This window comes from Polyodon spathula, chromosome 2, assembly GCF_017654505.1.
Source record: "Polyodon spathula isolate WHYD16114869_AA chromosome 2, ASM1765450v1, whole genome shotgun sequence".
In the NCBI taxonomy this organism is placed as follows: domain Eukaryota; kingdom Metazoa; phylum Chordata; class Actinopteri; order Acipenseriformes; family Polyodontidae; genus Polyodon; species Polyodon spathula.
In genome coordinates, this window is record NC_054535.1 from 84,786,809 (window position 1) to 84,858,897 (window position 72,089).

General features: G+C 36.9%; 1 protein-coding gene across 1 annotated transcript; it reads right to left on the bottom strand.

Annotated features, from left to right (window-relative positions):
- Positions 1–9,901: 9,901 nt before the first annotated feature.
- On the bottom strand, positions 9,902–57,814 carry LOC121302585 (protein Largen-like). The gene is made up of 2 exons (XM_041232590.1): positions 56,864–57,814; positions 9,902–10,725 (listed from the first exon to the last, which is right to left on the bottom strand). Exons 1-2 carry the CDS (start codon positions 56,999–57,001, stop codon positions 9,985–9,987), a joined length of 879 nt encoding a protein of 292 aa, XP_041088524.1. The 5' UTR covers positions 57,002–57,814; the 3' UTR covers positions 9,902–9,984.
- Positions 57,815–72,089: the final 14,275 nt, after the last annotated feature.

The window sequence follows — 72,089 nt, forward strand, 5'->3', positions numbered from 1 at the left end:
ATATTCAATAAAAAGTATATCAATGTTGATAGCAAAACAAACTACCACATTGAAACATGTAAGACTGCAATGAGGACTACTGTACAAGGCAGTGTTGCTTTAAGACTAAAACGGTTAATGTGAGTTATTTCAGAACATTGCATTATCTTGCCTGCCTCCTTCGAACAGGAATAGATTTACTGCCGTATTGATGCTGGAAATGACCTGCTGCTTGGGGTGAAACTACAAATCAGTCTCCACATCTTAAATAGTCTTATACAGTATCATGTGGCCACAATATTACCAGGCAAAGACACAACCAATTGAATTTAATTATTTTGATATAAGCAATTTTGCCAAGACAGCACGACAGCAAGAGTAAATATCCATTTCATTTCATGTTTTTGTCTCCTTTTTTAATGTTTGCGATCATTCCTAGAGGCTCTTATTTACTGCATCAATACAGTCTTAGTAATTCTTGTTGGGCAATATGCCACTTTTGCCGAAATGATCTTACAAACCAGAAGAGACACTGATCAAGAAATCTCAAGTGTTAATATGTTATTGTTTGATAAACCGCATTGTATGTATATGCATTAATATATTTCCTCTGTATTAAAATTGATGTATAAACTCTGTAACTGTTCATTGTAACATTCAAGCACAAAGGTACAGAAACAAAGATATATAGAAAAAATGAAGCAAAAATTGAGTTTTATACAGGTTTCCATGTACCAGAAATGTTGTACAGAAATTGAAAATATTTAATGTTCATATACACAAGAATTATCACTTGCACAAACCACTACCACTTCCCTTCGCAAAGAAATATGAATAAACCTGTAAATCACACACCACAAGTATATCCAGTTGCTTGGCAATGCACTCCATGATATTCATCATATTCATGTTTTTGTAATTCATCAGTTATATATTTAAACACTTAATGACAACTATAGTAAAAAGGCCTTCGAAATATAGCTCAGAGTAATTTGAATAAATGTATGAATTAATAATGAAAATGGAAGTGAATTTTAAAAAGCCTAATAAAACAAATTGTGAGGCTATATATATATATATATATATATATATATATATATATATATATATATATATATATACACACTACATTTATAAAGGTTACAGGAGGTTACTTTTTTTAAAACTGTATCCCATCTATCAGGAGGTTTCAGCTCAAGTCCCCTTTACAATTTCCGCTCTACTGAATGATACCACAGTTGCAATAAAAGGCTGAATAATCTGATTGACATATACACTTTTTCCCATTTATTTAATACATAATTCATACCACAACAGTTTGGGATTGATGAACTGCTGGATAAGGACAGAATACCAAACAGTAATTCTTAAAACCTTTAATAACAAGTCTTTGGACACACAGAATAAAAAGACAGTTATTTGGGAACCTCGTCGGAAACACACAAAATCTGTATAGGTGGATGATCATTTTGAAACTATAAATCAGACTGTAACTTTTGAGCTGCTAAACAAACATTTTGTATGCACAGTGGTCTACAGATAATATATAAAACTGTTACAAAAATCAATTCCAGAACATTATTTTCTTTTCTTTTCATTTTTATTTGTGCATTTCTGAGCTTTCCTGCCAGGGCCTGATTATGTTTGATGGAGGCCCAGGGCTGTTATAGTTTTTGGACCTCTCTTTGGATATTCAATTCCTTTCCCTTTACTGTTTTACCACCACCCATGCCCAATGTCAAACACTCTATTGATCGGAATAACATGGCGGTAGGAGCAGCGACTGCCTGATCACATGACTTGACCTTTTGTTCGTTTTAACTTTGATTCAACTTTATAGTTGATAAATGACATTTAAAAACCAGAACCGGAATAACCAAGGTGAAGGCAGTCACAGCTCCTACAGCCATGTTATTCTGACCCATTCAGTCACACACTACTTACTTATTTTATATATTGCATTCTAAATCTATTTCTAGGGACCCATCAAAATCCGAGGCCCCACACTGCAGCCCCTAAAGCTAAACCAAAGTAATTGAATCTCATATTAAATACAGTAATGTAGTGAAAAAAGCAGTCAGTCTGCATATCATATTGTATGTTGAAAGCATAGTTTTACTGATCAACTTACCATTCACAGCAATTTAAAACTGCACTAAAATGATATAGGATATTCATTATTTTAAATATAAGTATATTTATTATATTATCAAAAGTATATACTTATAGATGGAAGTTAATTACTAAAGGTTTAATAATCACGGGACAGAGCATTTACAGAATGTAATACATGAAAAATCTATTTTGAAGTTCTTTAAACAAAGTTATTGTTAAAAAAAATGAAATGTAAAGGAATTATTTACTAATGTTAATGGCTACTCATTCATAGAATACATTTTAACTATTAACTATATCTTAGCAGATACCCTTACCAAGGACAACATACATTTGTACACAAAAAATACATATCAAGAATGACAGCAGAATTAAGAGCAAGATACACAGTACAATGACTTCAGCCCTAATAAGAGCAAATACAGAACAAAACAAAAAAGTTACCAACTATGCAGCTTTTGTCATTAGATGGATTACTGAAAATGGTGACCTAAATGATGGCAGCTTTTTTATTAACCCTGCCATGTTTTTTTTTTTGTTCTTCACATTACGCACCTGTCAAACAATTTGGTGTAAAATCAAAACCAGACAGGGTATTTATAAAAAAAAAATAAAAAAATAAATAAATAAATAATAATAATAATTTAGAGTGACCAATTACAATTTTGATTTATTTTACTCCCAGTTTGAAATGTCCAACTATGTTTTTTTTCCTCACTGCAGCAAGTCCCCACACAGCACAGATGTTCTGAGGGTGTGTGAGCATCCTCCGATCTCACAAGCCTGAAGCCAGAATCGCTTATATGCCGAGCAATCCAAAGCAGATGTGGGCGGGCTACAGATCTTGGAGAACAGACACCAGCCCTGCTTTTATCCACTCTGAATATGCTCAGTGTCTGGCCAGTAGGGTTAGCAAGTTGTACAATGAGGAGAAATGGTCCCTGCTGGTTTCCTATCCCTCCACCTCTGGAAACATCAGTGCCAAATTTAAGAACACAAAGTTTTTTTCTAGTTTTTTTTTTTTTTTTAATGGCATGTGTTAAGTATGTATCCAGGTGGTAAAAGTGCATGAAGCACATTTACATTAAACAGAATATTTAGAGTATTTCTGTGTTTTTTACTCAAGCAGAAGGTTTAAAGTCAATAAGGACTTTCCGCTAGTAAGAACTTTAGTGTTGGATTTGTACTTATAGCACTCCTTAATGACCAGCTGGGGCTTAACTGATAATTTTAATGCCTATTGGTATGTATATAAAATCACTGTCTAAAATGGTTAAAACGTGTGATTCATGGTCTGTGTTTGCTGCCACCATATGGCTGTTTCTGTAAGGATGAATATATTCTTTGATGCAATCAGCGGAGGATTAAGCACAAAAACTATCCCTTCCATGAACAATTATTTGTTCAATTATATTATTATACTGATAAATACAGTATAATAAAAGAAGCTGCTTCACTCTTGACCAGCTAAGGTCATTAATACTATGATGGAAGTTAGTACTCCAGAGACAAAGATTGATGATAGCCACTAATCATTGCAGGACAGGTCGTTTTACCGTGCAACCAACCTAAAACAACTTTATATATTTATCCGAGATAGGGATGGAAAGATTTCGCTGCAATTCTCATGAGCTACTTCTCTACTAAAAACCTACACATAAAACAAACAAGAAATACACGAATGAACAGGAATCTTAATGCAGGAGTCTTATTTAGTTCTTATTAAAGACTTCTCCCTGCATTCATTTTCAACAGAGGACATTTTTTTTGACAATAATGTAAACATTCCCCACTGACAGTTTGTGTGAAAAAAAAAAAAAAAACATAGCATCCCTGTGCCAGAAATTCTCTTAGGGGTAGGTGTGCTAAGATGGGACGGTCGGCACAAACATACCGCAATTTGCATTTTGTTTTACAATTTTTTTCCCTACATACTCAGCACCATAAATAAAGATACACAGGTTTAGTTTCGAAATAACCCTTATTTGCAACATTTTGTACCAATGTGTTGTTTTTTGTTTTGAGTTAAACTGCTAGAAACGATAAATTTTTCAAAATTTAAAAAGTAATAATTAACAGAGCATGAAATCAAGTTATACATCGCACCTCACATCTGTATTAAACTATTAGTATTTTATTTTACCTTATAAAGTACCCAGACATTATTTTCTTTGCTTTACTGAACATTTCTTCCCAAAACCGTACTTAGGCAATAGTTCCAGCTGCATTGGCTTTTACAAATTTGTTGTATTAATTCAAATTTAAAAGAAAAGTATTAAACAGTGTTGCTTCGTCAATTAAAAAGCAAAAAACAAAACAAAAAACCCAATAACAAACAATAAACGAAGCAGTGCACCATTTCATAAATTTTAAACAAAACATTTTAGTGTTGCATATGGTGCAGTACAATTTTATTCAATTTCTAACTGTAAAATACATTCATTTTGTTTTGTTAATCAGAACCAATACATGGTTGTGTACTGCAAGCTCGTTATTATTTACTGTCTGGTCATCAGACCCTTGGATTATAATCAAATATTAAACAAACCTTTTCACCCGTACTTTGTTGTCTCTTGGTTTCATTGGATTATTGCACCAGCACCGCACCTGCTGTACACCTGCTCACTATCAGCAGCCACTTTGCTACAAGTATGATATTAAAGTCATTCAAAGTACTCCATTCAAACAAAATGTGTTCTACATCGGGCCATAAACACTTTCCTCCTATCAGCTCGTTTTTCTTTGGCCATTTTAAGTTTGTCTTTGTTTTGTTTCCAGTCACATTCTATTTTTTCAGCATTGTAGTTATTTCAGCAAATTCAACAAAGTGCAGTTTATTTATTTATTCTTACTTTATTCAGTCTCAAAGTCACCTGCATTATTAAAGCACTGCAGTTACAATGAAAATAAGACTTGAAAAATGTACTACTCGGCTTTCTAACCAATAGATGTTTGGTATGGATCCAATGGGCAGGTTCAGTTTGAATGTTGCCAAATCAATGGCTTAGGAGGGTGGGAAGAAGGAAATTTGTAGACTGACAGTTATATTGTGTTAACACTAAGTGAAACAGGATAACTGTGACGTTCTTGAGAGAAGGTCAGTCAAGAGTCTGAAAGCTTGTGTTTAACAATCAAAATGACTGAGAGTAAGAAATTAAAACTTTTAATAAGAACAGTGGTTTTGTGTTTCTATCTAGCAATATGACCTGAATGCCGTAGATCCTAAACAAATAAATGGGGTTGTTGACAGTTAAGTTTATGTTTGACATAACCGTGGCTGTAGTAATCCCATTGTGGCACTGGTACAGTAGTTTACTATTAGACACACCAGCTCATACATCACACCAGTGTATTAGTCGCTTCCCTCTTTTACGGCCCTGCAAAAAATGCCTAGAAAATCGACTTATTCATACCGTTTTTTTTTTTTTTTTTAATGGTAAGAGAAAATAAATTAATGAAGACTGCAGCAATATACTAATTAAAATATTGGTTGCGTCTTCTTAGCGATATCTCTAGCATTATACATTGCGAGAGTCGTGCACCATTTTTCATAGCAGGAGTTGAGTTGTGGTTTGCTGCAGCAGAGGGTGCCCGAAGGATACGTGTATGCTTGCATCGGTACAAGAATCAAAATAACATTGTTTTTGTTAAATGTAAATGTCATCTGTACAATGCATTCTGTTCTGTCTTCATTTTACCTTTTTAATACTGTGTGTGTGTGTGTGTGTATATATATATATATATATATATATATATATATATATATATATATATATATATATATATATATATACACACACACACACACACACACACTGTATATTCCACATGTCTGGTTTATTTTGAATTTTACTGAAAAATTACAGGATTTTCTTTAAACTGGATGTTAGTTTTTACTGATTTATACTTGATTTTTATCTACTATTCAATATTTTCCTGGTATTATTTTCTAGGAAATACACGTTACTTTTTTTTTAATCAAAATGCTGTTTTATTTTGACTCCGACATTGTAATAAACAGCTCTACATTGTATCCTAGGACAGAGCTGATGTTTAGATGTCAGAGGACCAAATAGGCTCAGTGGTTCTATGTCACTTCACAAACACATTATCACCTGATCAAAGTCTGATTATTGTAGCAATTACTGGGCATAGTAATTACTAGCTTGAACAAAAATTAAATTGAAATACTTATATGATAATATCATATTTTTAGTGGATGAGGAATGGGAAGAAATACTGATGCAAATACTGCTGAATTGAGGTACTAAAAAATAAGCAACACATTAAACTAAAACAAGAAAGTAAACTGAGAGACAAGCAATCCATTTATGTGGCTTTTACACTCGCTTTAGTAAATAGAAAGCACATAATGGCTGTGTTATTGAGTTTGTCAGAGCGCTGTGCTTTGCTAGACAGCCACTGTTTATTGCAATGTATTGGTGACTTTGTGCGACAAGACTGTCTGTCCATCAGTTAAACACTGCCTATCATAAATATTTGACAGAAAATGATGATGTAAACTTTGATGCATTGATGGAAATGTCCACTGTGATTTTTGACCCGTCTCCCGATGGCTTGCACATCCCAGTTCTGTCAATTTCTTTTATTTTTATTTCACAGATTCTGCTTCATCATACATGACAGGGACATTAAACCTAATCAGAAACCAGAACTTCTACGCATCATATTCCACATGTAAAGTGTGTATACTGAGAATCCCCCCCCCCCCCCCCCCCCCATTTTTTTCTTTTTTACCTATTATATCCCTATATTAATATATGTAAAATAAACTCAATTTTTTTTAAAGACAAAAAAATGAAAACACAGAACACTAGGTATACAGTATACAGTACAGTAGTAAAATCAAATGAACACCTAGTGCACTTTCTTTTTACTTTAGCCTGTAGGCTACCGGTATGGTAACACAAAATAAATCATGTTCCTGCATTGCACACATTGGTGTAAGGCAAATAAAAGATTATTTTAAATTGAAACTAAATGATTTTAGCATGTTAGCATGATTACTATTATTATTGTTAACTTGGCAGCCTAGACAATTATCAGAAAATTGAGCACGGTGCTGCATTGACAAGTTATGATACAGTCAATTTTCGTTAATACGAATTTCAAGGGACTAGCAACACATTTTTCATTATACCACTAAATCGTATTATCATGAGTAGACTGTAAGCCAAATGTATACTATCCGCTTTTATTTAAGTTAGGCAGTGGTGCAGTGCTAAATTGTCACAATTACAAACCATATGTACATTAATAGAATAGGTGTGTTTCCTATTTCTATACAGATGCTCAGAATTAACTGGAGGGGTTAGCGGCACATGTGTGCAGTCAATTGCGCCTTGGTTTTAGGAAAAAATAGGTATTTGGGTGTTAGACTCAAAAATGCTTTGAGCACAACTGGCAATGCATGAGAAAAGGTGGACTGGGAAATGCCAGCAACAATTGTGACTTTTTAAAACACGATTTCTGCAGCTTTTGTACATCTCGTTATAATATTTGAGACCCCTGATTTGACCTCCAACCCCTTTTTGTGAATTTATGTAGGAACGCCCATAACTACATATTGAACCGCGAAGAAAAACTGCTGCCGCAAAGCATTCCCTAAAAAGTTGCAAACAGGATTGTGCTTGTTTAGTACATTTCACTCGACTCGTTTGCGACTATTGCGACAGGTGCAACACTTTAGTAAACCTAAAGTTTACTAAAGTTTTTTTCTCCGGAAAAAGACGAGAAAACCTTTCAATGACCCGAGTGAGACCGATAGGAGCTGAATGAAGCCGAAAAAAAAGGGCATATCTCATAGCCCCGTGAACTACAGAGATAACACAGACATAAACAATGATAGCTGCTTCTGCATCCAGCGAAACAAAGAATATCACAGACATTTGCAGAGCTTTTTGAGATGTTACAGTAATAAAATAATGACTTGGATCGTACCATTGAGGAGTTTAATGATAAAACGAGTGATCAGGATTTATCAGTATGCACGTCTATAAAGAGGTTTGTGAAAAATTCAGCGAACAAGGCGTTGGGCTTGGCTGGAGATGCAGTACTGAGTGCCCTTTTGCAATTCAGTGCCTTTTAAACTTGTTTTACTCTGAAAAAAAAATAATTAAACAACACATGTAAAATAAACAGCGTGTGTGAAAATAAATTGGAGCTGACGTGCATGACAAGAGCTGAATAAATGGACATAAATGGAATAATCGCTACATTATATTATATGATATGCTGTATTTGATACATTGGCTTAATTGTAAGTGACACAATTATTAGTAACTAATGGCTGTTTCGCAGTGTAGTCAACTAGAAATCTAGGCTTACAATGCACCAGGGGTGCCAAAGTGAAAAGTGGAAACCACTTTACTTTTACTGTAAATTAAGCTATTAAATATTTAAAGTACCACTACTAAAAATAAAAAACAAGAATATGTCATCACAACACCACAAAGTCATAGCAGATGGAACAAATATGTCATTACATCAACAGGAGCATTTACAAAGATTTACATGTTTAGCCAGTCATGTTTTAGTCTGTAAAAAAGTCAACATGAAAGTCAAACCAAGGCTACAATACCCTCAACAATCCTCCAACAAATGGCCATATAAACTTTAATTACATCTGGAGAGTGGTTATCAAGAGGTCTGGCTCCCTTGTCAAAAATAATATACCTGGTTATATTATTAGCATGGCTTCAAATATTGCAAACATTTTTTACAGTATGAAGTAAATCAACTACCCTTTTTTCAGAAATTAAATTTATATCATTTTATACAAATATAAAAGGAAATATATGGCTATCAATTTTTAAATCACATTAAATCAGATTTTGTATTATGTTTTTATCTACCCCGATCAGCACACTTTTACATTTAGGGTAATAACATATTTCAGTTTGGAGGTAATCCATTCAGTTTTTATGGAGATATAGATAACAAGCACAGCCTGCAAGTCAGCCATTTTGAATTGGATGCCAAGGGCAAGGTCAACCAACAAATTCCCCAAGGGTGTACAGTGTACCTATATTTTTTTGTTTGTGATACAGAAAGTACATTACTATTGTAGTAGAGATCAGTAAACAGTCAATTAGCCTGTGTCATTACTAAATGCTTTTATTTGTTTTTATGTTTGGGTCACTAAAAAAAATGTTTTTGCATTATTGTACATAAACTAAACCAAAATGCATAACCAGTTTTTGTAAACACTATTTATTTCAAAAGTGTCATACTTCCAATATTTTTAGCATTGGAGCAGTTTATTGGATGGACAGTAGTATTTTACAAGGAATGTTACTAAGATGGAGTACATGATTAAAAATTACAATAAACAAATAACATGTTTCTTTTTTTTTCTAATGGTGATTTATTTAAGTTTCAGTTATGTAAGGTATGTCTGCTCTGTGCCTGACAAGTGTGAATGCCATTCACTGTGCTGTGGTTCCTAGGCAACTGTGGAATCTATACAGGCACTAAACAAATCATTCAGATATACTTAAAATCTAAACAGCGGTACCCTCTTTAACATGAGGATTTTTCTTGTTTTTCAACAATTTGCGGTCCATAATTATGCTCAACTGTGGACCTTGTTTTTGTTTTTGTTTGTTTGTTTGTTTCTTACCCAAATCCCAAACTTCTCAAATTGTAATTCTTAAATCAACTGTGAAGAAATTGCAGCTGCTTATATACAAAAAACCAGACTAATAAACAAGTAAAATAATTGTGCACTTACCATGTTTTTATCTTCTCACCATTTTTTTTTTTTAAGATCACTGGGAGTGTTTGTCTTTTATTTCTGGAGTAGAAAGTGCTCATTACATTTGTTTTTATTTATTTATTTTAATAGTAATCATTTTTTAGTGGTATACATCAAACGGTTGTGGTTGTTGATTTTCTCAGGATTGTTTTTTGGGGTTTAGGGGCAGTTGGTGGAGGCACAGGGGGAAAGCTATGACTGGAACTGATGCATGCCCCACCATTTTCTAAAGGGGGTAAAGGAGGGGGCTGTGGGGGACAGTGATGAGGCGATTTTAATTTTGTGTGAATGGGTCCAGGGTGTAAGTGCACGTCCCGGTTTTTGATATCATATCGCACATCACAGTCTGGACAGTAACCGTGATATTGTACTTTTTCACTAAATCTGACTCGCTCTCTAGTCGCCTGCGGACATCTGCCTTTGTCAGGTCTATGCAGAGGCAGTGATGTGGGCACTTTTTCTACAATGTTTTTGGGAATGCAACATACATCCCCATTCAGCACCTTTTTCTGTGTCCCTGGTAAAACTCCATTCCGAAGAAGGGTCCCATTAAGTTTCAAAGGTATCTCCACAGGTAGAATCTTACTGGAGTCACATCTGACAGGAGTTAACCGCGGTGGTGGGGGAGGTGGTTTTGGTTTCTTTAGCACTGTAAGGACAGCTGGAGGTGGCTTTATAATTTGTCCTTTTGAGTGCAATTTGACCTTTTCCAAGCTGGAGGCAGTGGTGGTGGTGGTGGTGCTGGTGGTGGTGCTGCTGCTGGAGCTGCTGTTGAACGTATCTGTCTTGGAGCTGTCAGTCATTTCTTCCTCCAGCTTCAGGTCACAGGTAAGTGAATCTATCTGGTCAACAACCTGCACAGAAAAGAGAAATGTCACCAGTGTCTGACAGGCAATGAGGAAGCTAGTATAGTACTCCACGGTGCTAAACAGCTGGAGAGCCATTAACCTGCCTGCATGCACCGCTTACAACTAGTGCTGCAGCACCTTTCATAAACTTTCTGTATAAAAAGGTAGTCTACCATGAGTGTTGCACATAAGATAATAATGTATACTGATGGAAGTTCCAGCACGGCTTCTTAAATTACATGTGGCTGTTGAAAGGACTATACTGCGTGTCCTGTAAAAGCTTTTCCATTTAGAACTGCAAAGTGCACTTTGGCATCATCATTATTATAGCTTGAAGATCTAAACTGCCCTGGGTGGCCATTTCTCCTGAGCTCCACATATACAGCACAAACGCATTGCATAATAAACAGACACCATTGCATTCATCAGCGATTTTAGTACAGCAAATTCCAACCATTCAGTCCCTCTATTACCTGTATTTCTCTGTGAATACATAACATTAGGAAATAGGTAACATATGCTGAGAACCTACCAGTTTCTGAGTCCTTGGTGACCCAAATTATGCATTTTTCATGTTTCTTATCTTTCCCCATTTTCTAGTACTTCATATACAACTAATGGGAGTTCTTCCCCATAATTTAAAAAACATTCAATTAAATAGGTAAAAAACAAACAAATAGACAAATGACAGCTTTTCTCCTGAAACTATGCTTATATTGCTTAATACTGTACCTGTGCAAATATAACTAAACAGATTTGGCAGAATCTGAATAATTCAAAGCTGCCATGGGCTTGTCCTGGATGATATGATTTTTAAATGCTGAACACGTGTAGAAACAAATACATCTGGAGTTACTGCCATGCTCCTTAATGTACATTTCGAAGACACCGTGTTCCTTTATGTAAGAAGACTTCAAGCATTTCTAAACATTTACTTTGTAGAACAAATAAATACAGTCTTCACAATTACAGGCCAGTAGGAAATCTATAAATGCCTATAGATGAAATACTGTACTAAACATTACTTAGAAGGTCTGTGCCATTCTTAATGATCTGTCAACAGACACAGTGACCTTCTCCTTGAAGAATACACTTGCACTTGGAGGAAAAAAAAAAAAACCCTTTGTCAAGGCCTTTTTTCTCTGCATCAAGAAATCTACTGAATTGAAAGTGCTGATTAAATTAAAATAGGGCATGACAGTGGATTAAACAAATGATGTGCTCCCTTCACCCCTTCTCCACAAGACCACCTGAGATTTGTTGATGTTATTTTGGTATAAATGCTGCATCTAGTTTATCAGTTCAAGTCTCATCCTGTTTTCACACGCACACAAAATACATTTACTCACTTTTTTTTTTTTTTTAAATCTGGTATACACTTCTTAAAGCACCGCTGTGCTGCCTTCACAAAAGTGAGAAAGTCTAGAACATGTGTGAACAGGTCAATTAATATTACATATAGTTTAAACTTATATTTAACTTAAAGCCACATCTAACTGGTTAATAATTGCCTTTGTACATTATTGCTTATGTTTTACCATGCACTGATAATCTGAAATTCTCAATTTCCTTAATCAGGAAATTCTCTTACCATTGATGAATGACCTTGAAAGGGGGGATGAGTATAAAAATGCACACAGTTGTAGCCAGCTGTGAGGCACAGGCCTCGGTTAAAATCATACTAATCATTTTTATTTAGGCTCTTTTACACATTGCTTTGTCGCAAAATAAAACATATTTCATCCCTCATTATATACAGACATTAAAACTCCTGCTGATATCTACAGCCTCTGTGCTCTTCAGAATATTTTACTGTCATTGCAGGGCACAGTAACATCATGGGGGGTGCATGGGTAAGTGCCTCTGTGATTTTTCATGGCTGGCTATGGTCCTGATACTGTATGCTTCATGTGTGCAGCAGTTAAAAGTGTTTGCATTAACTATCACTCATGACTAACTCTTAATTAAACTGAAATGTGTGTTTTGTCCTTGGATGAACTATTTGGTTTAATATTACCCCAGGCATACACAGAGCATGCAGCTGTGCTTGAGTTGTTATTTTAATGAGTTATACTATCTCATGTGTATTTGCACCTTTCTGTAAATACTCATCAATAATATTAATCACTGTGCAGGAAAGAGCAGTGAAGATGAGGACAGGGATTACCTGAACACACATTAAATTCAATCAAATGTAAACAGCAGTTATGTGGCTAGTCTGAAAAACTAGTGAATTCCTGGTCAAATGAAAAAGAAAATATCTTGAATAATTTTTAAAATGACAGAGTAAATGTTATCTTGCGTAAACACCCTCATTTCCATAGCTGAAGAGAGGATTTTCTATTTAGGGAGTCAAGATATTTATAAGGCAAGAGGATGGAGCAGGGCAAAAGAGCAACAAATGCCCTTGACCTATAAGTTCAACATGTACAGTGCCTAAAAAAAGTCTACACCTCCTTGAACTTTTTTCACATTTTGTTATGTCAGTGCCTCAGAGTTTAAATGATAATTTGTTTCCACTGATCTGCACACCATACTCCACACTGTTAAGGGGGAAAAAAAAGGTTTTATTGAGAAGAAAATATATATATTAAAAATACAAAACTGAAAGATCATAATAGGATAAGTATCCACCCCCCTGAGTGTCAGCTGTGAGTCTGTTGGGATAGGTCTCTACCAACTTTGCACACCTAAATTTGGCAATATTTGACCATTCTTCTTTACAAAACTGTTCAAGCTCTGTCAAGTTCCTTGGGTAGCATTGATGGACAGCAATTTTCAAGTCATGCCACAAATTTTCGACTGGATTTAGGTCGGGGCTCTGACTGGGCCACTCAAGTACATTTACCTTTTTGTTCCTTAGCCACTCCAGTGTAGCTTTTGCTGTGTGCTTTGGGTTGTTGTCATGCTGAAAGGTGAACTTCCATCCCAGTTTCAGCATTCTTGCAGAGGGCAGCAGGTTTTCCTCAAGGAATTCTCTATACTTTGCTGCATTCATTTTCCCTTCTATCCTGACAAGTGCTCCAGTCCCTGCCGACGAGAAACATCCCCATAACATGATGCTGCCACCACGTTTTCGTTTCGTCAGACCACAAAACTTTTTGCCACATGGTTACAGAATCTCTTGAGTGTTTTCTTGCATACTTCAAATGGGATTCAAGGTGGGCTTTCTTGAATAATGGCTTCCTTCCTGCCACCCTACCATACAGGCCAGATTTGTGGAGTGCTTGGGATATTGTTTTCACATGCACACTTTGACCAGTCTTGGCCATAAAAGCCTGTAGCTCTTGCAAAGTTGCCATTGGCCTCTTGGTAGCCTCTCTGATCAGTCTCCTCCTTGCTCGGTCATCCAGTTTGGAGGGACGGCTTGATCTAGGCAGGGTCTTTGTGGTGCCATACACCTTCCACTTCTTAATAATTGTCTTGACCGTGCTCCAAGGGATATTCAAGGCCTTTTATCCATCCCCGGATCTGTGCCTTGCAACAACTTTTTCCCGGAGTTCTTTTGAAAGCAACTTGGTGCTCATGGTTGAGTCTTTGCTTTGAAATGCACTACCCAGCAGAGGGAACCTACAGGAACTGCTGAATTTATCCTGAAACACTTGAATCACTACAATTTAACAAAGATGGAGACCACTTAACTTGGTGTCTTATTTTTAAGGCGACTGGTTACTCCTGAGCTGATTTAGGATTGCTATTACAAGGGGGTGGACACTTATCCAACCAAGCTATTTCAGTTTTTATTTTTAATTAATTTTCTACAAATTTCTAGAATATTTTTTTACTTGAAAGTTGTGGGTTAATTCCAGGCTATAAGGTGAGCACTTTACAGATAGAAGTACGCTATTAACTAACAGTATCATAACAAACAAAATGTCCATGACATTTAACAAAACTGTGGTCACATGCCAAAATGTAGGTTTGACCTAAAGGCAGGCAGACAGATGACTTTTATCCCCAGATACTGACACTATCAATAACTTGTGATAATTGACGTAGAGCTCCCTCCAGACAGAAACAGTTATCAAGAATAAATAAGACATTTAACCAGGCCAATAGCATTCAACACCTATAACTTACATGAATTACATTTAAAATAATAATAATAATAATAATAAATAATAATAATAATAATAATAATAATAATAATAATAATAATAATATTGTTGCATCACACACACTTTTACTGTTCATCCCATATGTAAAGTAAATATTAATTAAATAGACCGCAAGCATATTTTATTATACAGTATTTCAGATTTAGTCAGAATGCATGTTTATGTTTCTGCTGTATTATTTAGCTGATCTGTAGTACAATAATATTGTTTTTCAGTACTATTTTATTATACTGAATGATTTGACATCATTCCATTTAGTACTTGTGGAATACACACAATGTTTTCTAAAGGTTGATGGTTGACCTTATGGTTGGGCATTATTACTTGGTATCATTTATCCCACAGGTTTTGCTCAAAGCTCTTGTCCTTGGATCAGAACCAGACAGAACACTTTGATTCCCATTTTAAAAGGAGTCGCACAGTAGTCTCATGATTCTTTACACCCAAGAGAAAATGGAAGAACTGTAATCTCAGAACTGAAAAGACACCAGAGTTGTTTATTTTAATAAAGACACAATTCACTCTTACGAGGGCTCCCTGGCTATCTTCTACTGCTTTGTCTTGAAATCACCGGCCTCAGATGGAAATAAAATTAGCAGTACATTTTAATCACGTCTAACTAAAAATTATTTTCTGAGTTTTATAGACCACATTAAGATTTCTGGCTTTGATTGATAACACTCTTCCCAAATCGATTAGTCTGTTATATTGTGTATTTCCTACTGTAGGTAATATCACCTCAGCGAAGTCTTTGGGGTCAATAGTGGAAGCAGATGGTTGGTTAATGGCAGTAAAGAAGGCATTGAAGACTAGAGATGTCACTTTGCAACCAGTTGCTTCACCTAATAACTCACATGCTTTGCAGTCAGTGACATGCTTTTGTATTTTTTTTTTTTTATTGTGTTCAATTATAATTTTCCCCCGATTCTCTCCCAATTTGGAATGCCCAATCACTTTTCTCCTCACCGCAGCAATTCCCCACATTGCTCACGTGACCCGAAGATTCAGTGGGCATCCTCCAATCATATGACCAAGCCAGCTTCCTTTTTCACCTAGGAACTCGAGAGCGGATGTCAGTGAGCTACTGACCTCTGGAGGACAAATGCCAGCCCTGCAGGTGTCTGCTCTGAGCAACTGTGCAGCAGGCCAGCAGGGTTTACTGTAGAGCAATGAGAAAAAAGAGTCGCTGCCGGTTTTACCTCCTTAACTCACGGGCGCATCAAAGCCAATGCGACCTTCTCCATTTGGAGCCCCCAGCAAAAACATGCACTGTATGAGTCAGCCTGCGCCACTCACGCACCACCCAGTCACATGCTTTTTTGAAGCCATACCCAAATCCTGACCTTAGTATCAGGATTTTACCCAAATACATTGTTGAGGTTTAGATTAGAGGTTTCAAAGAGAAGCAAACATATAGCTTTATTGAACTTATTATGGCAATAGTTATCATTTTTTAAACAGGAAAATACTTATTTGCTGTAATGTGTGCTTCTTTTAAAGCTGCAAATGTGAAATCTACATAGTGAAAGTAATTACACAACAAGAACTGCATTTCCTTAGTTACAACCTCTTTACGAAACCCTTTCAAACATTTGTATTCATTAGCTGCAGCATCAAATGATTGAGAATTATTTCTCAATCATTTGGGTAACATTCAACTGCCGGACCATTAACTCCAACATCATAAGTGGCATGGAGAAATGCATCTCGGGTACGTGAATGTTAAATACAATAAGCTCAAGATGACTAATAGGTACAGCATGCTTTGAAGGGCAGTTGTTGTATAGGATACAGTCCTTCATACAGATATTATTAGAATCACTCACTCAGGGTAAAAAGTTAAGTCTCCACCCACTGATTTGAAAGACAACATTTTTAATTATCTTGACCTGCACAGAAACCTTCAACTCTACATTATCCATTGCAACATTATAACCATTACAGTATTTACAAATAATTAATAATTAAAACCACACAGGAGGTTGTGTGGTTCAGTGGTTAAAAAAAAAAAAAAAAAAAAAAACAGGAAAAAAGGAAAAGAAACAGGCTTATAACCAGGATGTCCCTGGTTTAAATCCCAGCTCAGCCACTGACTCACTGTGTGACCCTGAGCAAGTCACTTAACCTCCTTTTGCTACATCTTTCGGATGAGGCGTTGTTGTAAGTGACTCTGCAGCTGATGCATAGTTCACACACCCTAGTCTCGTAAAGTGCTTTGTGATGGTGGTCCACTATGAAAGGTGCTATATAAAAATTATTATTATTTAATATGAATAACTAGAAAGTGTCTAAGTGGGGTGTCATATAATCAATTGTCAACAGTAAAGGGTTATTTTTTCATGTGTGACACCCACGATCAAACTTGACCTAGGTCAGTGGTTCTCAACCCTGGTCCTGGGGACACTGCCCTACTGGTTTTGTTCCAACCAAACACTCAATTACATAATTGAACCCTTAATTGAACTAATAATTTGCCTAATCTGAGCTTTTTAATTATTTTAAACAGATGGAGATTTCAATTTTGGTATAAAACTGTATAATGAACATAAATTCTTTAACTTTTTATAAGATACTCTATTTAAAAAGATTAGATTAGGCAAATTATTACTTCAATTAAGGGTTCAATTAATGTAATTAGTCAAAAACTAAATGACTTAGGTAGCAGGTTTACTACTTAACTATTAATGCCTTATATAATCCCTTATATGTGTGAGACAGAAAATAACATTTAATCAGCAAAGTCTAATCACAAAACACAAAAAATTCCTTGCAGGGGTAGCTAGATCAGATACAATACAAGATGACAAACTGTTGATTATGAAAATATCATTAAAAATAGTTTAGCAAATAAAAATAAATAATAAACACTTTCTGTCCCTTATATTGAAGCAAAGGAAATTGTGACATTGAAAAAAGACCGAAACAATGAGGCATTTTTGTGAATTGGCAGATTTACTGTACCAGTGTACTGTTTGCATTATGGCATTACGCCCTCACTTGAATATATTCAGTTTCTAAATGGGTTGATTTTAAGAGCGTAGAAAATGTTCCTGTTTTTTATGACCACAATAAACAACTTGCTTAGGGAAGGTTAATCCTTTTTATTTAACAATGAAGGTAACTTGTTATTAATATAAAGGTCTACTTGCTTCAATACAAGGTCCAGGGAGTGATCACTGAATTAATAAGAGGTGGAGGGTTTCATGGTTCTAGTAAACAGCACTTTAGTATTTAGCCGGTTCCCTCTATCTATGCTGTACACATTACCTTCTGTACAAATCAAAGAGACACTAGGAACCTGCAAACCTCAGCTTTAGGTAGCAAATACTCAACCTTTTCATTTTTTCATATCATGAGCAATTAAAAAGGCAATTTTGTTTTGGTCCTCCCTCTAGAAGAAGGTCCAAATTAGGCTTCGGATGACCTTTATTGTTATAGGTCATCCATTTTTTCCTCAATAGAAATGTTTTTTTTTTAATTTATTTACCATTTGATTTATTTATTGTGCTATTTACTTATTTGATCTCAAGACATCAAAGTTAATTTTGTTAATGGTCTTCATGACGAAGTGAATACATAAATAGTCACTGAAATATGTTTGTAATTTTACTTTGTAATTTATTTGTAATTTCCATAACCTGTTTATATTTCAGAATGTTCTGAATTATGCAATAGTTACTTGAAAAAAAGGCTCTTCAAATGGAGACAGATTTCTACTGCATCTCTAGTGGGGAAATTCTTTTATCTGTAGCACCAGCATTTGGGACCAAAAACACTGAAATGAGATAGTAGGAGTGTTATGAGGAAACTTTTTAAAAGAAACTTTTAAACCTTTTGTTCTGCCAAGTTTGTATCTTTTTACATTTTGCCATGTCCTGAAATATGTAAACAGTTCAAGTTCTAAGCAACTAAATGATAAATGGTTTTGTAGTGATTAAATAAACAAAAACAAATTGAATGACTTATGACTCTTAAAAACAACTGTGTGCATTTTCTTTATAAATTCCAAAAAATGACTCCAGCATAGCATTCTAAACCTGGCTTTGAAAGGGTTAAAATGTAAATGTAACTGTTGTTATCAAGCACTCTACAGTACATTGCAGTAAAGCGGGCACCGTGTTATGCTGACTGGTATATGAGGCATTAAGCATTATTCTCCTCATCTGTACTCATTTCAGGATAGTAAGTGTAATTCAACTGTCAGCTATAACAGTCCAGACACAGTTAACCAAACATCAGCCGGGAGGTATATGAAAATGGTTTTATTAGAGCCAGCAGCAACCTCACATTTGTTTCTGAATCTTTGATTGATTTTCTAGAATGAAAAATTATACAAATTAGTTATTTGCAGTTTTACACAAGCTGCTGGTAATTATGGCAGGCTGTTTGTCCGATTGTAGCAGTAAGGATAATGAAAGTGAAAAACAATGGTTAGTTAGATCCTATGTTATATGTAATATCATTTTACAGTAATTTGACTCATTCAAGTCACAACTGGAGAACTAAGAACTCAAATCTATTTTAATGATCTTAGCGGCGGCAGAACTAAAGAGCCACCATGTAATCTTTCCATTTTCCCCTCTAGGTTGATCTATTGACTCTCTTTTTAACATCCCATTAGAGCCCTGCTCTGGGGCAGATTTACAAGCTTAGAGTAGCAAGACTAAAACTGCTTAGTACATGCAGTATGACATGACGACTGCTTTTAACAAAAACACATTACTTTATTCAGGAACAGTTACTTTTGAGTACAATTACTATTTATCACAATAAGCGCTACTTTCAGTATTAAAAAAGCTCACTTTTTGTAAATTATAAAAATCTGTTGTCTATCACAGGGTCACAGGCACACCACTATTTATTTAACTGTATACAAAGTGCACATTGTTTGAAAATGTTATTGTGTTTTTTTAAATATTTTTTTTCCACGTATCTACTTTGATTCATTATACTTTGTTTTGCACTAATGAATGCATATATTTTAAGCGTTGGATTTGTGTTTATTGCCTTTTGTTTATGTTTTGCCTTTGTTGTTGGAGGAGCATGTTTTGAGGGTGCACATCATATTCCTCTGCTTGCCTTTTTAAGCAGTGAAGGCATGATGTGGGACGCCATGACTGGCAAACTAATTCCCCGTCCTCGTGTTTTTAAATTACTTTGGTTATTGTTTTATGGTGATTGGAAGAGTTAACTACGCGTGGCTGTTCCTAATTATAAATACTTTCCAAGTAAATGCACTTCACCTTCCATTTTATAGCCCTAGCGTGTGTTTAGTTTATTAGTGTACTGATTGTTGTATTGAGTGTACTGTGTTTTAAGAAAGTCCCCTCAATTTTACTCGTGCTTCTCAACTGTCTTTCTTTGTGTTTTTTTTTGTATTTTACCACCAGTACACCTGCACAACAGAACAAAATCATTAAGTAGCTCTGACGGCCGCCCCACTCGAATGCTCCTGAAGTCTTGACGTCACTGTAGCATGAATGACAGATACTTTTAGAGGGCGATTATTGTACTATATTTTAAACTGGTTTTAGTATGTTTTGCTAGTGATTTTAATAACAGTAGTTTGCGTTTATTTATCAATCATTTTTTTATATTGCACCTTTTATAGTGGACCACCATCACAAAGCGCTTTACAAGATGCAGTAACAACAAGAAAATCCATAATACTTTAAATACAGAGAAATGCATAATACATGATATACAGTAAAAAAAAAAAGAATACATGATAGTAGCATAATACATAAAATAGTACATTAAACAGAGTGGAAAGTGCATAATACATTACATTTTAGCAGCAACATAGCAGCTAATAGCAGATAACAGGCTTAAGGAGCATGGAAAGCAAGAGAGAGCAGGTGGGTCTTGAGAGTTGATTTAAAGCGAGCGACAGTGGGAGCATCACGCACCAAAGCTGGAAGAGAGTTCCAAAGAGTCAGAGCCATGATGTTAAATGAGTGTTCTTCATGTGTGGTGCACTTTTGATAACAAGCAGGCCAGAGTCGGAGGACTTCAGCTTGCGGGCAGAGACATAACGGGTCAGCAGGTTGAGGAGGTACTTGGGACATGTGTGATGAAAGGTATTGCAGGAGAGTTTTGAAAAAAATCCTGAACTTTGCAGGTAGTCAGTGCAGCTGGGCAAGACTGGGGGTTATGTGGTCACATTTTTACATCTGGTAAGGATCCTGGCAGCGACATTCTGAACTGAATCGGTTTATGGTGCGTTCCAGGAGACCACCATATAGAGAGTTGCAGTAGTCAAGTCGAAAGGAGACAAATGCATGACAAAGTATCTCCGCATCCGGAGGGAAAGGTAGGAACGGACTTTGAAGATGTTTCGAAGATGGTAGTAGGAAGATTTGACCATGGAGGAGAAGTCGGCTTCAAAGGAGAGTTTGCTGTCAAGTACACCAAGGCTTCGTACTGTGGGGGAAGGCAGCAGCAGACAGTTTGTGAGGTTCAGGGCAGCTATATTTAGATTCTTAAGTTCAGTTTTAGATCCTACTAGGAGGAGTTCAGATTTGCTAGTGTTCAGCTGAAGAAAACTGGCAGACATTCAGGCCTTGATGTCTTGAATGCAAGCCGAGAGCAGGACCATGGCAGAGGAGGTTTGCAACGCCACTGCGTCCAGCATAGCAAACAGACTACATGTGTCTGGATAGGTAAGAGGACATCCAGGATAGACAGGTTCCAGAGATTACAGCATACTTCTGAAGGTGGTGACGAAGAATGCCATGATCTATGGTCTCAACTGTTCGCAACAGGTCAAGGAGGACAAGCACAGAGGGAGCATCAGCACCATCATCAGCATTAAGCAGATCATTCACAATCCAGAGCAGAGCAGTTTCAGTACTGTGATGCAGCCGAAAACCAGACTGTAGGGATTCAAGCAGATTGTTACCCGTGAGATGATTCATCAGCTGACTGGCTAAAAAGGAGATTGGAGATGGGACAAAAATTAGATAAGTCAGCCGGGTTGAGGGAGGGTTTTTTGAGTACCACCGTAACTCGGGCAAGCTTAAGGGCAGCAGGAACCAAGCCAGAGTCCAGGGACAGGTTGAGAGAGAGAGTTTAGAATATAGTGTTAAAGAAATACTTTAATGGGGGGGGGGTGACTGGCCAGTTGATACATTTCCCTCCTATGCATTCTTGCTCAGTTGCAGAGCAAACGTTTGACACAGAAGGCCCAGGTTTTCTCCAATGGCAAAGCTATGTAATCTGTAGTTATTTTATTATATAATAAAACTAACAGTTTCCAACAAAACTTAATTTAAGTACACATCGGCCATTCTAAATAAACAGATTGAAGGACATTACTTAGCTACTCACCAATAGTCCAGAGAAACTCTGTTCGCCGAACAGATTTTTCTAATTATAAAAAGTGAACTTTCATAGTCTCTAAATCATTTTTAATACTGAAATGTGCACCTAGTCTGTCCTAAACTTATGTGTCTGTTGACATTGACTGAACCATTTAACAGAAACAGGGAGTTTTTGTTCTTGTTCATTATTGAAATGAGCAATTCTTAGATGGTAGACTAGCAAAGAATATGAGGTGCACTCTTCCCTCTGGGCCAGCATTCAACCTATTCCCCAGCAAAAGTATTAAATGAGGTGCTAAGTGGTGGTGGAAACCATTTTACCTCCTCAGACCCCTCACTAAGTTTCCTGGGAAATGCAAATACATTTCCCCCACATTTTATTACTTTGAAGGTCACACAAGCCTTGGTAGTCACCATGACAGAAAATGCAATGCATTTCATTGTCACATTAGTTTTAGCAGAAACCCATTACTACTGCACTTATGGAGTGGATTGCTAATTAAAAACATGTATTTGAAGATGGGGCAATTATCTATTCATGTATACCAAAAGTTATGTAGGGAGCAAGGAGCAAGTGAAATGGACCAAATGCCCCACCCCAGTCATTCTACATTCATTCATCTACACCAATAACAGCAGGGTTGTGATAGAAACAGTTATTAGTGGGACTAAATCAAAAAGCCAATCTGGCTCACTCAATATGAACACATTTTATAAAGCAGAAACTTATTAGACAAATATCCATTTATTAGTAAAAGGTCAATATTAGGTATGTATTTTTTCTTTGCTTAATAAAATCGAAATTTTAATTTTCTAACTCACTTAGCCGAAAGCATTACTGTAGCATAAGTTCAAAGATGTCTCTATATTTTTATGAACAGCTTAATGATTTTTGAATAAAAAAATGTGGTTATTATCATAAACCTGGTTTCAAGAAATAGACATATAACCATTACTGAATTGGTATTTACCTCCTAAAGACCTGATTCCTGAAAATTGTACACCAAAGCTGCTCAGCGAGCCTGTGATGTAGTCATGGTCCCGCCCCCGAGGTCATAAAAGGCCTGCGCTCACAGATCTCGGCATCATTTTTTCCTTCAAGTCTACTGTAATCATGGACAAAACAGCTTTGGTATACAAGTTTCAGTTTTCAGGTCTTTAGGAGTTAAATACCCATTTGCTAATGGCTACATTTCTTACTTGAAAAGGAACCCTCTATTTCCAAAATGACTGTGTTGTTTAAACTGTAATTAAATTCAATCCATAACAAACACCTCCTTTCTGTTGAAAACTGACCTTTTGTTTTGGGTCTGAAAAAAAAATGACCTAAAATGATGTTGGGATGTCATCTACTGGTTAACCAACATCACGACTGTACTTGGACATTCAGTGAATATAACTTATTTGTTATAATAATTAAATGTGATCACAAAATACATACTTAAAACAAAAGCCCCATATACAGTATGCCACAAATGCATACAATGTTTTCTCATTTCCTGAGACCAGCTAAACAAGACCATTTAACTTGCAATCTGAGCCCCTGTTATCCAACATAAGTGGAAATCAGTGCACACTTGTTATATTGTGTGTGTGTGTGTGTGTGTGTGTGTGTGGGGGGGGGGGGGGGGGGGGGGGGGGGTGGTATTCTGGTCTTATCCAATCACTACTTCGCTCTGAGATGGATGCCTGGGTTCAGTTAATGTATCATAAGTAAATGTATCATTGTAAATCTGTAAACGGTTAAGTGCAGCACTTCTAAGCACAGTATTCTATTCAGTGCAGTGAATTGTGTCTTCAATACAAACATTTATTTTTTCTTAAAACCCACTTTGTTTCGATTTCCTCTATGGAAACTGACAGTACAAGAATACAAGCAATTAATAAACTGGTTAACTGAATCACGAGCATGGTGTAAAAAAACTGCTAATTGCTCAGTTCAGTCTAGCCCTTTATTGAGTCAACAAAACTGTCAATTACACAATTATACAGTATTAACACTCACAAAATGAATCACTGAACAATAACATGCAGCTACTGTACTTATGCAAAGGCATAAGCTGTCAAAAATTAGAAGCAACTTAATTCCCTCACCGATTCAAAACTTCTTACATTTCACTATTTAACCAGCAAAATGTAAAAGTAAAGTTCTATAACATACAATTTTTTTTTTTTTTTTTAATGTTGCTTACAGTGTTTCTTAAAATAAATGAGCATTCTTGACTAGGCCTGTCTGGCTTTTGGACCCTGGGCTCATTAAAATTTTTTCAGGTTACCCCTGATATAAACACATTACAGATGTCAGTATCATGATGAACAGGTATCAACTTTCCATGAAACCAATGAAAAAGTGGTTCTCAGATATTGCCTCTAATAGCTTAGTCAACCAATCAGTAAAGGTGATGGTACATGCTTGATGTGTGGTTTTCATTCCTGTGCTTTAAAATCAGATATAATGAATTATGTATAACTGACCAATATTAACATTTATTAATTGCAATTACTTTTTTCTGGACTAACACAAGATATCAGTGTAGCTAAAGTAGGGTTCATACACTTTTACAACATAAAAATTCCATTCCTTTTCCATACCTTTTTCCAGACTTCCATTTGTTTTTCCCAGACATCCCAGTGTTTTAGTTAGTTTCTACTAGTTTTTGATAGTTATCCACATAGGCGGGCAGCCGCAAAGCATTATAGGTTTTTGATCCAGAGCAGAAGTTGCACCTGGTTTTTATAAAATTATTTGTCAGAATCTGGAGGTGCATATCTAGCAAGAGACAATGCAGGTATGCAAAAGAGTAGTAAGACCAATCTAAGAAATGCCCAATATTTGAGAACTATGTTGAATTATTTACAAATGAAAATATAAGAAGTTGTATATTGCAAGTGTACTTGTGACAAAATAGGATAGAATAATGGTACCAATAGTATACTAAAACCAGACAATTTTGGCACAATTTTTTTTTTACACAAGTATAGTGTATACTTGTGTAAGTATAAATTTTTGTAAAGGATGATATTGGATTCTGATCCAAACTTCTGTATACCTTCTGTTAAATGTTGAACACTATGGGAGGTGAAAATAACAACAATGAAACAAATGTGCACACATTACATATTAAAACGTGCAAGTGTTGTATATTAAACATGCAAGTCAAATACTAAACACAGTAAACCATCGCTATAGCAACCCTGTTTGGGTCCAAAGCCTTTTGTTCGCTATAGTAAAAGAACAATCCAAAATGAACAATATTAAGGAAGTCACCTTGGATAAAGGTATTAGCTAAATTATTAATAATATTGGTACTGTTTTTATTCTTTGATTTTCCTTATTATTACAGTATTTCACTACTACCACTAATAACAATAATAACAATAACAATAATAACAACGATAATAATAATAATAACAATGATAACAATAATAACAAATGTCTTACCTTAAATATATAATAAGACAAAGAATTGGAATAATAATAAGAAACTGAAAAATGAATAATAACGCACCCTAATTCATACACAGGCTACACTGCTCCATTTACCCGATTCTTTGTGATCTTTTTTGTGTTTCTGGCAGAGCTTGCACTTCGCACCACCAAATTCCTTGCTGTAAAAAAGCCTTTTCCACTTTTTTTCACACATCACATCATACCCACTATCACAGTATGCTTTTGTTTTACGCGCTGGCCGCTCATGCGGTTTTTCCAATTCGCTATCTAATCTTTGTTGACTGTATCGGTTTCCCCTTTTTCATTTTCCACATTTCTTCTTGTTTTTCATCATCCATTTCAGGTTTGGTAATTACAACATTCAGTGTCACTATTTTTGCTTCAAAAATAATCAGTCATTTTAACGTTTCAGCCTCTCAAAGTGCTTAAAACAGAAAAACCCACCCCATTCAACTCTGATTGGTTAAATGTAGTGTCAAGACGTAACACAGCAGTCATGTGGTTCCAAGATTATTATTAAGTTTGTTTATGTCTGTTTGGGATACAGCAGGGTGATGTTGTGGCTTGTCTTTTTGTTGTTGCGTGTAAGTTTTCATGACAGAAATTAAGACGCTCTTTACTGTTTTAAAGTGGGTATCTGAAATTAGGTTTATAGATTGCCCACTGGGGAGAATTTAAAAAACGATTCAGGCCAGCTCGCAAGCTTGTGTAGCTGCTAACTGAATACTGTGTGCCAGCTGATGTTCTCACTTCAGCAAAGAAACTTCTTCAAACTGTGTTTATTTCAGTCTTAGGTGGTTTTCCAGTCCATATTATTTTTTGTTTGTACTGACCAATCATTAAAAAATGACACAGCCCAAGTGGTTACTATTTTTTAGTATTAGTACTCTTCTTTATTGGCTTCAATTGATTAATATCAGCAGTACTGAGAGGTGTCTTGTAGTAATCCCGGTTTAATTTTTTTCCACACTTTTTTTTTTTTTTTTTTTTTAATTATTACTGTTGGTTGTTACCGAACTCTTGCGGTCTGCATCCTCCAGGAATGTGTGGAGACACTGGAGTCACAAAACAAGCTAAAATTTACATGGAGGAAGTCTGACATATTATTATTTTGTTTTTACTGTAGGGAAAATGTTCTTAAACACTCAGTGCTATAATATCTGTTTGTAAAAAGTCTTAGTTGCTGGGACTTGTTTTTACAGTTGAAGAAGGCATAATAAAAGTTTCTATATAGTTTTACCTCAGATGTTCAAAGTTATGAATGACACCAGATGGTGACTCCAAATGCAAAATGACTCATCAGGCCCACAGTGGTGCAATTCAGAGTAATTTAGGTTTTTTTATTTTTTTATTGAAGAGACATGACAATCCCATGCAAAAGCAGGTCACAATAACCTACATTGCAATACAGGGAAAAAATAATAATGGTCATGCTTTTCAAAAATCGTATTCTGAATATTCAGATTTATAAACCATGAATATGACATTGATTAATTCCCAAGTCCAAGCTCCCATCCAAAGTAAATAAGTCAAGATCTGTTTTTAATTATGTTTGCCATCTCATTGTATTGCTTATGTTAAACCAGTAATAACATCTGAAATATTAGTTCCTGTGCTTCTTGTCTGAAAATATGACCTTTTATTCTTTTTTGAAGAAATTACCTTTCATTACATATCAAACATAATTTATAGGTATTAAATGTAATATACTCCCATAATGTACAATATTACCAGGACAAAAAGCTTTATTTCACTTTTCTAAACAGCTAAACATCTTATTACTGCAGGCCTAAAACTCGTAAGCCTGCTTTTTGCATTTTCATAATATTTATTATTATAAACCTGATGGAATGTTGGGCACTGACTTAACCAAACCAGTCTGTAACTCTCTGGTAAGGACTGCAACTTTAAATACCCCTCCTCACTGCTTTTATTAAATTCAATGCATTACTTCACCATGATTGTAATTTGAAACTGAAGGATGTTGGAGTGCACTGGGGCACACAAATGGGTATCTGAGCTGCTTTTACATAGTTCACAGCATATCTGCAGTACAGCTCGAGACACTTGAAGCAAAGATGACTGTGTGAGACAGCTATACACAAGCAAGCTTACACAATCAGATGGGATTGATGTCGGCAAAATCCAGTATCTTGAAAAATATGCCGATCGTATACAACAAAACTCAATTAGGCCCAGTTTTGACAAACACTAAGAAAAAGTGAAAGTCAATGTGCAAACTCACGAGTGCTTGCATTGCATCTTGCCTCTGAACAGAGCAATCGCTGGACGTTGACGTCATTTGGTTAGCACTGACCAATCCATGGAGAGACCGAAAGGTTTAGCAAATCAAGAGAAACTGACATCCCCTTTAATGTGGAACACTTCTCACTGTGCATGTGTTTCTTTGAATATTCAACAATAATAAAATGACTAACCTGCAGATGTGGTGCAGGGGTGTCTGCAAAATCTGTTTTGCAGATATGCCTGTGAACACTTAAGAAAAAAACAACAGTACTGGGTGACAGCACATGAAATGTGTTTATAAAAAAGCGCTGTAAGCCCTATACTACCCCAAGTAGTCTGATTACAGTTACAAGATGGTCAATGCTGGATAAAGTTATGTAAAAAGTACAAACAAAGCATAATGAGGGTATCTTTATTTTTATAAGTATTGCACTTTTCAATGACCAAACCTAGTAGCAACATTTCCAGAAATCCACCAGGGGGGCATGTGCCATAATTTTAGTGATGTAGAAAAGGCACATTCAATGTATTTATTTAGTAACATGATAAGGTGCCACTGAGACACAGTCATCTGTGCATTAGTTTAATTACTACAGCACACAAAATCCAGGATAGACAAACCAGTAAGTGAAAATTATCTTTCCTTTGGTTAAGCCAAATATCCACCGACAAACACAGTGCAGATGAGAAACCCCCCCTTTTTGTTTACTGTGGTACATTTAAATTGACACACTCTTACCAAAATAAAACGAAGAAGATTCCACAGTGCAGGTCCTCTTTTAATTTTTTTTTTTTACATAATACTGAACAACCCGTGTTAATTACCTCTTTATTAAACTATTACAAGAAATGTTTTTTTTATGTTGCAAATTGTGCAAGATAACACTGCACATTAAGGGTACATTGCCTAAACATAGTTATAATACAACCACATTATTATTGTGAACCTTTTTCCATGATATAACAGAAAATGTGTATAAAGCTATATAAAAAGCCCTCCCCAGTAAATCCACACCAAACAAAAAAGCAATATATGAATACAGCAAATGAAACAGTTACAGTTCCTTTTCAATTTGAAGACGACCACCAACCAATACTTTTGGGATTTGCCTGCCACAGGTCAGGTATTTACTGAGCATTTTATGTCAGAGCTGCTGACAATCTCCTCCCGAGGTCCTTAGTCCCTCCTGCCGAGGGAACAAACAGTCACTGCATGGAGCTCACTTCCTCTTTTGCTTCGCACATCAGGTAAGTAAGGTAGGTATAAAAACCTCTCCAGTTGCTGTGATTGAGTCTGTGTGAAAGAGCTCTCACTCGAGTTTTTCTGGCGTTCCCCTGAAATATTATATCGATGGAAGTCTGCTTGCCACTTCCCCGGAATCAGAAACTCAATTCTTTATTTTTCAGCCTGCATCACTTTGAGACTGTAGTCTGCTTTCTAACTCTTAGCAATAACTAAGATACAGTGCTTTAATTGTAAAATCCAATACACTGTGCGATCTTTAATACACAAGAAACCACATGATACAAAAATCACCTTGCACCCTATGAACATCACAAAATAATCTGGATAGAGAATTACATTTAAATTATTATTATTCCTATTACTCATGTCTCTTCAAAAAAAAAAAAAAAAAAAAAAAACTAAAAAAAAAAAAAACTGTGAGCCTGATGAGTCATTTTGCATTTGAAGTCACCATCTGGTGTCACGCATAACTTTGAACGTCTGAGGTAAAACTATATAAAAATGTTTTATTATGCCTTCTTCAACGTAACGATCGTGTAATGACATGAGTAATCCCCTGTGACATAGTGGATTGGCACAGGCTGAGAAGTGCTGGTGCCAAGCCCCATTGGGCCCAGACAGCTGAGCTGTTGGGTCCTCTATTCACTAACTTGACTTTTACAGGATAACACTGATAATGAAACTAAGAAATCAAAGAATCAGATTCAATTAGAGAAAAAACAATATATCAAAATGGTGTGCTACAAATATTGCAGTATTATATTTTATAGTATACAGCATAAGAGCAGCCACCTAAACGCACAAATAATATAACTGTAAGACTGCTGAACAGTATCCCAAAACCCTCCTGGAAGACAGTAGGAAGGTGATTGGAGTTGACCCACTGAGTTAAGGCACCAGGAAGGAAAATGAGAGTGATGGATTAAAGAGAAGTGACTAATGGGTGTCTATAATTAACACAACTTTTTGAAGGAATATAATCAATATAACACAGTATGTTAGAACATGAGCAAAGTCATTAAGGCTCTAACAGTGTTTTAAGAACATTAGAAAGTTTACAAACGAGAGGAGGCCATTCAGCCTTTTGGTTGTTAGTAGCTTATTGATCCCAGAATCTCATCAAACAGCTTCTTGAAAGATCCCAGGGTGTCAGCTTCAACAACATTACTGGGGAGTTGGTTCCAGACCCTCACAATTCTATGTGTAAAACAGTGCCTCCTATTTTATGTTCTGAATGGCCCTTTGTCTAAACTCCATTTGTAATACCTAATACCGATCCCTGTGGTACTCCACTGGTTACCTCGCTCCATTTTAAGGTTTCTCCTCTAATCAGTACTTTCTGTTTTCTACATGCAACCACTCCCTAATCCATGTGCATGTATTTCCTTGAATCCCTACAGTGTTCAGATTGAGAATGAATCTTTAATGCAGGACTTTGTCAAAAGCTTTCTGGAAATCTAAATAAACCATGTCATATGCTTTACAATTATCCATTATCGGTGTTGCATCCTCAAAAAAATCAAGCAGGTTAGACACGATCTCCCTTTCCTAAAACCATGTTGACTGTCTCCAAGGATACTGTTACCATATGGGTAATTTTCCATTTTGGATATTATTATAGTATCCCTAAGTTTGCATATAATAGAAGTCAGGCTTATTGGTCTGTAGTTACCTGGTTCGGTTTTGTTTCCCTTTTTGTGGATCGGTATTACGTTTGCAATTCTCCAGTCTGTCGGTACAACCACTGTGTCAATAGACTGTTGCATGATCTTGGTTAGTGGTTTGTAAATTACTTCTTTCATTTCTTTGAGTACTATTGGGAGGATCTCATCCGGCCCAGGGGATTTGTTTATTTTAAGAGCTTCTAGTCCCTTTAACACTTCTGCCTCGGTTATGCTAAAGTTATTTAAAACTGGATAGGAACAGGTCGGCATGTGAGGCATGTTGTCGGTATCCCCCTTTGTAAAAACTTGTGAAAAGTAATCATTTAATATATTTGCTATTTTTTTCATCTATGATTTTGCCATTTGTATCTCTTAGACATTTAACCTCTCTTGCTGTTGTAATATTGGAAAAACATTTTGGAATTGGTTTTAGCCTCCTTAGCAATGTTCATTTCTATCTCTCTTTCTTGGCCTTTCTAACTTCCTTTTTGACGTGTTTGCAGTGCTGTGTACTCTTTCTGTGTAGTTTGTTTTTGGTCCATTTTAAACGCTCTGTAAAGTGCCTTTTTTTACCTGAATATTTTTTTTAATTGATCTATTAAACCATTTTGGCAATTTTGTTTTAGATTTCGATTGGTCTACTTTTGGGATGTAATTGTTTTGTGCCTCTAGTACTACATTTCTAAAAAAACAGCCATCCTTTTTCTGTGAATGTTTTCTCTATTTTACTCCAATCTACTTCTGTTAGCCTGTTTCATACCTTCATAGTTTGCTTTTCTAAAATTGTAATCATTAGCTTTAGTCATTACTTTAGGGGTTTTAAAAATCACTTCAAATGAGATCATGTTGTGGTCTGAGTTTGCCAGTGGTTCTCTGACCTATGTTTTAATTATTCTATCTTCGTTATTTGAAAAGACTAAATCAAGGCATGCCTCCCCTCTAGTTGGTGCCTTGACAAATTGTGTTAGGAAGCAGTCATTTCCACCATTTCAATTTCGTCCGTCGTGCTCCCCACTGGGTTTTCCCATTTTATATAGGGGAAGTTGAATTCCCCCATTAGTATGGCTTCTCCTTTGCTGCATGCATTTCTAATGTCATTGTATAACAATTTTTTTTCGCTTGTCTGAATCTGGCAGTCTATAGCATGCTCCTATTATTATGCCCTTTTGAGTCCGTTATTCTGATCTATATTGATTCGGCTTTGTTTGTTTTTTCCAGATTTAACACCTGGGCTTCAAGACTATTTCTTATGTATAGCGTTACCCCTCCGCCTCTTCTCTCCTGCCTGTCTTTCCTATACAGTGTATACCCACAAATATTATATTCGTCCCCATCACTCTCAGACAGCCAAGTTTCTGTAACACCTATCACATCATAGTTACTTGTTAGTGCAGTTACTTGTTTTACTGTTTACACTCCTTAACATAACACCTACTCCTTCATTAGGTTCCTATCATTATTACTGTGCTGTACATACATTACACAACCTGCAGTTTTTTTTTTTCTTCAGTGAAACTCGAGGGGCTGTCTAATTCCCTGGTTTTAGAATATAAATAACAGCTCTCTAAAATGCTGTTACTATACTACTCAGCTGCTAGGGATCAATATTTTCAACTTGGACAAGAGCTTCCTGGTGCCCCTGTCCAGTGGCACTTCTTATGTGTAAGTCTAGGTTTAAGGTTTTTCATCAATCACAAGGTTTTCCAGTAGGGATCTCATCGGTGTGAACCCTTAGGGGTTGACATGTCTGATAGATGATGAAAAAAAATTACAAAACAATACTGAGTTACCCATTGAAATGTTTTCTGCTTTGGTATTTAAATGTAATTACAGTAGCAAGGTTAAAAGTGCCTACATTCTCATGATATATTTTTTTCCATACATTAATTACTGTAATGTATTTTTTTTTAAACAACTGAATGACACCAGTTACATGACCCCAAGGCATATTTACTGTGATTATAACTAAGTTTATTGTATGCCTGTGATTGAACCACAGCCTTTGTAAAATATTCTGTTTTAAAATATATTAAGGAATATCTTATTTAATAATGAAAGTGCGTGGTTTGGATGTTTCAATATTAAATCAAAGTCTTGATTATTTCACTACAAGCTGGTGTGTCATTCCATTTCTCAGCAGAAAAGTGCCACTGATTTATGGACTTCCAGTACAGAATGAATGGACTGATAGAATTAAAGAAATTGATTTCTCAAAGTACAGCACGCCTCCAGCATAGCATATTGCCAAGTATTCAAGATATCCAGAAGCCTAAAATAGGGATAATGCATATTACAATAAGAATCCCTGTGGAACAATTACAATAACTGGACAAGTGTTTTGTGATTTGACTCTATACTTTTAAAACATGTAAGCATTTCTAGGCTAAGATACTATATAACTTTAAATAATATTCTCTTAATTCCATGTCCATAATCCCACACTTTACAATGTGTGTGCTTTGCATTTAAAATCAACATATTTTGTTAGCACTTATTTAGCACATAAAAAAATTATTCACTGACAACAAGCCACATTTTGAGAAGCCATCAAAAACAGTAAAAGCTGAGAAACACAGTGTGACTTTTTTTTTCTCTCAGTCCTTTCACCCAGTCACATTAATCTTACGCCATGCTATTACAAGATGGAAACTACAATGAAGACAAATACATGCAGTAAATGCTAAAGCCGGGGATGAACCCTGGAGTTAAAGATAAATGGTGCAGCATCCGTTTTTCTACAGATGGCTTGCAGTTAAAATGAATAACTGTTTCAGACTGTGCACAAGGTTTTGTCATTTTATATTACCTTTGAAATTACTTTCCAAGAGTGTATTGGCACCAAAGCTAATGGCTTGTCTTTCAATCATACACAAAGATGCTGGTTCAGATTACTGAAGGCTGCTGTGTCCATCAACTGGATGAAACAATGGGAAAAAAAAAATACAGAGAATGCATGTTGTTAAAAAAAATGTTGAGGCAAAAAGCTCAAAGCCCTGCAATAGAAAAACTGTAGCCATGTGGGATGAGGTCAATAGCTGGCTCAGTCAATAGGCTTAGCATCCTTTGGACCAGAAAGTCATAGTTGCAAATCCATTCTGGAAAGCATTTGAAGATGATCCACTGAAACTACTGTTTGGTGAGATAATATTTAAGTTATGCGTGGTAGATGCTGTAGACTCACTCACAAGTTAACAAAGGTGTGGAGTCTGTCATAATCACAATCGTTGGTGGTCAAGAAAGTCTTTAAAACTTTGATTAACATTTTTTTCTGCAGGGTACCTTTTGATATTAAAACACTATTTAACTCACTATTTTTTTCTCAGAAAAATAGTTAGTAAGCTTTGTGTAACAGAAGAATAGAATAACCTAATAACTAAATAAATAAAGCAAAGCAACACACTAGTGTGGACGGGATGGCTTGGTGATGACATCAGACCAGGAAGAGACACAAATACTGCAGGGGTGAGTCGCAACTGCGCTCGTATTGATTAAATCAAATACATTTTAAATAATAAACAAAAAGGGCTTGATGGCCAAACAAACAAACAAACAGTTTAAACAAAACAAACTCTGAACAAAACAAAAGGCACGCTGGCCAAAACAAATAATACACAGAGACTAACAAACAAATATTGTGCTGTATTTTGTCCCAGCACACGTAACAATTGTTTTTAAAGCTATATCTTACTGTCACTTTCTCTCCACTCTCTTGTTCCTACTCTCCACTCTCATCAACCTTCTGTGAGTGGCTGCTGACGCTTTTATATACGTGGCCATCTCCCAGTTGGTAATTACTTAAGTTGGGAGATGGCCACGTTACACACGTGTTTTAGCTGGATGGGGTATTTTAACCTCATCCATGCTGTAAAACAATAATAACAAACATTGTGTTTTTAGACAGTAAACAATACAATTAAATCATAATAATACAACAAAACAACAAATAAACACAGGGGCGGGGTGTACCTCGTCACAATCAGTTTACAATTTCCTTGAAGACACAAAGGGATGTATTTTCAAACCATGTACTTAAAGAGTAAGTAGATTTTAATGTAATTTTAATATATGTATTTTTTTTTTTTTTTTTACATTTTCCTCACTGTTTTATGATGTTTACAGTCAATCTGAGTGGTTCTATGCTCTGTTGCTACAACACTGAATTATTAAGATTTTTCTCTAAGTCTTCCTTTACCTAGCTTGGCGCTTGCTTTGAGCTTCTAGTCATTGAACGGTCATAATAATATATGACTGAATAGAATGAGCACCTGCAGTTCAGTACAAATGCGTAAGATCTCTAGTAAAGCACAAAGCAACCTCTGAGTCAGGTAAATGATTGCAAACATCATACAACGGTAACGGGAATTAAATCTATTAAAAACACATTTGAAGCTACTTGCTCATTAAACAACTTTAATAAAGACTTGAATATATGCTTAGAAAAAATACCATACAGTTTATTTCCTATTTCTTTTAATATTATAAGATAAATAGCATTCAGAACATGTTAATGAAAAGGTTAAATGTATTTTTTTTTTAAAGTATTCTTTTCAACAGGGCAAGAACGCCCAATATTGAACATCTTCTACCTTTATTATAAAAGACAGCTTTCATTTGCTGTGATGAAGTCTATATAAATGCAGCACACCAGAATAGTGTTTTTTAATGAAGATAATGGATTTATTTAATACTAAAGTGCTTCTCTATATTTAGTAACATAAATAAACACAGGCTATTTTTTTCCTAAATTGAGGGTCTTTTCTGCCGATGCAATCTTCACTAATGCACTGTTTTCAGTATAAGCTTCAAATGTTCTGTTGTCTCTCTTTCCCTAATGGCACATGTGGTACATGTAACACAAGGTGCTACTGGACAATCGTTATTTTGTTGATATGTAACCTCCAGCATCTCATTGTTATCATCTTAATATTCCTTAGCCCATGCTATTAATGAATATCAAACTGTCTATTACTTATAACATTTTTAAAAATACATTATTTCAAAAACTCCAGAAGTAAAGCTTGTATTAGATATCTCCATACTAATAGATTTTTTTTTACAACGACGAAATTTAAAAAATATATATTTTTCAACAATTATTTTTCAATATTTTTTTTCATGTGTCATGCAACATAAGTAGAGATTAAGCTTTATAATAAATCAACAGATTACTATTGAACACGCATAAAATGAAAAATAACATGCAAAAACTAATTTCATATTTGACAAAAGTATTTGGGCACCCTTACATTAGTATTTTGTGTGCCCACCCTTTGCTTCATTTACAGCTTGCAATCTTTTTATGTATTTTGAAATCATTTCCTGGCATCTTTCTGGAGATACCTTTGTCCATTCTTCAACACATACAGCTTTAAGTTCTGCAATCGACTTTGATTTCCAAGTCAATCCACAACATTTCAGTGGGATTCAAGTCTGGGGACTGAGATGGCCAATCCATAACTGTAATCTTCCTTTTTTTTGAGAAATTCCTTTGTAGACTTCAATCCATCAATCAATCTTTATTTTATATAGCGACTTTAAAAAAAGTGGAATTCACAAAATGCTTAGGGTCATTATCCTGCTGGAATACAAACTTCCATCCAATAAGCCTTCTAGCACTGGGTAACACATGAGAGTGCAAAATATGTATTGATATTTTGCAGCATTCACTGATCCTTCCACAATACAAAGGTCGTCAGTGCCTGAGGAATAAAAACAAGCCCATACCATCAAACCTTCACTATGTAACACTGGGCACAATGAACTTTTCTTTAAATTCTTCTCCTCTCTTCCTCCAAACATATTGTTGCTTTCTTGATGGAAAAAGTTATATTTTGGCTTCGTCTGACCATAACATTTGGTTGAAGAAATCAACAGGCTCCTTCAAGTATTTAATCGAAAACTCAAACTGCTTTCTTTTACGTATTGTTTTCAACAAAGGTTTGCATCTTGGTTTTCACCCATGGACACTCATCTTGTTAATAATAATAAATAATAATAATAATAATAATAATAATAATAATAATAATAATAGTTTTATTTTTATATAGTGCCTTTCATAGTGGACCACCATCATAAAGCACTTTACAGAGGTAGGCTGTGAACTGTGCATTACATGCAGAGTCACTTACAATACGACACTGATTTAACATCTCATACGCAGGATGGAGCATACAGGGGTTAAGTTACTTGCTCAGGGTCACACAGTGCGTGAGTCAGTGGCAGAGGTGTATTTGAACCGGGGACCTTGTGGTACAAGCCCTGGACTACACGGCCTCCTTAAGGTTAAGGTATCCTTGAATTGTTCGCCTGTGAATTTCTTGATCGTCTTCTTTCAATTCTTGTGTCAAATCTTTTGCAGTAATCCAAGGATTTTGCCGGGCTGCTCGAACGAGTCTTCTTCCAGATTTTGCAGAAATCGTTCTTCCACACCTGGAGCTAGTTGCAGTAGTACTTGTTCTCCTGTATTTGTCAAAAACCCACTGTGGCAATGTTGCCCCGCCCCTGGGTGCATTTCTGTGTTGTATGTTGCGTGCAATGTGTTAATGTTGGTGTATAGTCATTGGTACACGGGATGTAATATGGGTTACGAGCAAAATGTACATTTGAATTTAGGCACAGCACTTCACGTGCACGTAAAATGTAATAATATGTGAGCACGAAGAACTGCACTTATTAATTCACGTGCAGTTGTACTGAGACTCCAAATGAATGATTGATTAGCAATCGTGTCTCGGTACAGCTGCATAAAAGCAGCATGTTTTCACTCACTCGTGGTGATGTGTTCGGAAGTGGAGAACAGGTGAGAGAGAGGATTTAGATTTAGATTTAGAGAGTTAGATTAAAATAATACAGCAATTGCTAAGACTGCTGGAAGGACCAACACCATACTTGTTTTGTGTAGTGTTCGTCCACCCTGTTTTGTTAGTGTCTATTCGTTTTATTTGTCTATTTATTTTGGCTGCAAGTGCTGTGGCCTGTTTTGGTGTCAGTGTTTTGTTACATCCTTTTTATTAGCTGTCTGTTTACCTATTAAATGCTGAGCGCAACCAAGTGCTCAGCTTCACCAAACTCCAGCTCTTTGTGTCTGCTGTGTTGGTTCCTGTTTCTGGTCTGTCGTCACCCACCACAGTCGTCTTTGTGACACCCACACAGTGCTTTTCGGTAAACCAAATCTTTCTGCTATTTTTCTTGTAATAATAGAAATCACTCTGTGTTTTTTTTTTTTTTTTTTTTTTTTAACTGCCCAAATACTTTTCTCTGCGACTGTGTATAGATATGCCTGCCACAGCCTGTGGAACAGTATGTGGGGGCGGGAAGGGGGGGGTCAATAAAGCCTTGTTTGAATACACACACACACACACACACACACACACACAGGAGCCCATTCTCCGAGTCGCCCGACGCCCATGGCGCAACATATTTTGTGTGAGGGACAACACGTTTTGCCATTATACTTTGCCTGTTGGACAAACAGATTTTATTTATTTATGTTTCCTACGTTCTGTTGTCAGAAAGACACTCCGGGTATATTCCTAGAGAGCCGCTCAAGATTCTGAAAACTGAATTGCTGAAGTCTAGCATCTACATACAAACATCTTAAAGTGTTTACGTCCCGCCCCTATGTTCTACTAGTTACAATTAAACCCTGAAAGGGCTGCCTTTAGAGCCTCTGGCAAGCACAGACTAATCTTTAAACATAAGGTTTAATATTATTATTATTATTATTATTATTATTATTGTAAATTAGCAAATATGTGATAATTAATAAAACATCTCAAGAATACTATTCCAAATTATTCATCAGAGACCACTACAGGTCACGCTGCTTGTAAAAAATTACTAAGCAAACTAAATCTACCTAAACTGGATCCTGATGAAAGTAAACTTCTTGATGCACCTATTACCTTAGAAGAATTAAATCAGGGAATTAAATCTAGGCAAAAGCATAAGTCCCTGGGCTTAGATGGCCTCCCCCCTGAGTTCTTGCTAGCAATACGGGATATAGCTGGTCCTCTTATATTGAACTCTATAAACTACGCTACTGAAACAGGCTCTTTTCATAGGGACCAAAATACAGCCTTAATCTCACTATTATTGAAAAAAAATAAAGATCCAAATGAATGTTCCAGTTATCGTCCAATTTCCCTTATATGCACAGATGCAAAGCTCTATGCTAAGGACATGGCTTCTAGATTAGAACAATACATTGGTAGTTTGATCCACTTTGATCAAACAAGCTTCATGAGAGGGCATCTAGCTTCTGACAATATTCGTAAATTACTACATGTCACTTGTGATGCTGCCTCCCACTCTGAATCTTGAGCAGTTTTTTCCCTGGATGCAGAAAAGGCATTCGATCGAATTGAGTGGCACTACCTCTGGTTGGTCTTGGAATGCTTTGGATTTTGGTCCAGGTTTTATTCATATGGTGCAAGTACTATATAACAATTCTTTGGCAGCTGTGGTGACTGGTAGCTGTCAATCCTCCCCTTTTGAACTTCAATGGGGAACGCATCAAGGATGTCCTCTCTCCCCATTGCTATTTGCTCTATCGTTGGAACCGATAGCTCAAGCTGTTAGACATATCTCTCCAATATACAACCACAGGCTCAAAACATTACATTTCTCTTTACGCAGATGACATTCTTTTATATCTTTCAAATATTTCAGAATCAACTCCTCGTTGTCTAGCACTATTTACTAAATTTGGCAGTATGTCTGGTTATAAAATTAATTTGGCTAAATCAATTTTAATGCCTCTAAATCTAGCTGCAAAGAATGCAGTACTTCGTATTACAATCCCAACTGATAATAAATTTACATATTTGGGAATACAGATTCACCCCTCTCTGCAACGTATAAATAAAGTTAATTACACTACTTTATTCGACAAAATTAAACAAGACCTGCAGAGATGGACTCCCTTTGCATTTATCTTTACAAGGCAGGATAGCCACGATTAAAATGAACATATTACCAAGAGTTAATTTTTTATTTTCTATGTTACCCCTATCCCCATTATATCTAAATTTATTTAGAATGAAAAACGTCCTTGCATTTATCTAACAGTATTGCAGCACACAAAGGTCAATGGTGGATTGTCTCTTCCTGATCATAAACTATACTATTGGGCTTTTCAAGTTAGAGCCTTAAAAACATGGACCAACATAGACTCAAAGGTCACCTGGAGCAATTTGGAAGCAGTTATAGTTCACCCACATAGACAACAGGACTTATTATTTACTGGCATCCCCAAGAAAAACTTAAATTTCAAATTTGGCCCTATTGTTGCAAATTCATTAAAAACTTGGTACGATGTGGAAAGATTTACGGTAGGTCCATTTAAGTTTTCTCACGTCTCCTATTTGGAATAATAATCATTTACTGACAGATATTTTTAACAGCAAAGGCCTTCGAACATTCCAGGAACTCAAGGAAGATGTCTGTCTCCCAGGTTTCTCTTATTTTCTATATTTAAGACTAAGGTTCCTTGGGACTCAGATGTATGTCCTCATCCTTTGATAGGCTGGTGACAGACAGCTGTTCACGAGGGACAGTCTCAACTATCTATGGAAACTTGCTAAAACAAGCATGTAATACTCTGCTAGTTACAAAAATTTGACAGCGTGAAATGGAAAAGTTGGAAAACGTTTCGAAAACGTTTTTAGCTTTCACAAACCCAGCTCACCAATTAATACACTTTAAACTTATCCATAAAGCATATGCTACTCCAAACATACTTTTTAAAATGAAAAGGTCCCCTGGTCTGCTCTGTACAGTTTGTCAGACTGGTGCAGTGGGCACATACCTACACATGTTTTGGGAATGTTCGATTGTGGCTGCGTTCTGGGACAGTGTAGCTCAAACTATTACTGACCTGACGGAGGTTCAGAGCATAAAAAATCTGGTTGTATTTCTATTGAATGATGACTCCTCCATGGGCCTTTCTCTACACCAGAGCAGGATACTTCCGGCAGGGTTAACTGCAGTCAAGAAATCCATTTTACGGCTTTATCGACCCTATGCCTCCTATGATTGCTACCTGGCTCTCGGACTTTAGACGCCTTGTTTTTTTTAAATGCTCCACAGCCAGGATTAATAAGGTACATCTGACAACTATACAGGCAATTTGGCTAAGCTGATGTTTATATGACACGGGCTTCCTTTCCATTACCTTCATACTAGCTTCTATTTTTGGTATGTAATTTTATTTTTAGATAACAATATTGTAGTAACTTTTTCTTAGTTATTTTATTATTATTTTAATGTGCAAGCATTAGCAATGCTGTAAGTAGTTTATGTTAGTTTTTTATGTTTTGTTTCTGTTATTAAAAATAAAAAAACAATTGATCACAAAAAAAGTATGAAGAGAATCAGCTAGACTCCCAAGCACTACAAACCATGGTCAAAGACGGTATGAAACCTGCACATAGGAGACAGGAATTTGTTGAAGATTTTGTTGTGGTGTCTGAGGCTGATATCCCGCTAGAAAAATGTTACAGTGTACTGCATAATTGCAGAATGTTTTGTTGAAATTGTTTCTGTGAAATCATAATTTTTGCATTGCAATCCAAATAAAATAAAAATGTTGCACATAAATATAGGCTACTTAATTGTTATCACTGTATTAAACAATTTTGATTTAAAACAACATAAACACAGAATTACATTTAAAAAAAAAAAGAAAGAAAACAGAAAATACAAAAAAATTAAACAGATTTCATCAGGCCCTACTAACGGGTGTCTGCTACTGTTGAAAGCCTATTAACATTACAGATGGTAGAATCTCTAGCATCCTTGCAACGCCACTATCAAAATCCACTCAGTATTTTGCTAGTTTTTTCCACTCACCATCTCTTTGTACTTATCATAGGCTTTCTATAAAACTGAAAAAACTCTTATTTTCCCTAAACACTTTTGCAAGCTGCAATAAATTCAATCCAAGACATTCTCACACTTTCAATTTCCTCAAGGAGAACCTCTCACTTCATCTCCTTGATAAGCTTTTCACAAATCAACCTTGCAAGAATAGAAATCTAATGTCTACTTTCTTTTCTGAATAGAAAGTTACACTTTCGATGTCACTGCACTGGACCTGTTTATTTGTATCTGAGATACCTTGTTGGTCTTTTGCAGAACTTCTTTCATTAGCACTACTGTCACTACTTTGGGAGTAGTTTACAATCATTTCAACAGTAATGAATCTTTCTGTATAAAAAGGTCACTTTAAGGGGCATGTTTGTTGCCTCCTCATTAGCATATTTACCACTGCTTATTCCCAATGTTATACCTATTTACAGTCAAGACCATAGTGCTCAGTTTTGTTCAGTTTCTGTCACCCACCCAAACATCATCCTTGAACACTCTCACAGCTGTTCCAGTAATATTTTTCCTCACATTATCTTTAAGGTCTGTTTTTGAAAGGAATTCAGATTTTTATTTAACTCGGAATTGTCATTTTGCCAACAAAACTGCATACATCTTAAATCACTGTTGTTCCTGAGAAGATAGATAATTTAATGAAGGGATACTTTATAACCCTATCTACAATTTGTAATTATTAAATGTTTACATGTTTAATATGCTATGTGTTTACCTGTTTGACATAACTATGCTATGATCTAGTAATCCGGTGATCTGGAAATGGTAAATCTCTATACAAAATCAGTTTTGATTGGGTTATTCCCTTTGAAGAAACAGACTATTTTCTCTAGAGATGGGTTGTAGTACAGAAAAAAAAAAAATAATGTAGTTTAAAACAATTACAAAAAGTTGAAACTACATAATTTCAAATGCAGAAGTCTTACACAATAGTTCCAAATTGAAAACTAAAAGCATTGATAAGAATTTTGACTTATCCACAACTCTTATGTGATAATAATGATAACTTAAACTAGAGAAGTTTACATTGAAAATATATGTTTATACGTTTTCAAAACTTTGGGGCGCCACTGCATGTATAGGTGTGTCAAGAGTATTATCTTCTCGGTTTGCCGTCTGCTGCATCCCTGAGCTACAGAAACCAAAAACTACACGAAAAACGTGTAATATCAAACTTGCCATTTAAAGCTTTACAAAAGCTGAAAAATGTCAAAACAGAAATAAGTATTCACTGGCTTCTCTGAGATTTGAGACTTGTGTATTGTATGTGGTATCTGGCAAGTAGCGTTTCCTGTAAATAATTGTGATTAAAACATTCCAGTTGAGTGGCATGAAAGCAAAAACGCTGTTGCAACAACATTAATGATCCAAGTGGAGCCGTATTTCTGCTGTCCCTAAATTAACCTTTTTTTTTTTGCATTGCAGACAGATTCCAACTTTATATTTTGTCTAAGGTTCAGCTCCTTTGCTTACATGTTGAGCATAACAGATTATACAAATAAAATGTTGTGACAGAAAAACAATGATTCTTGGTGGTAAATCTCCCTCCCGACCTGTGAGGTCGCTAAGTAATGGGAACAGAGTACTCTGGACTACTTGGCCTGACACTGTTCCGTGGGCTAAAAGGAAGTCTGTCATGTAGAAAAGCGACGGCGCTTCGGTATACAAACTCATTGACCCGGAAGGGAAATGTGATGTGGCAGCCGCAGACAGCCCTTCCCCCCCCCCCCCCCCCCCCCCCCCCCCCCCCCCCCCCCCCCCCCCCCCCCCCCCCCCCCCCCTCCCCCCCCCTTATTGGGGATTGGATGGGACCAGCAGCTGCAATGGTTTACTAAGGGGTCATGAGTGACGGTATAAATGGGGTCAAAGCGATGTTATCTGTTCCTTCGTTTTGGTTATTATAAAGTGAACCGGAAGTACCTGTGTTTGTTTTGGAAATAATTGTGAGTATTTTGTTTTGTACTGTCTACTTTGTTACTTGCATCACTAGACAGCCAACACGTTTCGGAGCTGTCACCAGAAGCCAGCATAAACCCGGAACAGCACTTCACTTGTCTCACAGTAACTTGTATTGTACCACAATCACTAATTCATGCACTAAACAGACTTGTGTATGTGTTAGCCAGACACGAGCTGGCTAAAAATTTTTACCCGAAACACTATCCAAGGTCATACAAACAGACTGGAATGCTCTTGTGAAATCTACGAACACTATGTTATTGATACATAAGTTATGTGGAAACTAATCGGGGGGGGGGGGAATAAAATGAAAATAATAATTGGTCATTCTCAATAAAAAAAAAAAAATAGATCAATATTAGAATAATTTGATGCAGATAAGACATGATGCAATGTATTTACAGGAGTCACTTGGTGCATCCAGATGACAATGTAATAGAAAAATGTGTGTATCATTTTCAGTTGGAATGAAACTAATTACAGGCTTAGTAATCCATCCATAACTATAAAAACCCTAAATAGTGCCAAATTTAGCAATACTAAAAGAAAATAAATAAATTCAATGATAAAAGTTTTGACATTCTCACATGGCTGGAACTGAAGGAAGCAGGGCCCAGTTTTACAGGGGAGTCTCACCCTTCCACACTGTCTCTGATTTAACTTTTGTCGTTTTCATCGTATTTCCTTTTCCACTTGTTAACAGAATAGAATATTTCTCAATTGCTGTTTTTAGTGAATTTTACTGGGTTAGGTTGTGATCTAGTGTTGATTGAGGGAAATGTCACTGTTCATAAACATAAAAAGTGATTCTATTCTCCGAGGTTTTCTCTGAAAATATATTTTGTTTAGACTATGTTAAACAAAGCTCTGCTTTTAGTCAATGTAGACAAGTGGAGTTGCACAAAATATCAGGACAGCAATAAGGAAGCCCTACACCAGCGATATTAAAGTTCAGTTCAGAGCAGGGCAAGCTGTAAAAGTACAGTAATCAGAGCTGAAAGCCAAGTTTACTGCATTGCCCTACGGATGACATGTTCACGGCACAGATTACTAATTGAATATAAAAAGTGTTTTTTCTGGAAGGAAACTCAGTATCTTCCAGCCAATAAAACAGAACAAATGCTATTTTTCGGCTATGCTGTAGGCTCAGAAAAGCAAGACCATTGGGATAATACATCTGTGTATTGACACTGAAATGGTTATATATATATATATATATAGTGCTTGGAAATTCTAGCCTGTGATTGGTTAAAACCTAGGGAGCAAACACAGATTTAACTATTGCCTTCACATCCTTATACCACCGTGCAATAGTCTCTGTATGTCATGTGACTGGTTCACATCACTGTCCGTCCTGCACCTTTCCAAAGGAACTCTCTCCAAAAACTGCTGAACGGTGATTCTGTGACCGAACAGAAAATGAATTACAAAACATACTACAAAAGAAAGAAAAAAACTTGTGCTATTAACTTCAAAAATATTTTCTGTTATTTATTTATGTTATTTTGTTATTTACTTATGCTGTATCAGCTATGTAAGAAATAGCCCACCAGGAAGTGTGGTAAGAATTGATTTATCACACACCCTGGAGTAGGTTATTTCACTTAGGTATCCTTCCACTGAGAAAAAATAGTCCCTGAAGACTGTTTGATTGTAACATATATTTTGTACTTTTTTTATTTGCCATAAAGATTACATTGTATATTGCCACTTATAGTAAAATTTTCAAGATGAAATGACATTTGTGAATGATTTCCCACATCTGAGGGAGGATTCATGGAACAGCCAAAGACGGCACTGCATTGGCACTCGAGGGAGGGGCTTCCTAGAGGTTTTTTTTGTTTTTTTTTCTAGGAAATGATCCTAATGAGGCTTTGCGATTTTCAAGAGAAGGTGACCAATAATTTCTGAGGCTGTTTTCACACCGATGCTGGTAATCGGCATAATTTCCCTAGATTGTAAACCAGCACTAGATCGCGTGGACTAAATGACTTCCGTGTCAGTTTGCGCAGTGCTGCAGTCTTTCCCGTCCGTGGCGAGCACAACAGAATTCTCTGCCGAACTCGACCTTGTTTAAAAGCCCAATGGTTGTGTCAGCAGAGAGCAGGAGAGATTTTTATTTAGTTTTAAATTTGTTTCTGAAATCGGAGGGTAGTGGTGAGATGTATCTGTTGTGTCTAGTTTAAATATTGCATACTTGCTAGTCAGTTTTATAAGGCACTATTTAGTTTAATAAGTAGATGCCGCTGCTGCACATACAGTATATTACATGCTGAGTGAGAGTTGAGTGGTGATTTCTCAGATGGCTTTTGAATAGTGTTAATGCTGTTGCTTGCCTCTGAGTTTTCTTTGTTCTGTTCCAACTAAATAAATACCACAGTATATTTGTCAATTATTTTGTAATTCTTAGTGACATTGATAAAACAAAACAGATTGTTGAGTGATTTGAATCCTGTTTCAGTTGTATGTTGATATTTTTACCCTCAGAAACACTGTTTAGATATTTGTTACTATTACGGTGCAGTAATATTAATAGATCAGGTAAGTAGGTTGGTCTGTGATGTCACAACTGTGTGTTCAGCCAATCACAACACTTAATTTATAAAAGCCATTTTATAAATTTAAACAAAATACTGTAAAGCCATAAATATTTGCAACCAAAATAACTGGTGAATCACACTCATAAAACCTATTTTGCTCCAGAAATGTTGGCAACCTGTTGCACTGGTAGTAGTATATTACTTCACTATATGTACAGCACTAAGATATTCGTGCCAAAAATGTTTGCGTTTTTTTTTCATACGTCAAAAACGCATAAAAGGCTAGCAAATATTTATGGCTTTACAGTATATAAAATCATATTTACTACCCAACCTTGCCTCTCATTATTTTGACTGACTCATATATTAAATATGTACTGCAGACTCAGTGGCTTTGAGCATTATAGCCCCTGTCGGTAACAAAAGTCTTCCCTCAGGTCAATAATTTTCCACTATAGCCCTCCTCTCCAGTCCATAGGTACTATACACTGAGTGTACAAAACATTAGGAACACCTGCTCTTTCCATGAAATAGACTGACGAGGTGAATCCAGGTGAAAGCTATGATCTCTTATTGATGTAACCTGTTAAATCCACTTCAATCAGTGTAGATGAAGGGGAGACAGGTTAAAGAAGGATTTTTAAGCCTTGACACAATTGAGACATGGATTGTGTATGTGTGCCATTCAGAGGCAGATGGTCCAACGCCCAAAGGACATCCAGCCAACGGCAGGCCAGTGGTCAAAAACGACTCATTGATGAGAGGCCAAAGGAGGCTGACACGAATTATGCAGCGCTACTACAGTTAGTCAACTGACAGTCCAGTACAACATTGGTGCCGAAAGACCCATAAAATAATGCACAACTCGTCGCACCTTGACACGAATGGGATATGGCAGCCGACGATCTAAGAAAGTTACATTTCTTTCAGCAAAACACAAGAAACTGTGGTTGCAGTGGGCTAAGGCAAGAAAACACTGGAAGATTGGAAAAACATTGCCTGGTCTGATGAATTCTGGTTCCTGCTGTTTCATGCTGATGGGAGGACTAGGGTATGTAGAAAGCCACATGAGTACATGCATCCATCATGCCGTGTGTCAACATTGCAGGCTGTTGGTGGTAGTGTGATGGTGTGGGGTGTGTTTTCATGGCACACATTGGGCCCTTTGATAAAAGTGGAGCAACATCTGAATGCCACAGGATATCTGAACATCACTGCCAATCAGGTGCATCCCTTCATGGCAGCAGTGTATCCATCTGCTAATGGATTTGTTCAGCAGGATAATGCCCGATGCCACAAGGCTAGGATTGTCCAGGAATGGTTCCACCAGCATGACAATGAATTCCCCTTGCTGCAGTTGCCTGCCCAGTCACCAGCTCTCAATCCAATGATGAGATGAAACAAGCTATTCAGAGTAGAGATCCACTACCAGCCAACTTGACACAACTGTGAGAAGCACTGGAGTCAACATGGGCCAGCACCCCTGTGGAACGCTTTCAACACCTTGTAGAGTCCATGCCCTGACGAACTGAGGCTGTTCTGAGGGCAAACGGGGGTGCAACTCAATATTAGGAAGGTGTTCCTAATGTTTTGTACACTCAGAGTATAATACAGTCTAACTTCATTATAACGAATCCCACTGGGACCTGGTAAAATGTTTGTCAAATATAATGCTCTGTGTCCGTCCTGACTGCCCAGTGAAAAACCCACACCGCCTTTCACAGTGTCAAAAACATATACTGCAGTTTCTAAAGATTCATAGCACAAACTGTGGATTTGTAGATCAGCATCTGCCCCAAACTCCCCTAAAAAAAAGGAGGAATGTCAAAGAGATGCTTTAAGGATGGAAAGACCTCCCCCTGCTTGTCTTTTCAGAGGTGGGTGTGCTTTAAAACTAAATGCAATGTAAAGATCTGTAATGTACCGCAATACGTATGTGTCAGTATCCAAGGTCATATATAGGACAATGACAAGTTAGTGCTTATTCCAATAACTGGAAAATGTACTCCATGCAATTTATAATTTTTCAGGTTAGGGACCGCATAATAGAATAAGCGTGGATCTCAGACACATTAAACAGGCAGTACTTTAATCCAAATTCAACCTTGATCTTGCAATCAATGCAGATCATGGTGGTATTTACTGAGCAGCGTTTACAGATCTATGTAAAACAGATACACATGTGTTTTTTTCCCCCCAGGTGCACCCTTGGTGGTGAATTCCACTTGAACTTTTACAATTCCATTTTCACAGCCTTCTCTTCCTCTGGCTTAACTGATGCAATCTAGTAAGTATTTTTTGCAAGGGGAAGAGGGAAAACAGCCATTACCTTTATGTTTTTTTCACTTTTGGAGTACAGAAATTGCAATAAAATGATTGATCCTCAAAAACTTTGGTTACTGTGCTTGGAAGGTACATAGAAACTGAATTAATTTCTCCGACAATACAGAAAAACAGTAGCAAAACAGAATCATGATCTTAAATTAAACTGTGTATGAACAAAATCCCTTGACTATTCTGTTTAATAAGGCTAACAACTGCGCATCACGTCTCGTGTAGAGTTTAAGGTACTGGGATTCTTGGCTAAGTAAGCACTCAAAGAGAATATACCCAAATGGTCAGTAGAAGGGTTGTAATTTGCTCAATTAGATACAGGGCATTTTTTTAATATTAATATTAGGGTTAAATTTAGGAAACAGCTTTTTTTTTTTATTCTGTTAAGTCGCTTAGTAAAATATGTTCCCAAGAAAAGTTTAAGTATAGTATTTAATGAGCCAGTATTACACTTAATCAATTCAATCAGGTACATTCAAGTGTACTGTGTGAAATAAATACAGGCTTATACTGAAGATACCCTTGGGTATTCATACTAGAAGATGACATAAATCACCTTATTTTTCCAATATTTATTATTAATGGGAAAAAGGGCAGCAACTAATATATTTTTCTTAATCCAATTTGCAAAGCAAATAGATAGCTTAATAACAACTGCAATAGGCAGACATAGAGGCAGGCAGACAGAACCTGGTTTATGTATAGCATCATAGCATCTATAATATAGTCAAATACAAGGGGAAAAAATGCAAAAAGTAAAAAGTGGTGACAGAAAAAATATTTGTAAGCCTTTTAATACAACTTATCCCCAAGCAAAAGCGCACCACACTCGGACAACGCTCATTTAGCTTCATGGCTCCGACTCGCTCCCAGCTGGAACTCGCTCCCAGCTTTGGTTCGTGATGCTCCGACTGTAGCTGGCTTTAAATCAACTCTCAAAACCCACCTGTTCTCTCTTGCTTTCCATGCACCTTAAGCCTGATATCTATTATTAGCTGCTGCTACCATTTCACGTAGTTACTATCATGTATTCTGCACTTTCCACTGTATTTATTGTACAATTTCAGGTATTCTGCACTTTCCACTGTATTTAGTGTACTATTTCATGTATTATGCTACTATCATGTATTATGCACTTTCCACTGTATATCATGTATTGCGCATTTCTCTATTTGAAGTATGATGGATTTTCTCGTATTTATTGCATCTTGTAAAGCGCTTTGTGATGGTGTTCCACTATGAAAGGTGCTATATAAAATAAAGATTGAGTGATTCATTGATTGATTAAAGGAATATCCAAATACTGTAGTTTAGCCTACAATTCTACATGCTTTTCACTTATGACGGTATTATAGGTAAACTTATGTATACTGTACCCTTAATAAATATGGAGACAATCTCATACTTAAGATATAAAATCATTCCAAAAACATTTATTTCTTTTATCAAAATAAACAATCTAATGCTCTCGTGATTTATATGTCACCAGAAACCCTTGCACTTATTATGCACAGTTGGTTGTACATTATTCTTTAGATTATTACAAACCTCTGTGTGGTTTTCAATGACCAAAGTACCGTTAAATGCTTACTGAAGTCACTGAATCTGAGACATTAGGCATCGACACTGTCGTGGCATTGACACAAAAGTGTTCATTTTTCTTGTACGATACCCACGATCAAACGTGATCACAGAACAGAGCTGTACATTGAGTATAAAGCCAACATCTGGAAGCTTTGTGTCTTAATAATCTGTATAGCAAAAAGTCACATGACTCCAGCCATCTTAGTTCACAGCCCAGTGAAGGGTGTCATTGGATTTTGCCTGTGGGGTTTCCATTACTCTGAAAATGTGAGTTGCATCTTCTGGCTACAAATTGGGAGGTTTATTGGAAATGATGAGTCATAGCAGGCTGAGTAATGCAAGTGAAATAGAAAATACCCTTAAGGGGTCCTTAAAAATCAGCATTCATCTTACACAGATCTGCATCATACCTTATAACTGTAATTTACCAACTGAACCAGCCATTTTCCTCAGACACATAATTTAGTTATCAAGTTTAAATAGCTGATTTCTGTCTTGGATTGTATTTCTTTTTACATTACTGTGGTTAGCTTTATTCAGCAGATAATATACACCCTAGTATCCTCAATCATAATTCCAGTCTGAAGAAAAACAAAAACAGACGTTAAACCATCAAGACAAACAAAAGTGATTTAGATTTGCCAAAAATATACATAATACCTGCTGCCCTGCTTAAGGAGTGAGTGTGGATAGTTAAATACTGTTGAAGACGACCTTCTTACTATAGGATAAATGTTCATTTAAAAAACTTCTGTGCTTGACCAACTGTACATAACTGGGAGTAAGTAACAAGAATACCTAAAACACCTCAGTTCTGCTCATAAGTACTGACACATTGCTATATTATTCCCCTGAGCATGCAAAAAATGTTGAAAGGTGGGTGGGAACATCAAGGTTCTTGGCCCATAGCCTAGACGATCAACAGATCTGAATCCAAGCAAGCATTAGAGAGGTTATTATTATTGTTATTATTATTATTATTATTTATTATTTATTTCTATCTTAGCAGACGCCCTTATATACCCAGGAGCGACTAACAGTTTGTAATGGGTCCCTCATACATAACATATGTTTTTAGAGTATTTCTACAATGTCATTACGTTTCTATGGTGACTGTTACTGACCACTACCACTATATCTCATAACATCTCATAATATGCTCGCGATATATTATACTACAGTTTCCCGCGATGTACATAGATGTACATTATAAATTATATATACATATATATTATATGGCTATATATATATATAGATAATATATTACATGGTCAGTTTCAAAAGTTTGTGTACAACTTTTGATCAAAAAAAAATTTTGAACTGTTAAAATGTTAAAACAATTTTATAATTTTATAATTTTATAATTTTTTATAATTGACCCAAATATTTCAAATTTTGAGTCATCGGTCCATAAGACCAACTTCCAGTCCTCAAACGTCCAGTTTCTGTGTTATTTGGCTCAGGTAAGTATCTTTCTCTTATTCTGCACTCTTAACAATGGTTTCTTTGCAGCAATTCTTCCAGTTAGGCTAGATTCACGAAATCTCCTCAAGAAATCTCCTCTGAACAGTTGATGTTGAAACATCTGTACTTCTAGAAGCATTTAGCTCAGCTTGTATTTCAGGGGCAGTTAATTGCCGGTTTCGTAGACTTGTGACTCGAATGAACTTGTTCTCTGATTCTGAGGTCACCCTTGGCCTGCCTGACCTTGTTCGGTCCTCATGAGTGCCAGTTTCTTCAAATCATTTGATGTTCTTGGCCACAGCAGTTACAGACACTTGCAAAGTTCTTGCGATTTGTCTTAAAGATTGACCTTCATTTCTTAAAGTAATTACAGACTGTCTTTTTTCTTTGCTTAACTGAGCGTATTTTGCCATTTTCTGCTCCCTTACATTCAGGAATGACAAACTTGTGCCTATGCTATCTATATTTATAGTAATCATGGACCCTCACCTGTTAACAATAATTGGTGACAAAAGGTTAATTGGGTAACATGCTAGTTAACTCAGAGAAAATCTAACAAAGGCACTTTTATACTTAGGATAGTGTTTTAATGTCATACTTTTAACTGACTTGGGCTTCAGACTGAAATCCCCTTGCTTTGGGTGACCATTTCAGAAATTGACAAGATTTACATTTTCATTTAAAAATTAAATTTTTGAATGCAATTCACTTATGATTATCAGCTTATATAAGTACACGTATCATATAATGAAATATTAAGTGTTTATAGACAAGTTTATACAGTTAAAAGCATAGACAATCATGAAAAACCTGGTTTCAAGCAGGTGTACTCAAACTTTTGACTGGTACTGTATATATATTCAACATTAATTAATTAAAGTAATATATGTATTTGTATGTTTTCAACCTTATCCATAGGAATTTTTATTACAGTAATGGGCTATAATAAGCCATCTTACTAAAGAATAGCTTGTGTATTTTCCTTTGGGGGGCTAGCGGCAGGTTAAGAGTTCCAGCTTTAGTTTGCTGACATAAATCTAGAAGATATATTAAATAAGAAGTGTGTCCTCATCAGAAACTATTTTAAAATGCTGCAATACATCTCAATGAAGCCAGTATGTTGATAAAATAATTTTCAAAACAATGAGCTGCAGTTCTGCTCAGACGTGATTAGCCACTTCCAACCGACCGAGGCAACAATAGGTGTACAAGGAAAATAATATCGAAAAAAGCTGAATGTCTCTTAATAGGTTATTTTATTCTTTCTACATTGTGTCTGTTTGTATATTACAATTAGTCTTGACTTATTAGTCACAGTTAAATAAAAATGACAGGTGTGTAATAACGGTGTGTCCCGCTCCATTGGCTGCACAAATGCAGTTTAGTTTTTCTGTTTTAAACTTTCATTTCGGTTATACTGAAAACCAATTGGACTTCAAAAACAATTGGAAGAGTTGATAAAAAAAACAAACTGATCATAACCGACTTGCATCCTTACATCCTCACTCCAGCTGCTACACTTTCAAATATTTCATTTGGCATTTGGAAAGCTTTAAAGTATTAATCTTCTCATATTATGAATCGTGTAGTATAAAAAGATTTTCATGGAACATTCCTGGTTATCTTAAAGAGGAGTTTTAAAAAAAAAAATAGGGTCATAATCTGTACCTTAATAAGCTTCTGGATTTCCAAAGTGTTAAAACCTTAATATTTTTCTGTGTGTGTAAAACAAAAAATGAATGTTGCATTTTCTAATCTGATTTCACAATGAAACCAAGTAGTATTGCCTGACAGGCAGGATTTTTCAATTGAGCATGTTTATTTTTTTAAGTTTAAAATACGCCATTTTATATGGTAGTGTGCTTTACGAGAAACATATTATTATGTATTGTATTTGATTAAGTTATGCAGATATTTATAAACTAGGGGAATACAGTAACAAACTTTTTTTTTCACCATTTAACAATTTATTGTATTTTTATTTAATTCTCAATGCTGCCTTTCTGTACCTTTTGTCATTCAAACAAAAGTTTTAAATAAAAATAACAGTGCTTGCTGATTCTCCAGTGCCTTCTATACTTTCTATAACATTACGTAGTTTTTCTCAAACAAAATGAAACTATCAGGAACAGAACAATTTGTTTTCAAGAAGGCATGTCAATTTTTCAAGCTATATAAAAATGTAATCTTTTTTTTTTTTTAATTAAAAAGCATACACTGCCTCTGGACACGCCCCCTCCCCCTCCCCCTCCCAGTGCACGCTTTGTATGCTTTCTGAAAATAACAATCATTTTGGACAGCTCCTTAGCTGTCTACAGAAACCTGTAATTGTCACACTTTTAAGTGTGGGTAAAAACATCTCTGTGGGCAGGATTTTTTTGTAAATACTGTACTCTATTGTTTATTTTCACAACCAGGTTCAGCAGGCCAGAGTTTTATAGATTGTTTGTTCCTCGCCAGCAGAAAGCAACCTGTACTATGTGGGCCTGCCGCAGAGTAGTTATCATTCAAGTCAAGACAGATTTTATGAATACATTTATTTACATCTTCAGAACAGACCATCAGCCTAATTTTGACGAACAAAAAGATGGAAGGCAATGTGCAAACTCAAGAGCATGTTGCGTCCTGACTCCTGCCATATTCCCCATGTTGTGATAAAAGGACATATCTATTTTATAATACATCATTAATATGTAGTAAAAAAGACATCACAAACACATGAAAAGATTTAAATAGAAATAAGTGAGTGTGGTTACCATGACATCAAAAGCCCATAAATACCATCATTGTTTGTTTTCAAACACACTTTCCCTTGACAGAAACAATAGGGCTGTTGTGGACGGGGCAGTGAGCATAGGGGCGATGGTCAGGGCATGGCACAGTTGGGAAAAGGCTAATTCGAGGCTTGAAGTGGGTGCTTTTCTCGAGGAGGAGGTGCAGGGGTCTAGCGATGGTGGCGAATCCTTTCATAAACCGACAGTAAGAAGCGAGATCTAGGAAACTGCAGAGCTGCTTCATGTTGACTAAGGTGGGCAGCGAAAAGTGGTTTGGCGCCTGAAAAGGTGGCACTTGCACGGGTGCAGTTGCAGGATCCTCTTCAGCACCCGCTGCAGGTTCAGCAGTGACCCGGGAAAGGTCGGCACATGCATCAGTAGATCATCCATTTACACAATGTACGACTACCTGGATATGCCGTCCAACACCCTCTCCATCAGCCATTCGAATGTGGCCGGAGCATTGCACAAGCCGAACAGCATGACGTTTAACTGCCAGAGTCCCTGTCAGATGGAGATGACAGGGACTCTGGGTTTGGCGTAGGGAGTGAGTTCCACTTGTCAGTAGCCTCTGTGTGCGCAGGTCAACAGAGCTAATCCAGGTGCCGGCGATGAGGTCCAGTGACCCAATGATGCGGGGCAGAGGGTATGAGTCTCTCCCCGTGACAGTGTTTAGGTCGGTAGTCTACACAGAACCGAAGACGCCTATCTTTCTTGCCGACCAGTACCACTGGTGCAGCTGAACGGCTTGATCACCCCCGCTTCCCGCATTTTTAAATGATTTTCTCCACTGACTCGCATCTAAACAGGGGTAGCTGACATGGTAGTTCCTGGCTGGGGGTCCATGCTGGTCTGTCCTCCACCCTCTAGCTTGACTGCAGTAGCATGCAGAGTTGGCCTTCTCCTGTTCATCCAGCCCCTCACTGCTGCGCTGGTGCATGCTCTCCACCGCCTCACTGAGGGTGGCTCTCAACATCACCAGGCATGGAACTGCTGCCACTGTCCTCATCTTCCTCCTGTGCATCACTGCCAGTCGGCGCCGTTTGCAGGAGACCTTGAACGGGTTGGCACTTGTCATTGTTCCAGCAGAAGCGAGTGTGGTGACTGGCATATTCAGGAGTAGCAGCGGACCCACACCAAACTTCACTGTTACTCTCTTCAGGTCCAGCTGTCCTTTCGCTTGCTGCAAGAAATCGAGCCTGATGATGCACTGGTCTGAATGTCTATGATCCAGACATTGTGATCAAGGGCGGTCTCACTCAGGTGCAGCCGCAGTAGCCACTCCCTTGCATCGGTGACAGCTGCGTGGTCACCGTCCGCAGTTGCACCGCGGTGGGTTCCATCTTGGCCGGCTGGTCTCGCTGGCCTGCTGGAAGATGTCTGGCCAACATCTCTGTTCTGTTGGTAGTCCGTTGGTAGGCACCACTCTCCGACGCTGGCTGCCGGTCACTGGGCCTCCCCTGCTCGTCACAATGGCCCTGAAGCTTTAACAGCTGTCGGGGAGGGCTTTTGTGGCGGTGTTTTACTTTCCGTCTTTTTTTTTGTGTTCCGTGCAAAAATCAAAAAGGGCCAGGAAGGATGAGAACAGTGGCAAAACCCCATCCTGACACTATGAAGAATGTTATGCAAACTAAGTAGGTACCTAATTAATATATCCCTGTGCACAAATCTAATGGGTTGATGTGGTCAGATTGAGTATTTTCCATCTACAGTGGTTCCACCTGTTTCAAGGTCCTAATGGAGGTGAGAACCTATTTGAAACAGGCTCTGTGCTAAAATATATATATTTTTAAAAGTCTCTTTGACTATAATAATGGCGATCTTGTCCATTGATTGAAATCCTGAAATGACACAACAACTGTCATTTGCGTCATTGATATATAGGTTTCACTTAAACACTGAATAGTTATTCCACAACCTTTATGTAAATTGAAAATTGAAAAAAAATCAGAAATTTATGATGGAAAAACGTTTGGGATAAGAGTCGGGTTAAAACAGACTGAGACCGCGAGTTTCGGACTGTAGAAAGAAACTTTTGTCTTCAGGGCCAGTATGTCTAACATTTCCATTGCAATTATACTCATTTCTCAATACAGTTTACTAAAACAGCACAGAAACACTGTGACTCATAAAATGTATTGTATTACTGTAGGGACCGGTGAAAAAGGACCAGACTAACACCATTAAAAACAGCTGGATGAACTGCTTTTTAACTTGAAGGGGCGGGGGAGGGGTTGACTTTGAAATGTTGTTACAGAATAGCTTTGGTAATGCTGTAATTAAAGTAAATGCTTAATGCAACCGTTATTTCTATGTGTATAACCATCATAAACACAAATAGGAAGGCTGCTATACATTAACTATGCGAGAAACAGGCGACTAAAACAAATACACAATAGAAAACAACGCACTTGTATTAAATTAACAAGTTGTCCGCCGTAAAATTACACTGACATGTTCTACATTTGTTAGGACTTTAAAACAAACAAACACGATGTAAAACGACTTCTAAGCAGGTCGGTAACAAAAGTTTAACCAAGTTATAAAAAACACCACTTACCTCTTTGAGTTCTTTAGCCACATCCTTCAAATCACCCAGGACAGTTTCCAGATCCTCCACAATTGTCTTGATCTGTTCTTTTACCTTGGTTTTGGAGGCTGCTCCCTCTGACGATTCTGCCTTTGGTTTCCCTGACATTCTTGGGCACAAGTCAGGAGGTCTTTATGATCAAAAATAAATCCGTTTACCGCAGTCAGAAAAGTGTGGCCCCTGCATTTTTAGGGTCTATGTTCTGTTCTTTCCTTTCTTAACATGTAACAGAACTGCGCTGAATCAGGGCTGCAGAATTCCACCCTACACGCCTGCGCGAGAGTGCATTGCAAAATTAGAAAAAATAATAATACATTTAAAAAAAAAAAAAAAAAGGAAAATAATAGAAAACAAAGGTTTGCCATCACATATTTGTCCTAAGAGGTATAAATCCACGTTCTTTCCAAAAAGGGAATACTGCATTTATTTTTCCAAAGTCTATCCGAAGTCCTGTGTTAATACCCATCACATTTAGCAATTTGATTTCTGTAATTTTGTTTGTTTGTTTGAAAATGAAAACCAAAAGTATTAAACACTGCTAATGGAGGACCAGGGGACCAAAGATTAGACTAGACATTTTAAATGTCGCAATCACCCTTAAAAATCCTGCAAACTGCAAGCAATCTCTGCGTTTTCTGAGTCAAAGGCATATCACAAATCCGCAGCAAATAACTAAACGGTAGTCTATACTCTCATTTCACCAACAGTGAATTGTATTATTTGTATTTCCTTCTTATTAGTTTAGAACAAAAATAAGCAGTATTTGTAAATACTGGTACATGACGTTTATCAAGTGGAGCCAACTCAAGTGCTAACGCAGGCTTCAGATATAAAATGCTCAAAAAGCAACACGAAAGACACTCTTTACTGGAAGGAGATATTGATCATCTAGCGGTTACTGCAAAAACTGCAAGGAATACCACTGAATTCATTCAGTCTTCTGTTGGTTTTTTTTTTGTTTGTTTTTTCTTGTTTTATATAAAATTATTAAAAAAAAAAACTACTTTGGATAGAAAATAATTAATTAATAACACCAACGCTTCCGATCACCCCATTATATCTGGAATTTCAAGAAAAAATAAATCTGTTTCCAAATTGCACCAGATACCCCTGCTCGTTCTGGCAGCTGTATATCCCAATGCACAATGCTACTACACTCTGACACACACTGCGTTGTAGGGCTTTAAATGCCAGTTTATTTTCAGAGCAGACTGTAAATTAATAATCAAATCACGCAGATCCACAGCGGATAATAGAAACGTAAATGGTCAGAGTAAAACGGAAAATACTAAGACGGAATGCACGAACAAAAATAACGCAAAAAAAAACATTCTTCCACAAGTCCTCAAGCAACGGCAGTTCATTTCTGCAAACACATTGTTCTAAAATATGACGGGCGCCAAAAAAAAAAAAAACATCTGGCTTTTATCAACCATGTCCCTTGTTACTACCTTACTCACATAAAAGACGACTACTGACAGTTCACATCATTAGAGGGCAACTCGGAGGGGGTAAAGGTGCCAGCCCGAGAAAAAACGATATTTTAAAAGCAGTTACTGTATTTCAAAATAATTAATCGCCCTTGACATCATGTCACACTGTAGTTGGATAAATAAATACATAGATAAATAGATAAATAAATAAATAAAACCCTTGATTGTATCTCTAGTAGTTCGTTACTCTGGATGATTTTTTATTTCTTTTTCCATCAAATCAATTCTCATTCGCCCCTGTTGTTATTATATACAGTACCTTCAAAAACTGAGTAAGTGATGTCATTTTAAAACTGTTTCCTGTTAGAAAGATCACTTACCTCACGTTTTAACAACTCTTGAAAGTTACTGGAAACACATGACGTTTTTTTTTTTTTGTTTGTTTTGTTTTGTTTTTACTTATGTATTTATTTATTTTATGTACTGTATGATACATTTCATAAGACAAAGCGAAAATGTTAATACAAAATTGCTAAGGTACAGTAACAGAAACATAAGTGCTTTACAAATTATATTCCAATGCCAGATAATGCCAGTATGTAGGAAATTATACACACACACGTCCGCACGCACGCACAAACACTATATTAGATCTGTTCCGATTAACTGACTAATCAGTGATTAATCAACTAAAGAGTTGATCTCTAATAATAATAATAATAATAATAATAATAATAATAATAAATAATAATAATAATAATAAATACTATTTAATCGTGCAACAGATTACACGAATCTTAAATACTAATACTACATTGTCTCTATTTAAAAAAAAAAAACACTTTGTAGGGTAAAATATACTTCTTCAACAATACATTTAGCACATAAATACAAATAAAAGGTCAACAAATAAAAATAATAATAATAAAAAAGATTTATCCTGCCTCTAATCTAAGGTTGCTTATTTAGATATTTTTAAAGAAAGGTAAAATCAAATGATGATGTGGTTCTTTTTCTGTAATTGTTTTAAACTATTTGTATCATATGCAGTACTCAACTGTCAATGTAAATAATGTTTTTTAATGAAATTAAACGGGCACCTGAAGTCTATCTATTTACTGATCGCCTGTTCTCAGTCTACTCACTCCACTCAGCCCTCACACGCATTCTCCCGCTCGCGGCAACCCCCCTACTTATAACCTCCGGGGGATCCGCCAAATACACGCCCACACACATGCTATGGCGTACCGCGTACCCTCACAAAACACAGAACACTGAAACGGGACGTAACAAACAAGATAAACACAATGTCCCGGGTGCCGCAATCACCATGGTTGTTACAATACGTTTATTCGAAGGTACCTGTGGTAAATTGAAATTGAATATAGACTTATGTCAATAGAAAATATGTTTCCAAATACTTTTTTTTTTCATATTTGTTGTGATGCGGTATTTTGATGCACAACGTATTCAAACCACGACAAGCTTCAGTGCACTGCGTTGTAAAAAATTGTCGCCAATAGCTACATAGGAAGCAAAGTCGTTTGCACGCAGATATACAAATATAATGTATGAAAGAATGATTCCAACACAATACAATAATACCTGCATGCAGTGTTTCCAACTCTTACTCGGTGAAAGCCACTAGATCCAATGTAAAGTCTCCAGACTGGACAAAATGTCCCCAGAGCATAAACAGCTGCCTGTGTAATGTTATATAAGTACAATTAAATATAATGAATTTATCTTACCTTTAGAAAGAGAGCCTGGATGATCTCCTGGTATTGGGGGCTCCTCCTCTTTAGAATTTGATTGACTGCTTCCAGATGAGTAGAATGCCATGCTAATTGTAGTAAGCACACTGTGGGGTTGGATGTACTCATAGCATTTCTTGCCAGCAGCTTGGAGGCCATATGGAATATGAAAAATTGAGTTCACAGTACACAGTGAGAGACGATTTCTTAATTTATTTTTAATTACACTAAACTGTCTGTAGACAGCTCCACATCTGCACTGCTGTGAACAGTAAGCACCAGATTACACAGCTCTTTGAATGGGTTCTCACCTGCAGCATCTTTGTAGGATTCCACTTCACACCAGAACTTTTCAGTGTCATCAGCATTTTCCCACTGGATGTAGTGTATGTTGCGCCACTGAAACTCAATTCTGTTGATTTCCTCTTGTGATATCACAAACAATTCTGCCAGCTCTGTTATTTATTTATTAACAAGGACATTTGCTGTAAGATTTTTATATTGTCTGGAAAACGATTCTCAATCTCCTGTAACAGTAGCTCTGTGAAGTTAACGCAGCGCCCTTCTGGCGCAGAATCTTCCTGATTTCCTTCTCGGTCTCATATCCAAGTTGTGGATTAGGATCCAGATACTGGCGGACGTCATCTATGAAAAAATCAACCTCTGCTGTAGGAAGTGTTACACTGTGTCCAAGTGATGTGGCAAGCCTGACAAGTCCATCAATTAATTTAGTTGGATCAGTGTTATTTCCCTGGAATGTTTTGTTAACAGCCTGCACCTCTGATAGCACATATTTCTATAAATATTAAAAACGTCCGATTTTGTGGATCACAGCCTTCCAGCACCGTGGGAGAACCAATTGTAAGTCTTAACTAAAAAATGTAAAAAATTAGGAAGTGACTGTTCATGAGCACGGAAGACTGCCCGTACTAAACTGTGACAAACACACCACACCTGAACTAGGTGGGAAATTTGAGATTTTAGCTTTACATAAAACACCATTATTTGTCATTACTGAGGCATTGTCTGTCCCAATTCCAGTAAGATTTTTTAGGTCTAGCCCCAAAATTGAAATGCAGTTTTTCAGAGCTGAAACTATTTCATTTGCCGTTAGATCTTCAAGTTCCACAACACTTAGAAATCTTGAAGCAATCTATTTTTGTTTCACATTAAAAAATCTTATGACAACGCCAAGAATCTTGATCACAGAAATGTCATTAGATTCATCTTTAAATAAGCCGAATGGACCGCTACCAATGTCTGACACTAGCTCATTGATGAACTGAGTCCCTGTGACAAAGTGGTTAATAGTGTGCAGGTGCAGGTGATCAAAGAACAGACAAACAATTGTAATCCAGGTGAAAAAGGTTTGTTTACCTTAAGTCCAGTGCCTGATGGCAAAACAAACAGTAAATAATAATGCTGTTAAGTAATACAGCCGTGTGTATTACTTACATTTATAATCCCTGGGCTGGTCCCGAAATAATTGTCCCGTTATTGTATCCCCACATTAAACACAAAACACATACACAAGTCTGTTTGGTGTGTGAATTAGTGATTGTGGTACAATACAGTTTACAGTGATACAAGTGAAATGCTGTCCCGGGTTTGTGCTGGTCTCTGGCAACATCTCCGTAACGTATTAGCCATCTAGTGATTACAAGTAACTATAGACAGAACAAAACAAACACTCAAGATTATTCACCACACAAATACAGGTCCTTCCAGGTCACTTATTAATAAACAAAAACAAAGGAACAGATAGCATTGCTTCGACCCCTATTTATACCGTCACTCATGACTCCTTGGTAAACGATTGCAGCTGCTTTTTAAGATCTGCAGCTGCCACATCATTCGCCCTCTGGGTCAAGGAGTTAGTGTATCGAAGCTCCGTCTCTTTTCTACATAACCGATTTTCTTTTAACCCTCGGAACGAAGTGTCAGGTCACGTAGTCAGAGTATTCTGTTCCTGTTACTTAGCACCCTTGCAGGTCGAGAGAGAGATTTACCACGAAGAATCATTGTCTTTCTGTCACAGTCTCTAATGAATTATTATTGATAGCCGAACATTCAGACCTGTGCAGCCTCAGACGAGATGCATGGGAATCCTTAAATCGAGCTTTGCACAGCTCAGTTAAATGACTGACACTGTACACTACTCTGTGTTCAGCAATATAGAGGGCCAAAGCTGCTTTAGTTTCTCCAACAGCTAAATTCCCTGATGAAGATGAGACGAATGAATCGCTACGCACCTGTCTGGCATCCGAATATGGTTTTTCACATTCAGTGTGCTTTGCCTTATTTGCGTGTTTAGTCAGGTCTGACTTTTTTGCATTTAAACAGGTTTTGCAAAGCTTGTGATAAGCTTTGCTTATAGTGCCAGGAACACACTTAAGCCATTTCTTAAAAGCATCCTCCTTTAATAAGGCTTCCCGGAAATGTTGGTCGTAGTTTTTAGATGACTTTTATGCCATTTTCTTCGAAAAGACAACCGTTTTGCTAGACGCTAACCCGCACTGCATGAAAAGTTATGCGGGGTAGCTGATGTACCATGTCAATCATAGAGATTTCACCTCTGAATCGAGGAGCTATGCAGAAAGGCAGGCAGGCAAAAGTGCATCTGCTATCAAAACGACAGTAGCCTACAGGAACAGCAGTGGGGCTCGTGTTGGGAGACTAGACAAATCGTAGTATGGGGCTTTAATTTGAAGTATTATTTAAGAGTGTATTTTCTACGTCGAATAAAAAGCTAGACTATCACTTAATTTAATTCAAAGTAGCTAAATTAGAGATGTGTCGCATTCACATGTATAAAATCTCCAGTGTGTTTAAAAAGTTGTCAAATTTAGAGACAAATTCGCCAAATTGGCAACGCTGCCTATATAAGCCATTGTAGTAATAAATTCAGTTCCCCATGAAATTCAGTCCCCCCTGTTTGTTGTGCGCATGCACTAAACAATCTTTTGCTTGTCACCACACGTGCCCTGCTGATTTAATCGAAGAGGTTTCCCGGCAATTTTGAATCTTCAGTGGATACACACAGAGCTTGTCATTCATTTTTAAGCTTCCTCCAATGCCATATGCTTTTAATGATTCAGCAAAAATAAACAACGTAACATAAAAAAAAGAATGCTTTTTTAAGTTAAAATGTAATATTTACTTTTCTAAATAAACCTATAAACACTGCATTACCCATAATGTGACTCTTATATTAAGAAAACAAAGGAAACCGTATCTCACGCCTGGATTTCAGCTGTGCCCCCAAGTCTCAATTTTTTTTGTGCGTGTGTAAGAAGAAGAGACCACTATCTATTCAGAGATACCAGAATAAATAAGTAAAGGTGAGCAAAAATAGGCAATACAATCCCTTTTTACTGTTGACAATATATATTTTGTGCTTTTGTGAAACAGTATGTTACTTAAAAATGTCTAGTTGACATTTAATGGAAAAAGACACTCCAGCGCTCAGCTTACACTAAGAGGAGAGATATGTAATACAGATTCTATGTTACCTGTGAATTATACAAAATGTTGCCTGAGTCTTTATTTTTCTATTCGTCTCTGTCACAGAGACGGCCGAAGTGGGCGGCGTCAGAACCAGGAAAGGTAATGCAATACACAAAACACAGGACGGATGAAATGAAGTGATGAAGACGCCTGTTGGCGCCGGTTTAATACAAAATAAAAGGTTTACACAAACACGAAAAACACAGGACACGGCACTTTACGCCAAAATAAATAGACAAACGAAAACAGACTAAACTTAACAAAACGGTGCACGGACAGACACTGACAAACACGGTGAGCAGATACTTTGTTATTATTATTACTTTACTTATTTCCTCCGTCTCCAATCCCGTTCTCCGCTCACCGAACACCCAACCCCAGTATGTGACAACGTGCATCTATATATACTATTGTGCTGGGATTCAATTACCAATTAATTATTCACTTGAATCCCAGCACGTGAATTAATAAAGTGCAATTCCCCGTGCTCACATATTACTACATTTTACTTGCACGTGAAGTGCTGTGCAATCCTCGTGCCTAAATACACATATACATTTTTAAACACTCGTGTTACACAGACCCGTTTATATCCCGTGTACCAATGTCTATACACCAACATTTAAACACACCACACGCAACACATAACAGATAATATACACAGGGGCGGGCACTTTGTTACAGTCTCCTATGTGTTAAACATGAAATTAAATGCCACCAAATGTCCTTTCATTTATTTATTGTAGCTCAAACAAAACTATAAGGTTGGGTGTCAGTGTTGAGAAGTGAGAAAATATTAGATATGTTCTTTGTTTTGTGGTATCATTCATTACTAAACACCCAACCCAACTGAGCACAGAGAAAGGGGTCTTTATACAGTGGCAAAATGTGCTTATAAATAAATAGATCAAGGAATCAGATTCACTAAAATGAAAAGACAAAAACAAAGCAGAAACTGTTGACTTTTAATGGTGAACATAAGTGGACCAAGTATGATCACATTATTGTGCATCCTAATTTTGAATTTAATAGTTTTTTTTTTTTTGTTTTTTGTTTTTTTTTATGTATAGATTGCAAATCTCCTGTAAAACTCTAATCTCATTAAATCAAGATATCTTGAACTGTCAGAACCTGTGCTTAATTTGTGCCGGGGCACAGCCCCTTAACCTCTGGGCGTTCCGAGTCATATTCACAGTACCTCTAGCTAAAAATCTCATAAAATGCTTTCTTTTTAAATTCTCCACACAGTTGTATCAAGTCTGCAAGTACTTGCGTGCACGCTAAAGAGAGACAGTCTGCTGCCACGTTTGTAAACTACTTTAAATTACTTCATGAATTCAGCTTAAGTGCCTTTAAGTAAGATGACACTGACTACAACTCTGTTGTCGTTTTTTATACACAAATAAGCTTACTTGATTTGAAAACGTCATGAACGATACAAGCAACTTCTTACACTACTTAGTTTGATTAAATAGTACACAACAAAATATGAAAGCTGAACAATAATTTCAACAAAGAATGACAACCTTTTAATATATTATAGCCTATTTCAATAGGAACCCTGCTATATTATATTAAACGAAAACAATAAAAAAAAAATCTGGTTCTCTCTTGCCTTTTTCAATGAATATAATTGAATTAATAGAGAATAAAAACATACTAAGATAACAACTATCTAGCATAAGTTTAATTAATCATTTTTGTAATCTACCAGCGGCTTCTGTTGCACACACATCGCTAATAACAGTGTAGACCATGGGTCAAACCAATATTCGTATTGGGCTGAGTATTTTTTTTTAAGTCAATGTTGTCCTTCTTGAGTCCTCTGAATGCTTTTTAGTTTGTTTGTTTTTTAAACCATTTAAATGCAAAACTATAACAAAACATGTATACACTCTTTTTATTTATTAATTAATTAATTTATTTATGTATTTATTATTTGTCCTGCAGTTGCTTTTAATTAATTTTTCTGCATGTACTACTACTTTGCATATGATGTAGAATACGTGAATGTAAACATCTAACACTAGTACGTGCAATACTCTTTCAAACAAACATGTTATGATTTTAAATGTGCGGTTCTTAAGGACGGTATTATTGTCATTGCTTGCGCCCCTGGCACCTCTTTCTTTACAAATTAAGCACTGGTCAGAACTAATGACTCGAAGTGACTTGAGCCACATTGGTGACTCGACTCGACTCGAGCAGTTTAGTGACTCAACTCGACTCGAGCTTGACATGTCAGAGACTCGACTCGAGTCTTTACTCCCCAATGACTCGACACGACTCGAGTCCCAATTTTGACTCATTACAACTCTGGTGCATTGTAATCGATATTGGTACCCATCACTACTTGTAAGTATTCAGAACTAATCAATGAGAGATACAAGTCAGGAAGAACGGAAAATTGCCCAATTGCACTGGAAATTATATATCTTTTTATTTTACTTTTTTACGGGAAAATGGGTCAAATCAACATGAATTGAGTAACCATTTTCTGTGTTTATTAGCTATACACCGATTTCAATATTTTTTGTATCGGGTCTTTTTATCAGTTAAAACTGAAAATCAGAAGCTCTGTTATTAATTCAGCATATTAAATAATTTTACTTCAATGTGAATACCCAGTTAAGGCACTAATAATTGTTGTTCTTTAAACATCTGCCTTGGGAATTTTTTGGGAGTGGTACAATAACGTTTGATTTTACAGGTCATTGGAGACTTGGTAAGCTTGGGAGAAATGCCTACCCACCTGAAGCATGGACAGTGTGTCTATTTAAACCCTAGGGTGTGCTGTTCCCTTTTCATCCACTCCGCCAGCTCCCCTCCATCTGGACTTGTGGGCTACAACGGGACAGAGGGGGCCCCAAGGACAGAAAAAAAAGCTGTTCACAGACAGAGCTGTGCCTGGTAAACATGTCTTTCTGACTATACCCGATTTAAATTTTGTTGACTAGAATAAGACATCCAAAGAGAAACAGATTGTAGAATGATTTGGCGGGATATGTTTATTCACATTTTCACCAAAGACTTAATTGTTGATTCATTAGATTTACATTGGAAGGGAAACAGGCCTGAACAGTGTGTGTATATCAATGTCCCTTCAATCAGCTGGAAAGAAAAAACAAAGAAAAACAACCCCTAGGCAGATGTATATATCCCCTCTAGACATTTGTTACATCAGCAGCAGAAATCTGGCAGTTAATCAAACATCTTACCTAATTTTCATACAGCTGTGATGGCACTGCTGCAAGGAATAGTAGAAATGATTGATGGGAACGGTAAACTGTATTCTTTAAGGGTAATACACAAGTATATATCAATTCTAAGACTAACCCACAGTGGCTGGTTAAACTGTTTAATACTGTTTTGTTTTTCTTGATCACTTGATAAACATGTAAAGAGTACTACATCACTTAGAAAACTATTTTATTGTGTTTTACTTTCCCGCTCAAGACTCTACAACCATTTGTTCCCTTCTGTGTTGGTTTAAATTACTCAATACAAAATCATGTGACTTCATGCATTTAGCACTTAGCTTTATGAAGCACATAACATCTACAGAGAATAAGTGTACCTCATTTCATGTTTTATCTATGATTCAAAGAAATGCAAACACATTCTACTCCATTGCAGAACAAATTAAGATGTTTTTGCTCTTACCTGAAATTAATATTATCTCCAAGCTGTAGTGAATGTATTATTAAGATACTGTGTAAATACTGTGATCCAAGTGAAAGTAATTGGCATACAAATGTCACTCCTAGTAAAACATATTTGTACATTTTTTTTCTTTCTGAGAAATGCATTGGCTTCATTTCAATGAACTGAAGATCACTTAGGAAATTGCAGCTGGTTCAAATCCACAGATCACTTTACACTATATATATTCTATTCTGATGTATTGGGCATTACAAGGTGACATCAAGAATGTCAAGTTTGTTATTATTTTTAAATGCACAGTGAAGGCCTTTCTTTTAATCAGTCATGCATGGAGCTGACTAGGAAGGTACCTGAGTAGAGGATATAGTCAAAAGGTGGCCTAACAGGAAATCCTGAAGTGGTAAATTCTATTTTTGTTTGCTGGTTTGTTTTTATGTATTTGTTGTATACTGTTTTAACCATATTGTCTATATCAGTGTTTCCCAAATTAACACAGGAATAATGAACCCAGGACCCAAAATTATTTTAACTGAAATACTTCTTAACCAATCAAAAAGAGAAGTTTAATTTATTTGTAACTACACTACACTATATACGCATTCAGGCATTAATAGTTATTACTGTAAATGTTTAGTAGGAATGTTGCAGAGCATATAGAAATTTGCTGAAATAGCCGTTTGCCACTGAAGGAAGTGTACATTAATATATAAGACCTTTATTTAATTAATTGAGTGTGCTCAGATTAATTATCCCTCCCTCTTTCTAATTTGGATATGTGCAATTCAAACACCATTTACCATCTCCTCCAGCTTTTGGAGATACCTGTGATTCAAGCAACTGATATTTTTCAACAAGTTGGTAAACTGATTGCCTCCAGAAAAAGCATCCGGCTCACAAAAATCCCCAAATATGTACCACTCAAAACTGGGCTGACAAGCCCTGCTGGCCCACCTCCCATTCTCTTCATTAAAGAGCCAGGCTAGCCAGCTAGTCTCCAGCAATCCAAAAATGCAACTTGTTGGTTTATAATTCACTCACACCATGCTTTTACTGAGTCAGCCAGCTTGTTGAGATGTCACAAAAACAAAATTGAATAATTTTCGGTTAATACACTTTATATGTCCCCTGGTACCTGTGTTACTGTGAGTTTTTTTTTAGTTTTTACAAAAAAAAATGTATAATAATAATAATAATAATAATAATCATCATCATCTTACATTTCTAAAGCACCTTCAATGCCAAAAGGCATCACAAGATGCCAAAAGGCAATACAAAATACAAAAAATAAACAGAGTATACAAAATAGAACTGTCTAGTTTTGCCTGTTTGATGGACTGAAGATTAATTTATATTAACACATCATCTTGTGTGGCAGGCTGGTGACTGGATAGAGGCCCAGAGATAGTCTGGAGTTCAAAAAAATAACTATTTTATTAAACACAAAAATGAAAGGGCACAAGGGCCAAAACAAAGCAATTTAAACACAAAATAAACAAAATAAAGCAAAAATACACTCACAAAAATAAAGGTTTCCAGGCTGGGCAATGCCTTCACTGGATTCAAAACATTCAAAAATCACAAACACCAAAACACCAACCTGCTTCCTCAGCTCCCTCCTCCTAAATGAAAAGCAGAGGCCTCCTTTTATGTCAGGTGGCTGGGCGCTGATTGATCGTTAATTAAACTAATCTAATCAACCCCAGCCACCTGAACACAATGAACCAAGGCAGGTAGGGGAATTTAACCCCATCCCTGCCAATTTCTAAAGAGCAGAGCTGTGCTCTGCCACCTACCTCCCCCCATGTACAATGTACACCAACCGCAATCGGCCAACTCCCCCCTTCCCCCCCCCCCCCCCCCCCCCCAAGAGTCCAATTATGTCCCTTGGGTGGGCTGTTTTGGTGGGTGGTGGTGGGCGGGGTTGATGTCGGAGCCCCCAAGACTTCTTTGGTTGAGGGGGCCCCGAATCTCCAAGCTAGCACGACGACGACGGCGGCCCGGCTCCCTCTCGTGGCGGAGGCGGCAACGGCGGCAGCAGACCCTCGGGAGGCCTAAAAAACAAAAAGGAGACACCAGCGACCCCAGGCGATGCGGAGCAGCAGGCGACCCCAGGCAATGCGGATGCGTCATCCCTGAACGGTGCAAGGCAGGCACCCTTGGGCCATAGCTCCTCCCCTCTGGGCTCTGGGAGCGGCGGCTCCTCCTCCCTCTCGGGCTCTGGGAGCGGCGGCTCCTCCTCCTCCCTCTCGGGCTCTGGGAGCGGCGACTCCCTCCTCCCTCTCGGGCTCTGGGGCTCGGCGGCAGCGGCTCACCCCTCTCTGGCTCTGGGAAGACGGCTCACCCCTCTTTATAGGAGTGACCGGGGCATCTCCAATGTCTACCGCCAGTTAATTAACCACCATGAGGGCAACCTCTGGGAAGGACACCGGGTGGTGTTGTTCCTTCCATTGTTCCCACCTCTCCCCATCTCGACGCCCCAGTGTGTTGATAACTATGGGGAGATCGTGGACGAGGTCTGCCTCAGGGTGAATCAACCAGTCCCAGATCTCCTGGGACGGTGGTGAAAGTGGTGGTGCTGGAGGTAGTGGGGTGGCCCCTAATGCCCGGGGTGAACACTGCACCTCCTCCTGGGCCTGGTTGTAGGGGCATCCTGCCCAGTTGTGGCCGTCCTCCTCACACCGGCCACACGTTTGCCGGTGGCACATCTGGGCAGGACCGCCAACGATGGTCCTTCCCGCACCAGGAACACCAGGGGAAGAGGCTGGCCGGGTCCTCCAGCGGTGGCTGCTGCTTGTCCTGCCTTTGCCGCTGTCTGCTCTTCTTTCCCATGTTAAAAAAATAAATAAATCCCAAAAATTCCAAATAAATAAATAAATAAATAAAACAAAATACTGCTCTGAGCCTCTAGGTGGCGCTATCCCACTTCTGACACCAAATGTGGCAGGCTGGTGAGTGGATAGAGGCCCAGAGACAGTCTGGAGTTCAAAAAAATAACTATTTTATTATAAACACAGAAATGAAAGGGCACAAGGGCCAAAACAAAGCAATTTAAACACAAAATAAACAAAATAAAGCAAAAATACACTCACAAAAATAAAGGTTTCCAGGCTGGACAATGCCTTCACTGGATTCAAAACATTCAAAAATCACAAACACCAAAACACCAACCTGCTTCCTCATCTCCCTCCTCCTAAATGAAAAGCAGAGGCCTCCTTTTATGTCAGGTGGCTGGGCGCTGATTGATTATTAATTAAACTAATCATCTAATCAACCCCAGCCACCTGAACACAATGAACCAAGGCAGGTAGGGGAATTTAACCCCATCCCTGCCAATTTCTAAAGAGCAGAGCTGTGCTCTGCCACATTGTGCTATATAACTGATATATATATTAATAGATATATATATATATATATATATATATATATATATATATATATATATATATATATATATATCTTCTCAGTATTCATACACAAGCCACTTTACATTCCTTAGGATACTACTACTAATCCAGGTACATGGATTAGGGAGCGGTTAACATGTAGAAAACAGAAAGTACTGATTAGAGGAGAAACCTCAAAATGGAGTGAGGTAACCAGTGGAGTACCAGAGGGATCAGTATTAGGTCCTCTGCGATTCCTAATCTGCATTAATGATTTAGATTCTGGTATTGTACGTATTGAAAGTCTCATGACATCGTTTGCCGGGATTGTTAGCTTGCCAGCTGGTGATTCTCACAGCATTGCAACAGCCTTGTTCAAATTCTTAAAGGAAAACCAATTGGAAGTGAAAAGATGCATTAGTCTGGCAACATATGGTTGCAGTACAATGTGTGGGAAAAATAATTCGGTACTGACAAAGTTAAGGGAGGTGAATCCAAAAATAGTGTACATTAAGAGTGTTTGTCATTCACTGCAGCTCTGTGCATCTAAAGCAATGGACGTACTTCCTCGAAACATCGTGTACATGGTATCACAGACGTACTCGTGGTTTTCACACAGCACTCAGCATCAAAATAAGTACCGCGATCTCTATGCCACCATTAATGTTGGAGAAGCCCCACTGAAGATTTTGCAGCTTTCTGACACAAGATGGCTCGCAATTAGCCAGTGTGTTGATCGAGTACTTTCTCAGTATGAAGAGCTGAAGTTGCACTTTCAGCTTACAAAGGACACTGAAAGGAACTACAACACTGAACTACTGTACCTGATGTGTTCAGACCACATAAACAGAATGTATCTGTTTTTTCTTCAGCCCGTTGTCAGTGAGGTCAACAGAATAAACAAGCTGTTTCAGCGTGACAGCGCCAATCCAGCAAAACTTCTTGCTGATTTAATGACATTTTACCGCAGTTTGATCCAATGAATCATGAAACCTCATGATTTTCCAACATGGTCATCTGTAATGGATTTTGACATAACGTCCGACAGAAACAGCTTGCCACTTTCAGCAGTGGACTTCGGGATCAAGTTCCAGTTAGAACTGTCAGAATCAAAGATCGAACCTCAGAAAGCAGAGGATGTCAAAAGCAGATGTAGAGATTACACGTTCGAGTTTCTGAAAGAGATAAAACAAAGATTGCCTCCCAATATCCAGCAACTTGAGTCACTTACCGTTCTCAGCCCAACTGTTGTACTCAGTTCCAAAAAGCCACATCTGGCAAATTTATCATTTTTGCCACTATACAATGGAGATCTTGGCAAACTCGAACAGCAATGGCGAGCTTTAAACAATGTACACTGGGTGCACACTGAAGAAGACAGCCAAATTGAAGAGTTCTGGATTGAAGTGGTGAAACACATTGATGCAGCTGGTGATAAAGATTTCACTGAACTTGG

Coding starts and splice junctions, on each gene's coding strand:
- LOC121302585 (XM_041232590.1), bottom strand. CDS start 57,001: ATGTCAGGGAAACCAAAGGCAGAATCGTCAGAGGGAGCAGCCTCCAAA. Junction 10,726..56,863: donor TGGCTAAAGAACTCAAAGAG/GTAAGTGGTGTT, acceptor TTTTCTGTGCAG/GTTGTTGACCAGATAGATTC.